This window comes from Lacerta agilis, chromosome 7 (genome assembly GCF_009819535.1).
Source record: "Lacerta agilis isolate rLacAgi1 chromosome 7, rLacAgi1.pri, whole genome shotgun sequence".
Lineage (NCBI taxonomy): Eukaryota > Metazoa > Chordata > Lepidosauria > Squamata > Lacertidae > Lacerta > Lacerta agilis.
The window spans coordinates 60669706-60730838 of NC_046318.1; the positions used below are offsets into that span (position 1 = coordinate 60669706).

General features: G+C 44.6%; 1 protein-coding gene across 3 annotated transcripts; it reads left to right on the top strand.

Annotated features, from left to right (window-relative positions):
• The first annotated feature begins 26600 nt into the window (after positions 1-26600).
• Positions 26601-53797, top strand: RIPK2 (receptor interacting serine/threonine kinase 2). Of its 3 annotated transcripts, none has more exons than XM_033155521.1 (11): positions 26601-27223; positions 39594-39747; positions 40646-40801; positions 42134-42291; positions 43424-43473; positions 43891-44052; positions 47118-47203; positions 47380-47475; positions 48745-48830; positions 51456-51628; positions 53297-53797. In XM_033155521.1, exons 1-11 carry the CDS (start codon positions 27204-27206, stop codon positions 53641-53643), a joined length of 1488 nt encoding a protein of 495 aa, XP_033011412.1. In that variant the 5' UTR covers positions 26601-27203; the 3' UTR covers positions 53644-53797. The 3 variants fall into 3 exon arrangements, with proteins under 3 accessions (XP_033011412.1, XP_033011411.1, XP_033011410.1); XM_033155520.1 differs by having other exon boundaries at positions 26603-27841; positions 48745-48826; positions 51452-51628; positions 53297-53796; XM_033155519.1 differs by having other exon boundaries at positions 26603-27841; positions 53297-53795.
• The last annotated feature ends 7336 nt before the right edge of the window (positions 53798-61133 follow it).

Genomic DNA, 61133 nt, shown 5'->3' on the forward strand with positions numbered 1-61133 from the left:
GTTCCATCTGGTCCAGTTTCCCTTCCATAGTCTTTTCACTTTCCTTTATTTCTTTAATATCTTTTTTCAATTCTGATAACATCTTTATTATTTCTTTGGAGTCCTCTTGTCTTCTGTCTGCAGATCCTCTTCTGTCTGCTGGTGTTCCCTCCTTCTTCTTCTCCATCTTCTTCTCTTCTATTTTTTCTTATTTAAATTATTAATTCCTTCCAAATTATTATATCTTAATCAAAATTCACTTAATTTCATTCCTTCCAATTATTATAATATTATTACATTACCATAGAATATTTAAAATTCACTTTATAAATTACTCAGTCCAGTCCAATTATTATGTTTCAAGTCTGTCTTTCAATTTTAGTTGGCTCAGTCTCAGTCTTTGCCACTTGATTGGCTAATCCATCTTAGGTTATAAAACCAATTTAAAACAATTTCCAACGACAAAAAAAGATAATCCACACGTCAGAAAAAAGAGAAGAAAAAAGAAGAGGTCACTCCAAAAAAAATAAAAAATAAGAAAAAATAAACAGAGGATCCACCAACAAAAAAAAAGAAAGAAAAAAAAGGGGGGGTATTCAAACAGCTTCTGCCACTTGTCTGGCTAATCCAAAAGAATAAAAGAGGGTAAAAAAACCAGACGACCAGAGTCCTTCTCAAAGAGGATACAAGAGAGAACAAAAAAAAGGGGGGGAAGGGGAACGAGGAAAAGGGAAGAACCAGGAAAAAACAGGGGGGAAAAAAACCTCGTACTCTTCAGCCTCTCGGCCTAATCCAAACCGCTCCGGCAAAAGGAGGGGGGGTGAGGCGTCAGGGAAGCAGAAAATGGCGATCGCTGTCCGCGGATGGGGGTAAGTCCTTTCTTGCACTCACGCCGATCAGGGAGATGCTTAAAAATCAGGGTAATCAGACAGTCTAAATCCCAAATCAATTGCTGCTGTACTGGGAACTTTATTTCTTACTTTTGAACAGTTTTAATAAGTTTTTAGCGCTCTTTACTGTCGTTGCGCAGCTCATTCAAAAGCGAAAGTAAGTTTTACCGGAGAGCCCCCGATCGCAGCTGGTTCCCGTAGTTCATCAAAAACTAACAAAACAAACTAAAATAATAAACCTTCAAAGTCTTTAATATCCTAATTCATTCCTTCAGTCAATTAATTTCAGTTTTTAGTAGTGCGTTAATAGGTAAAGTCAATTACTTTCAATCTCGGCTTTGCGCTCCTCCGTATATATACAAATAACCACAGTCGGGGCTGACCTCCTTTTTAGACCCCGCTGCCTTCCGAATTATATTCCAAATTTAAGTTTAGCACCAACCTTTATACCAAATTCGGGTTCTTCTTTTTTGAGAATCGGTCGTAGAGCCGTGGAGACCTGAGGCTGCGTTCCTGTGAGCAGAAAATGGCGTCCCGTGCCGGCGCCTCAATCTCGCCAACCTTCTTTCCTCCCAAACGGGAGTTTTCTCGGTGGCGGAGAGACCTCCTCAGCACTGTTGGGATCCCTGTCCCCAAAACATTCCTTTTGGGGCTTTTGGGGGGTTGCGGCGCCCTGCAAACACCCCTTTTTCCTCACAAAGAACCGGACTTTCCCCGGAGGGCTAAGTCCCGTCTCCTCTCGGCTCCTCGTCCGGCCGGAAGTCTACCGGATCAGAACCACTGTCTCATTCTTAGAATGAAGGGCTCCATAAGTGAGTGAGTGTGTGTGTGTGTGTGTGTGTGTGTACTCACAACAGCTTTACCATATCTAAATTGTGATCCTTGGTGTGTGTTTTTTGAACTACAGAATTCCTTCCAAACTATACTATTAGACTTCAGGAAGATGGATGTGTTGTTAGCCTGAGCTTGAACAAGGGCAAAGTTTAATGTCAGAAGTAATTTGAAAAAGAATGAAAACCATTTCAGCTTTGGGGGGTGCTTTTTTAACGCACTCTCTCTCCCTCCCTCCCTCCCTCCCTCCCTCCCTCTCCCTACCAGACACGCCAATGATTCTTTTATGTTCCTATTAGGGAAGGTTACAGAAGGAAGCCAGCTGAATCTGCTGAACTTCGCATGTACCTCACATGTCCATAGCTCCTATTCCCTCTGTCATCTTATAATTATAATTATAATGAGCGCTGCAAGTTTCGACTTTAAAGACCTCCTTGCAGTCTGTTATTTGAAATAAGACTCCATCGTGTTAAGTGGTGCAGAAATGGATACTGGCATCCTTCAGCCACAAAGCAGATGATCAACCAGTTGCCCATATTCAAAGCTGAATGAGCAGCTGCCTGAATCTTTTTGCCACCTAGTTGGCTCGCCTTCCCCATGTGTCTCCTATGGCAGTGGTTTCCTATAGAATCATAGAATTGTAGAGTTGGAAGGGACCCCAAGGGTCATTTAGCCCAAACCCCTGTAGTGCAACCATGCCCAACCTGATGACCTCCAGATGTTGCTGGACTACAACTCCCATGCTGATTACAGCATCAGGGCTTGACAAGGCATGTGACCCTCACCTGTTCCAAGGCTGCTGCAGCTGAGGAATCACACAGCTTCTCCCAGAGCTAGCGGGCCTCACCTGGCCAGCTAGGCTGTGGGCTCTTGCCTGCCTCAACCTCCTAGAGCAGCCCTCTCTCTGCTCCCTACACCTCAGAGCCCACCATATCCGTGGGCTCTGGTGATGGGTTCTGCTGCTCTGATTCCTGCGTATTGACCTCCACCCCTTTGCCATCCTCCATCACCCTGTGAATACTTCCTTCTCCACCCCCAGTTTGCCCCGGTGTGTCCCAGTCTCAGCTACACCCTTCACTGGGATCCTCTTTCTCCTCTCTGTCACTCTGCCAGGATCAGGTGATGGATAAGTCCTGTTTGAGACCCACCTGGAAGGTGGTAGCACTGGGATAAGTTCCCACATGATCTGACTTGTGTTCACCCTAAATTGATCTTGATGAGCTGAGGGGTTGTCATGCTACTGCAAGCATGATAAAAGCCACTGCAGATTGAATCCAAGTGCACTCTTCTTGAAGTGGGTCATGGACCTTCCCCCCTTCCTACTCCAGGCCATCAACATTGTAAGCTGGAGCTAAGTGCTGGAAGACATTTGTCTCCGAGATGCACTGACCCTAATAGGAATGCTTGTTGTTTGTGTTCTGACTCACCCCTCTGGATTATAAACTCTAGACCCTCTCTTTCCCAAGCATCAGTATAAATGTCACTTATTTTGTTTTGAGACATAATACACTTTAGTCGAGGATTTGTTGCTTTGTGGGGTTGTGCCTACATGCATTGAATTAAGGAAAGCAGCCTCTAATCATAAAACTATATGGAGCCCTAAACAATGCACGTAACAATGTCAGTATTGTAGAGCAGATGATATTTGCAGCACAAAACTAACAAACATATACATTCCTCATGGCCTCTGAAAAGCCTCCTGCCCTGATCTGAGGATTTCTAATGCATGGAAATGGGGGGTAGTCCAGCATGTTTTACCACTGATGTAGTGAGTCTTATTTCTAATCATTAATACCATTTTCAACTGGCTGAAGGTTTTGAATCTAATTTTAACAAGCATATCTGGATTGTTTAGGGGGATATTCAGCCCAGTTCATTTTGATAATTATATGAGATGAGATGATTTCAGCAAAAGTTATTTGTTAGATGGTGTTCCACTTTATTACTTTCTTGCGGTTATTAAATAAATCAATATCTTTTTTTAAAAAAAACAGAGTTGGAAACTAAATTAGAGACTCAGATTTGCCTTGTTTCACGTGGGAAATGTGTGTGGAGGCGGGGAAATGACAAGACACCCAAACAGTGCAACAACAAGACATGTGCATTAGTAACATGATCCTTCTTCCCTAAATGCCACCTCTCCACAAATTGTTGATATAGTTCAAAGGCATCTTGCCTGCAGTGACAGATTCTGAATCCTCAAGAGACAACTCCTTCTATCTGAGGGCAACTGATGTGGAGAAAGAAAAAAATTCCATGGGTCCCTGGGCAATCATGTTAAATTGTTGGTGTGGCGCTCAGCTAAGTTTTACTCAGAGCAAGCCCATTGAAATTGATGGACCTAACCTAGCTAGTTGAATACCACCTTTGTTTTAAACCACACTACTCTGTTTTCTTCTCTTGCGTGTTTCTTGTTGACTACAGTGACATCTACTGCTGTCAGGCAGATTTTAGGAAACAGCACAAAAAAAGATGCATACTATGCCATTGGATTAATATCTGAACCACAGCAGCAACAGCAACCAGTGCAATTTCCAGAATAGAATGGAGCCAGGATTCAGTGTATATATTCTTAGCACACTTAGGGCTAATTTGGATGTGTACTTAACACTGGCTCCTTAAGATCTGGGTCAACATGACTTTTTAATGGGTAGGTGTGTGTCAGTTCCATAATGCCAATGCATGTAACATTATCCTATTGTCATGGGCTGGCTGGGCACAGAGGAGTGGTAGAAGGTACCACCTGGGGAACCCCTAAGGGACAAAGGCTCAAAGCCTGGGGATTGATGGTGGGACAACAATGAGTGGTCAGAAGGAGAAGACAGAGAAGATTGGGAGGAGGTGTTGGAAGCTGAAGAGGTAACAGAGCTTAGTGAGCAGGGGGAGTCTGTGACAGAGAGAAGCCTGGAAGCAGGAGGGGAGGGAGACCAAGAGAAAGAGATGTGTGTCTCCCCGTCCTGCTGTGACAAGTTTCACTCCCCCCTGGTCTCTCAGAACCAGAAGAGGTATGAAGAGGGGGGAGTAGAGTCAGGCATGCCGGCAGAGTCTCAGATTGCTTGGGGAGGACCCAGGGGAAGAGGAGACTTAGGCTGCTGTAGGAAGGAGGGACCTTCAGTCCTCACAACTGCATCATAGGGGCAAGATCTACTGGGAAGAGTTGCTGTGCTCAATTAGGCCTGGCACTACTGAGCAGCCTTGTTTCTTCTAATAAAGAGTTAACTTCACTTACTCTGTGTGATCTATTGCTGACCCACTCCTGACGCCTACAACCTTTCTGAAACAATGAGCGTTCCCCACATAAAATGGGGTGTGCATGTTGTGAGGTCGCGAGGAGACCCATTGAATCACAGTGGCAGCTCCTGGTAGTTGAATCCTCTTCCAAACATGTGATCACAAGAGGAAAAGCTGTTTGAGGTGTGATTTGGAGTGCGGGGGGTGGACAGGAAAGCAGTTAAATAATCATATCACTTTGTGGTTCTCAAATCCCCAGTGATACTCCAGAATTGGTGGATTCTGTTTAAAAGAAGCTGTCAGGGTAATGTTTCATATATCCTTGTATAATCTCTAGTTTGACCCTGAGAGTAAACTATGGGAATAACATTACTCTAACAACCCCTTTTTAATAAAGATGAAATACTGAAAGATGGTCTCTGCTTCTTAACAGAGCTTGAACCAACAGTGATTTGGCAGTGGCCTAGATGAGATGACAAAAATCTTACATTAGGACTCCAGTTTGTTTCCTTCTTTTTTATTCTGCACAAGAAGCAAAACTTTTAGTCAGCTTTTAGCTTTGTACAGCTTGCTTGGCAAAATGTACAATTAGCAAGGTTTATCAAAATGAAGTCTCTGAACAGACCACTGCACAGACATTGCAGGTTAATGGTGTATGAAGCATTAGTAAAATCAGAACTGAATGTGCTGCTGTCTCAAAGCCTTGGCGGCTGCTATGAGGAACACGACAGCAAGGGATGTTTTTGGAGGTGAGCCCCAGGGCACAGGAGGAGGGGTGGAGAAAACGCAGGCTGCATCTGCAGGATTAATTCCGTACCATCGTAGCAAGGTGCATGGCTCCTTCTCCCTTTCCCTCATTCACCCAGGCACCCAGACAGAAGTACACCTAAAAATCAGCACCTGTAGCAAGGAATCCTAATGCATCCCATGAGGACAGGGATTTAGAACCTGAGGAACCCTAGTCCAGCCACAAGTTCCCCGTCCCCTAATCTAAAAAGGAAAACTATTGACAAACCAATAATGATGTATACACCTGGTTGACAGAGCAATCCTAACTATAGAAAGCTTGGAACTTACCCTTGCATAAATTACCCCTGTTCCAAACTCCATTCAGGAGAAACTTGGAGGAACTTAGATTGCCCTTTTGCCAGCCTTTTTCTTCTGGGTTGCTAGGGCATGTGATCAATGTAAAGGGGGGTTGAAATAGGTGTAAGTCCTTCTTTGCCCTGTCCTACCCCTGCAATGCCCCTTTTGGAGGATTTTCACTGGTGTAAATTATGCCAGTTTAAGTTATGCTGGATGAGCCTTGAATAAGTCCACTGAGCCAGAGTGAGGGACTTCTGCTGGCCCCAGCTCAGCCAGGAAAACCCAGGATCTGCTGAATCCAAACTCTCTCATCCCACTGGATGTTGGGTTTGGATTACACTATGAGTTTCTCATGGCCCATAGATGTCATTGGAATGCTACTTGGCAGCAGCCTTACCAGTAGGTAGCCCATCAGAAGCAATATAGCAAACCTACACAAGCTCTGTCCTTTAGTCACCCATGCTATAACATTATCACTAGATCATCAACCACGCCATCCAGACTTCATTTACCAGCACATCTCCTAATGTTGTGCGTATCATTCTGCTGCAATGGGCTTTGTTGGATTAAATCAGAGAACTGGCTTAGCCCTTATGTAAAATAATTAATGGACACTTGTGAGATGCTACAAATTGGTGTGTGTAGAATGCAGTGGTGTGACATTTCAGTCTCCCTGTATACTATTTTTTTTCAACTTGCTTAAGAGTCAGCAAAATTATATATATATATATATATATATATATATATATATATATATATATATATATATGTATACATTATATATATGTGTGTATATATATATATATATATATATATATATATATATATATATAATCTCATTAAATGCTAACAGCAAACCAAACCAAACCACCCTCAAGCAGCTGGAAAGTAAAGGGTCACAAAGATGAGGCCCCATCAGTATAAGCTTTGAAAATTTATTATTTAAAATATATATCTGTCGAGCTAATCATTTGAAACATGGCATGCACAATCACCTTAATGAAGTCTAAGAATGTGCCAAATTCCAAACCAAGCTAAACCAAATTTCCACAGGTAGAGCAAGTTTAAAAGTGCTGGAATTTGTTCTCATTGACCCTTTTTGCATTGCACATGATCTGTTAAGTATAATTGGTTCAATTCACTCTGAAATGGAAATGACTGTGTATTGGTGAAAAGGTTTAACATGGGGAGAGTCCACTGAAGCTAAATTAAAAGCAAGAAGTTGTCTCTGAGCTCCTAAATAGGTTGATAATTAACTTTTGTTGTTTTCTGCTAGCTAACGTGAGTGTTTAACCTTAGATCACATGGGAGGCTATTAAATTGCAAATTGCCATTTTGAATGAAGTTGCCTTTAGACTTTGTTCCCAGGCTCTTTGAGAGTGAGGATGTAAATGAAAGCTCTCCAGGAAAACAGCTCCAAGCAAAATGGATACTGTAAGGAGAGAGGCCTTTGCTTATAGATCTATTTGGACTATTTCATATTTTGTAAGATGCTGAGCCTATTCCTTGGATCGGTATATGTCTTATGGAACTGTTTGGATGTAGGCTATCATTTGATGTTTTTGTTCCGTTTTTGAAGAAAATCATGCAAGTAAAGTTTTAATTAAACTTATGGGCCTTGACAATGTTTCATTTCCAAAAAGGACTCAGTTTTCACACATCCAGTCACTTCAAACATATATTAATATATGCAGAGTCTGTGCCAGGCATCAGGCTCAGAGTAAGTGCATAACTTGCTGTTTGCTTTCACTCTACTTATCAAAGGGAGCTCAGTAGTAGAACATCGGCTTTGCATGCAGAAGGTCCTAGATTCATTCCCTGGCAACAACATTCCCTGGATGTCCAAAATCCCAGAGAGCTGTTGCCAATCAGTGTAGACAGTAATACAGTGATCTTACTCAGTATAAGGTAGTTTCCCCATGACACTGATCAAACAGCATCCTCCATCCAATAAAGCAAAATTAGCCTGAACCAGAAAACGGTACTGCATAATGCACTGAACTGTTTTGCTTCCTTGTGCCTACCAATTAAAATAAGACAGCATACATTCGTTAGATGACCGTGTGTTCTCTTCCAGAACATAGCAAAACTCTGCAGGGACAGATCCTGCAGTCATTTGCAGATGAATGAGGAGCCAAATGAGGCATGAGTCATAGCAATGCACAAAGAAGTGTCACAAATGTTGACATTAAATACAAAGAGAAATGAGGAATGGTTCTGAGCAAGAGCAGCTGAACAAACAACAGCCAGTAAAGTCCAGCAAATACTGGGAAGGGAGATAATGAAAAAGGGGCAAATATTTGTGAGGAGGCACAAAAGAGAACAGTAAAAAAACAATGCAGAAATAATAGATGAATGTCTGTAGAAAAGTTATAGAAGTGACATATCAGAACTTTAGGTTTTGCACAATTAAAGTGGATTATTGTGCTTTGTTGCTGTGTTTTGTTAAAAAAAAAAGCAAAGCAAAAAAAACACCTTTTGGAGTTAGGAAAGTGATAGGAAAATGCACTGAAACGTGTGGGATGAGCAAATGATTCATGGGAAGATGTGTAGACATCCTGCAAGCAATTAGGATGAATGCAAGATGAATGCTCACTGTCGTATAACTTCCCTGTAAACAAACCAGGGAATGCTCAATAAAGGCCAAACATAAAGACTACCTTCTAACCTTTGTGCAAATGAGGATGAGTGCTTAATAAAGGAGGAGCCTCCTGTTGGCAGAACTAGGTTTTTGTACTGTCACAAACAGTCATGGGATGTGCAGATCAACAAGCAGGAGGAAAGTTAAATGTTTTGCACTGTGCTATTTGACCACATCCCCAAAACATCATCCCTCTGAAGTGGATATATTCTCCAGTTTTTTAAAAAATCCAAACTTGCCTCTCCTCACACCAGGGGTACCAACTTGAGTAAAATATTTGGAAGGCAGATAAGCCCAACCCCACATAACTGATCGGGTGACCCGGTGCACGCACACCATTTGAATGGCAATGCCCATCAACTTTGTAGGGTGGCTGTCAAATATTTTATTGTGGAGGCCGAAACCCCCGAAACCCCCAAGGAGTTGGCTCCTATGCCTCACATTGGTGCAATGCTGCAACTGCAAATCATACGTCTACCTCCATTGGCATTACAGCTGGGACCACTGCCATGCCTAAATCCAAGGACCGAGACCACTACAATCATAATAAATTGAGCTTGGAAGGGGGCCTTATTTACCATTGGAGTTGAGCCTTTAGTAGATTCCAGAGAGCAAGAAGGATCCTGCTCCACTAGCCCCTTTTGCAAACTGGGCAATTCAGCCTCCTGGTATTCCAGAAATTGAGCTGTGGAGCCTTGTCATTATTTATGAGCTAGTCCATATCTCCCTCGGGTTTAACTAGGCTTTGCCCCTTCAGAGCATCCAAACAACCTCATCCCGGCACCTTCCCTCTCTTAGCCACATTGCTGCTTCACTTCAGATGCGAGCGAGCTGCACATACAACTGAAACGGGAGGGTCGATGCACATCGCTGGAGCTGACCCATGTCAGATGAAATGTTGTAGCTGCAAACGAAAACTGCACCTTTGACAGAATAAGGAACTAATGGGTTTAAAACGCAAGCACAAAAACGTGAAAGGGGCACAGAAATTATGAAAGCGAGGGGGATTTCCTCCCATAAATTTTGCTAGACTTCCAAGAAACAATGGCAAGAGACAGGTCCAAAGTAATAAGACAAAGCTACATCCACTGGTCGTAAATCAGAGGTGCTTTATAGTGCCATAATATCTTTTTTTATACCTCTAATACATTGTAGCACTTCCAGAGCTAAAGTGGATCTACAAGGGCTAATGCAGCAATGGTGCAGGCCCTCTTGGCTGTGAGTCCTGAAAGACCTGCTCCCTGCCTTGAAGATCTTTTCCCACCTGGCCTGGACTGACTCCAGCTGCAAAAGCTGAGGCTGCTGAACATAATATTGGGCTGGGGTGTTAGTTGGAGGGTTTTGTTGGGGGACGTGGTTGTTGCTGGGTTTTTTTTTATCTTGTTGTGATTAATGTGGAAATGATTCAGTTTGGTTATGTAATTTTTAATGTTTTATTTATTGTTTATGACTCCTTTTGCTATTTTGTATTTCTTTCATGTTGTAATTATATATTTTTCATGTTGTAAGCTGCCTTAAGCATGGTTTGAACTGTGGAAAGGCATCATACAAATAAAATTGTGTATGTATGTATGTATGTATGTATGTAGTACATATCCATACTATCCAAAGCTCAAATTAATTACAACCCATAAAGCCGGAGGCGAAGACATTGAAAGTGGGATACAAAATATTTCATCTCAAACTCTAGAACAATATGTGCATTGCCAACCTTAGTCAATATTTTATGTCAATACAGAGGATGTTAGTATTGTAAATCACTGTGCAAGGAAATGTAATTTTAAAAAGTACAATGAAAATCTGACAAAAGACTCAATGAGTCCTGTTTTCTCCAAACAGTCTTGTTTCTCAAAGGAATAAAGTGACCCTAATGTAGAGATATGATCAGGTACTACAGGCTTCCTATGTTATGCAGAGAATTCCTCAGCTATAATATACATTTATATGACGAATTCACCACATTATGAATTTGGTAACAGAACCATCATAATATATTCTAATTTCAATTCAATCCTTTGAGTGCTATTGCATAGCTAACCAAAATGCCAACAGCTATACATCAGAGGGAGGGATTAGCAGGCTCAGGTTAATACCACAGCAAAAAAAGTTTTTAAAAAAACTAGAAGAAAGCCTAAGTCTCTCCCCCAGACCCCACAAATAGTCCAGTCAAATACTGAGTGTGCTTGGTGGCTAAGGAAACCATGGGGAATGGAATGGAGTGGTTGAAGAAGAAGTAAGGAAAATAGTATAGAAAACCACCTTGTCTGTTTTATATTTTTTTTTACTATATTGTAAATCATAGAATCATTATCATAGAATTATAGAGTTGGAAGGGACCCTGAGGATCATCTAGTCCAACCCCTTGCAATGCAGGAATATGCAGCTGTCCCATACAGGGATTGAACCTGCAACCTTGGTGTTATCAGCACCACACTCTAGCCAACTGGGCCTTCCAGGCATTAATCACTTCAGGATGCCTCGTGGAAAGTGATTAATAATAGTAATTAATATTATAATAATAGCCACAGTCAGAAAACATATCAGCTTAGGAAATGCTGTTCTCCCGTGCTTTTTTCTTTCTTTCAAACATAGCAGCTCTATTTGGTGTGATTGATTTCATTAAGAAAAGGAAACGTGCAACCAATTATAAATTTAGAACAGTAAGAGCAAACGCAGCAATGTGTCAGAGGTTTTCCTGTTCTACTCAGAGCTTGGATAAAGAAGGGAGGAAAGATTCCACAAATCATGGCTAAAATATGGCTTCTAAGCAGAGAGATTCTGGTGCTCAGAGAGTGATCCTGTTATATAATTTAAAATGAATTTTAAAACTTACATAAAATATCTATCTCACAGTGACAGATGTAATGCTGTAATAAATCATACAGGGAATCTGACTTGCACAAAGTTGTTTGCATGAGAATTATGGCCGTAAGTTAGCTGATGCTTACCTGCAGGGAAGGTATGGAGTTTTGTGCATGGGGTTATAAAACAGGCTTCACCAAGCTGGTACTCTCCATATAGGACCCCTGGACGGTTACGTCCAGTCAAAGGCGACTATGAGGTTGTGGCACTCATCTTGCTTTCAGGCCGAGGGAGCCGGCGTTTGTCCACAGACAGCTTTCTGGGTCATGTGGCCAGCATGACTAAACTGCTTCTGGCGCAACGGAACACCGTGACGGAAGCAAAAGTGCATGGAAATGCCATTTACCTTCCCGCCACAGTGGCACCTATTTATCTACTTGCACTGGTGGGCTTTCCAACTGCTAGGTTGGCAGGAGCTGGGACAGAGCAATGGGAGCTCGCTCCGTCAAGGCGATTCGAACCACGGACTTTCCAATCAGCAAGCCCAAGAGGCTCAGTGGTTTAAGACCACAATGCTGGCTACATCTCATGGTAGTCCAAAAACATCTGGAGGGTGTTAGGTTGGTGAAGGCTGTACCAGAGCAACAAAAAAGCCAGTGATGAAATCCTAAGCCAGCTGGCATTTGCACTGACACTCTTAACTCCCATTAGCCCTGCAGTGATAGAAGTTCCTCTACCCCTGGAGGATTGCCTAGAAAGGGCTAGAAAAAGCTCCCCCACCTGAGTCTCAACATCCATCTCAATGTTGCATTTGAATGATTGGAGGTGTGTCCATTTAATTTCAACTTCAATCCTCACATTAAGCCAATATGAAATTGATACATGCATCATCTAACCATTCCAAAGTGGCATTAACTTGGATTAGCACAAATCGTGCAGCGCTAACTGTAAAAAGAAACTTCCGAGCAGCTCCAAGACTGTGAGCACTTTAAGAGCCGCCGCAATAATTGCTGATTGAAAAAACAGTTAAGGAAGATCAATGAATTAAAAACAGCAACGGAGAAGTCTGAGGTTCGACAAGCACTTGAACTGTTTTCAAAAGTAAAGATGCGTTGAGCGTTGCTTTAAAATGGTTATGAAGAGAGATAAGACTAACTGAAGATGTTGCATTCAAGTTCCTATTAATACAGTGTCATCATAAATGAGAGATAAATCTGGTTTTAAACAAGATCAGAGAATTTGTGACTACAGTGACACCATGTGGCTAGATGGAGTGCTGACAACAGTTCTCTGTTGATCCTCAAAAGTTTGCCCTGGCACTCAGTGACATGTGCATCATCTGAGCCTCTGTAGGAGTGCTCTTCAAATTATATTTCAAAGACAACAACATAACCTTCATTCTACATAAAATGCAGCAACAGTGTAAGAGGGAAATCACTTTGTCGCGAGGACATAAAAAAGTAAGGATAGCTATGATGGATCAGACCAAAGACCCATCTAGTTCAGGATTCAGCCAAGACACCAGAGTGCAGCAGCCCTCTCTTGCACTTGTGATTCTCAGCAACTGGTATTCAGAGGCAAATATTCCTGGAAATATAACATAGTTGTCATGAGAAGGCATAGCTACTGGTAGCCTTATCCTCATGAATTTGTCTAATCCTCTTTAACAGCCAATCCAAGTTGGTGACCATCAAGTTGTAGGAGCAAATGCCATGGTTTAATTGTGCAGCATGTGAAGAAGGACCTCCTTTTGTCTGTAGAGAATCTTCCAACATTCAGTTTCGCCGGATGGCTCTGGGTTCCAGTATTATGAGAGAAGAAAAACTTCTATCCATTTTCTGCACACTAATGCACCATCTTCTACGCCTCTACCATACACCGACTTTGTTGTTGTTGTTTAGTCATTTAGTCGTGTCCGACTCTTCGTGACCCCATGGACCAGAGCACGCCAGCTTGTTTGTTCTCCCCACCCCCTAATCCCCAAATCATTTTACATTTACCTCGCTTGTTGCCAGAACAGCTACTTCATCGGAACTTGCCGTAAGCTCTAACAACAGGGCTAAGCAACTTCTAATGTAACTTTTTAAAACATGCAACATGTTTAAGCGTTCTTCCCCCCCCCCCAATAAATAAATAAAATAAAATAAAAAACACAATCCCATTTCTTTGATTAGCTGGACTTGGATGGCCAACCTTACACTTTCAAAAGAAATAAAAGTCATGCTTGCATTTTACCACAAGGTGGCAACCAAAACATACAAAAATCGATTGCAAATTCGTATATACCAGTACTTTTCTGACAACTGTGCTCCTGGGTTAAAGGCAGAATCTTGCACACCACAGAATGGTTTTATGTTTCCTGTACACACACAAACAAATGTACAAGTGGATTTTAAAATGGCTTTCTTCTCTCTTTCTCCTTCACTATTATCATTTGCAGATAGGCCTATAGATAGAAAGGAAATTGGAAGTCTGCTGCACGAGACTGTTTGCCAAAGTGGGGGAGAAGCACTGATTCCCTGCAGCTAACGTCTGCCTGCCTGCTGTTCAGCTCCTGGTTCTTTGACTAAATAATGCCACTTGTCTCCATTCGGAAATCCTCCTGAGCCACTTCCATTTGTCTTATGAAGACGCACTTCCGATTTAACCTGAACCCTTTAACCACTGTAGAGCTCAATATCTCTGTGCATAGATGCAGTCGTTTTGCATCAAGGGTGGGGTAATGTGGCCCTCCAATCCTCTCTACCAGGCCCTCAAGACTCTCCCCAGGCTACTCCCCACACCAGCTTTCCTCTTCTCCCTTCTCAAGTGCTTTTGCCTGGCTGAAATGTGTCTCTGGACTTGGATAATGCCATGTTCTTGTCTGGGTAGAGAATGGAGAGTGTGTGTTTTCATGCTTGTATGTGGAAATCTCTGACATGCACCCAAAATGCTGCCTAATGTTATGAAGATTAGAGTCGTGTCCAATGCTCTGCCCACTTTTGACTCTGGTCTCACCACCACCTGGCATGTGGCCTTCAGAAAGTCCCCCCACGAAGGAATGTGACTCTTGGGCTGGTACAGTTTCCCCACACTGGTCTTACATCATGGAACCCTCCTTTATAAAATACTTCCTTGTAACCAAGTGACAAAGGAGAATAGCAGGTGCTCCATGTGTCCAGGGCCGTCTCGTCATAGGGGCTGGGTGGCGCGGTGCACCAGGATGCCAGGCCCCCCCAGGGGCGCCCCCGCGAGCCCGTCGGCATACCAGGTGCCCCCTCCCCAACCCACGCCCGCCCCCAGGCCGGCTGCCCTCCGGAGCCCCAGCTGGAGCGCTGGGAAGGGTGCGCAAAGCCCCACGCCACTCCAGCGCCACACCCCTCATCCCCCGCTCGCCCACCTCCCTCCCGCGCTGGCCACCCCTCGGGGGATGAGGGGCGTGGCGCTGGAGCGGCGCGGGGCTTTGCGCGCCCTTCCCAGCGCTCCAGCTGGGGCTCCGGAGGGCGGCCAGCTTGCAGCACCACGCCCCTCATCCCCTGCTCGGCCACCCCTCCTCCTGAGGGGCGGCCAGCGCGGGAGGGACGTGGGCGGAGAGGCGGCCCACCGGGGGCGCCGAGGGATCGTCGCACCAGGGCGCCCCTCATCCCTGCATGTGTCCCTATTTTCCAGGGACAGTCCTGGATATACAGGAGCTATCCTAGTTTCTGATTTGATCCTGGAATGTCCCATTTTCCCTTAAGATGTCCCTATTTTCATCAGAGAAATGTTGCGTGGTATGGAGTTATGCAACCCCCCAGCCAAGGAGATAAGGAACTATACAACCTTTAGAAGACATCTGAAGGCAGCCCTGCATCGGGAAGTTTTTACATGTTTAATGTTTTATTATGTTTTTATACATGTTGGAAGCCGCCCAGAGTGGCTGGGGCAACCCAATCAGATGGGCAGGGTATAAATAATAACATTATTGGTATTATTATGGAATAGGATGTCCCTATTTTCATCGAAGAAATGTCAGAGGGTATGGATAATTGGGGAATTGAAGCCCATTGTCAGGAGCCCAGGCTGCTGTCTTGATAACACAGCACGCAAGTCGTAATTAGCCTGAAGATTTCTTGCAATACAAACAATTAGCCTCGGAAGTCTAACCGAATGTCTGTGGCTTATGAATCAGTTGACCCTTCTGAAGAATGCTTCCTGGTTCTGCAAAATATCCTGAACCTATGACCCTTGTGTTTCTGGGTTTGTTTCCTGTCTAATACCTTTCCTATACAACGACTCCTTGGGCTCAGATGATTAATTGCCTCCTCTTCCAATGAGGAAATGCTATTTCACTTGCTTTCTAAGTCTGCCTATGCTTGCAGGAGCTGACTTCTCACCCTCCCATTGTCAACATTCCATTCTGTGTCAGAGAGAGAAGGGGAGGAAGACTGCTTACTGACTCATGCTGTGTTTCTCTACTTGGGGCAGATGTGTTCATGACACCTATTTTGCCCCCTCCCCAGCACCATTTTCACTCCAGAAAGTTTGCTTGAAAACATGACACAAGTGAAGGAAGTGCATTTGTATTATCAGAAGTAAAACAGTGTCTGGAGGCGGTTGGAGGATGGATGGCAGCTAACAGATTGAGGTCAAATCCTGACAAGATAGAAGTACTGTTTTGGGGGGACAGGAGGCGGGCAGGTGTGGAAGACTCCCTAGTCCTGAATGGGGTAACTGTGCCCCTGAAGGACCAGGTGCGCAACCTGGGCGTCATTTTGGACTCACAGCTGTCGATGGAGGCACAGGTCAATTCTGTGTCCAGGGCAACTGTTTTATCAGCTCCATCTGGTATGCAGGCTAAGACCCTACCTGCCTGCAGACTGTCTCGCCAGAGTGCTGCATGCTCTAGTTATCTCCTGCTTAGACTACTGCAATGCGCTCTATGTGGGGCTACCTTTGAAGGTGACCCAGAAACTACAACTAATCCAGAACGTGGCAGCTAGACTGGTGACTGGGAGTGGCCACCGAGACCACTTAACACCAGTCTTGAAAGACCTACATTGGCTGCCAGTACATTTCCAAGCACAATTCAAAGTGTTGGTGCTGACCTTTAAAGCCCTAAATGGCCTTGGTCCAGTATACTTGAAGGAGCGTCTCCACCCCCATCGTTCTGCCCGGACACTGAGGTCCAGCGCTGAGGGCCTTCTGGAGGTTCCCTCACTGTGAGAAGCAAAGTTACAGGAAACCAGGCAGAGGGACTTCTTGGTAGCAGCACCCGCCCCGTGGAATGCCCTCCCATCAGATGTCAAAGGAAAAAACAACTACCAGACTTTTAGAAGACATCTGAAGGCAGCCCTGTTTAGGGAAGCTTTTAATATATGAAGGACTATTGTATTTTAATATTTTGTTGGAAGCCGCACAGAGTGACTGGGGAAACCCAGCCAAATGGCCAGGATATTATTATTAATAATAATAATAATAATAATAATAATAATAATAATAATAATAATAGTTGTTGTTGTTGTTGTTGTTGTTGTTGTTGTTGTTGTTATAACAGGAAAACAAGCAACATTGGAGCGCACACTGTGGCCCTCAAGAATTAAGCAGATGGCTCTTGCAATTAGCTCACATTCATCATCCAAGGAGCAGCATTGTCAGCATCACAGATAAGAGGTTAGCAGGAAAAAGGAAACGTGCTAAAAAGCAAGATCTAATACTTGCATTAGAAATAGTCTTTTGTGAAATTATGAAATCCAGTTTGGCAATGGTTCTGTTTGTCACGTTTATGACATTTTTGCTAAGGAAGTTTAACTCCATGCATTCTTCCTTTATTACCCTGGGCCTCCATCTTCCCCTTTCCCAAAGACTGTAAACTCCTGTAACCTCTGCCCTGAGGCTTCTCAAATCTCACTGGGAAGGGGATTCCATAGCTGTGGTGCCACCACAGACAAGGCCCTATCTCAGGTACCCACCAACTGAATATCCATTAAGGACAGGCCAGGGAACATCAAGTCACAGCTTGGGACCATTTTATTTGTGAGATCACCTTACCCAATATATATCCACTAGACCATTTTGATCTGGAAAACTGGCACTTTAGTTAGCCTAACCTTGGGGATCCTTCAGGAATATTGATACCCCCCTTGTGTGTGGATGGAGCTGTTTGGGCAACACATGGACCAAACTTGGAGAATCACAGAGAGAATCAACTTGCTGTTGGCATATATACCAACTGGGGCAGTGGTTCCCGATTAGCAAAGTACTGGGGAACCCCTGTTTTTCATAAACCAAGACATGGGCCCCCTAATCTTGAAAATGTTGATATCTCCATGGTAGATTTTGTTATGTGAATGGTGCCACGGATCCCCTGGGTGGGGGTCTGCAGACTACCAATTGGGAACCACTGGTCTAGGGTATGTCTTCACTGGAGGACAAACAGGGTGCAGCATGCAAAGTATAAATCACTTCTGCCTACACAGTGTATAACTGAAACCTGGGGACGTGGGTGGTGCTGTGGTCTAAACCACCAAGTCTCTTGGGCTTGCTGATCAGAAGGTTGGCGGTTCGAATCCGTGCAATGGGGTGAGCTCCTGTTGCTCTGTCCCAGCTCCTGCCAACCTAGCAGTTCAAAGGCACACCAGCGCAAGTAGATAAATAGGTACTGCTGTGGTGCGAAGGTAAACGGCATTTCCGTGTGCTCTGGCTTCTGTCAGTGTCCCGTTGGTTTAGTCATGCTGTCCACATGACCCAGAAAGCTGTCTGTGGACAAACAGCGGCTTCCTCGGCCTGAAGCGAGATTAATGCCGCAACCCCATGGTCGCTTTTGTACTTAACTGTCCAGGGGTCCTAACCCTAACCCTAACCCTTACCTATAATTAAAACTATCGCTAACTGTAAGCAGCTCCATCATGCAAGGGGTGCTTCCCCCCCCCCCCATCCAAAGCTGTTAAGTTTGTAGAATCTCAGATTATTCATGCAGTGTTTCCTTAAAAGTTCCAACGGTTTGGGATGTGGTTGTTCGTTTGTGGTTGGCTGTGGTGATCTTCAGTTTCCTGAGTGAGTGGGGTACCACCAAATGAGCACAAGCAAACAACAGAGAACCTACATAAACAATGCTGACACCAAACCCTACTCATATCAAGTAAAAAAGAAACACAGTCACCCCACCCCACCTACCTCCCCGTCCCACCCACTTCTTCCCCCCTCCCCCCCCCCTTTCTCTCCTAATGTCTCACCAACACTAACTTATAAAAATGTTGTATGGAAAAGCTTGAGAGAGACATTGTACTACCTTTGAAAATCTTTAATAATAAAAAAAACAAAAAAACAAAAAAAGTTCCAACGGTTACAGAACTATTTCCTCCTTCCGTTGAAAACCTGCTCAGCTGGAGGGGAGGGGGAGCTAGGGGATTTCCCAAGACTTCTGCCCAGTTTGAAATATGTGCATGGTCACAGAATCCTCTAACCATGGAAACTTCATTCAGTTTATAAGCCTCAAACAGCAACACTTTAAGGAGGAGCCATTGCTCCTCTTCCTACACATGGTATTCTTTGTTCCTCTCACTCAGGGCTTTTCCAGAAAATCTGTGGAACACACATTCCACTTCATTTGCAGGAAGCGTTGGATGACATTGTCTCAAAGCAAGTGTTTTTATCTCCTACACTTTCCAGTACATTTCCCTACTGTTCTCCTGACTGCAAAAACACCAATCTTTTGGGGAAGTGGGTTTGTTGCACATGACCTCCTGCTCATCTGTAACTGAGTATGTGGTGTGAAATCTCACCCCAAATCAGCAAAAGTCTGGAAGCCCCCTTCAGTTGCTGCTTGCTGTTGATATGCTGCTCTGCACCAGAACATAAGACAAGCCTGCTGGAGTGTGAGGTGAAGCTGGGGAACAGCAGCTGGTCAAACGTCACCTGGTGAACTTCATCAGTGCATGGGGATTTGAACCCTGGTGTCAGGGAAAGAGTTATGGCTCGGGAGGAGCGGGGGGGGGGGGAGAGAAAGGAGGAAACTGCAGAGGAGAGAAAAGATTGTGATTCAGCCAGTAAGGGGGAGGTGCTGAGATATCGAGAGCAGTTGCCTATAATAAGTACAGATTCCTCTAGCTCTCCCAGCCCTCATCAGCAAACGTCTCAGGAAGAGGGAGAGATTTCACACACTGTCAGTAGCCGACAAGTGGGTGAGCAGAGGGGGAGACGAAAGCGTCGACGTCATATTAGGGGGCCAAAAGGTTTCCTCTGCTGGCGCGCGCGGGAAGACTCTAGTCCGGAAAACTGAAAGTAATGGAGCAGTCATGATTTCAACACTCTGTAACCCTAAATTAATAATTAATAAACAGCTTTTTAGCTCACCGCTGGAGCTGGCCTTTACTCATGAGCAACATCAAAGGCTTGTGAAGCCGTGACACCTGGTCTCTCAGATTCTAATCTGACACTATTCTGCTTTGGTCAGACCACACCTGGAATGTTGTAAAAAAAAAAAAAAAGGCGCCAATCCAAAGGACGTGGGTGGCACTGTGGTCTAAACCACGGAGCCTCTTGGGCTTGCCAATCAGAAGGTCAATGGTTCGAATCCATGCAAGGAGTGAGCTCCCGTTGCTCTGTCCCAGCTTCTGCCAAACTAGCAGTTCAAAACCACGCCAGTGCAAGTAGATAAATAGGTACCGCTGTGGTGTTTCTGTGCGCTCTGGCTTCCGTCACGGTGTTCCATTGCGTAAGAAGCAGTTTAGTCATGCTGGCCACATGACCCGGAAAGCTGTCTGTGGACAAACGCCGGCTCCCTCGGCCAGAAAGCGAGATGAGCGCCGCAGCCCCATAGTCACCTTTGACTGGACTTAACTGTCCAGGGGTCCCTTATCTTTACCATTACCAAGGCCTACACATGTTATGGATAAATGTAGCTTTGGGCATCAGCATACCCAAGCAGTAGAGGAGTGAGATACAGTAGCTGAAGCAAAGAACAGAGACCAAACATCTAAGCCTCCACCCAAGTTAGTGGTCTGCCACTCCAATTCAACTGTACCTTCCCCTGCCCTGTACTACCACTGGAACTGGAGCAGCATCATTGTGAACCCCTGCTTTCTACCCACCAGACACATTTTAGCTCCCATCACCATATACAGCTGGGAGACGAGAGTCACAGATGAGAAACTAAGGTCCAACCCCACACTGTCAGGAGGAAGATGGTAAGTCCCATTCAACAAATCAATGGAACATTGAAATGTCATAAGAATGAAATGCCAAGGGGGTGGCAGAGGACTTTGCTTTCACTTTCCAGTTCTTTTCGACGTGTGGACATACCGACAAAAATTGCATCATTTTTTTTTAGACAGCTGTTTATACCAACAGCTGATAACCAAGGCCAGCAGTATCCAGGCTGCCTTCCAAATTACTTAAGATATCAAGCCACAAAGTAACCACAGTGGGGACTTTCCCAAGTTACCTTTGGGAATTGCTCAGCGGTTACCCTGTGCAAACTATACTAGCTTGCTGGGAATTTCCACTTTTTCCTATTTCCCCTCCATTTTCAGCAGTGTGTTTGTCTATTACATCAAAGTACCCAGAGATATAAATGACAGAAATTAGGTAAGCTTGCAGTCCTAACCCCCTTACCTGGGAGAAAACGCCCTGAATAGTATATACATATCAGTAGACACTGGACCGTGCTGTAAAATTGCATTTAAAAAAACAACATATACAGTATACTAATAGCAAATTCAACTATTCTAGTGTGGATCCAAGCTTTGCAGAAGTATAGAACTGTTTTTAGAAAGGAGGGGAAACTCTACTGATGGTAGGGAAACCCCGAACAGCTAAATGAAGACCAAGTGTACTCTGTTGTCATAAATCACTTTTTGAATGGGGGGGGGGGGAGTGGAAACAGAAAACCAAAGGAGAAGCAAAATGAAACAGACCATTCAGAAAGAAGGCACCCTGAACAGGATCACTCCACACACTTCAACACTTTGTTGCAGGTCCCACTTGTTTTAACTAAATGGAGAAGTTACTATGCTTTCGATTGCTGTTCTGCACCAAACACAGAAATTCCTGGGTTCAGCCTATGTAAACTAGCCTGGTGGAGCTGGTTGAATGCAAGGCATTATGAAACAATGGCCAGACATCTATGCATTTTTTAAAAAAAAGGATCCTTGGGTCTGTGCAAAACCGGGGTTGCCAAGGATAGGAGAGGGGAAGGTGTGATGTCACAAAGGAAAAATGTGCTCTTTTAAAACTAGGCTTGGAAAAGGAGACAGAAGGGGAAAAGTTGTATGGGCTGCTTCTGGGAACAGGAAAGGAAGCTAGCAAAACTCCCTGCAAGGGCTGAAGGGCAGAACTATCTAGGTGAGTTGGCTGGAGGCAGACTGGGACAGAGGCATAGAGATGTCTTGGGATGCGATATTGCACTGCTGTGGGGAACAAGCCCTTCTTGAGATGCGAACCCTGCATTCCCTCCATCTACACCCAGGTGTAAAATAAACCCTGTTTCTTAAAGACATGCTCTCCCAACCCTTTCAAGCACAGTTCTCTCCCGACCCTACCTGGAGTTGCCAGGAATTGAATCTGGGGCCTTCTGCATGCAAGAGCAGAGGCTCTGCCATGGAGCAACGGCCCTATATCTGCTTGTTTCACTATCAAGCAGGGAGTGAGCATCTCTTATGAAAAGGATCATGTGGGAAAAGAGGAAGTGAAACCTCTGGTGCCCCTTACCTTGCCACATGTAGTTGCATCAAGCCGTTCCCCTCCAGCCTGGCTCACCTCCAGTGTTGGTGCTGAGCTGGGGGGAAATGGCTTAGAGCACTATTCTTCAGCTGGTGGGTTGGGACCCACAATGGGGGAGCATGGCCTGATCCAAGGTGGACAGTGTGAGCAGAACATCCACCATGCAGATAGATGGTAAAAGGCTAAGAAATGCAGAAAGAGGGTCCTGGGTCTGAAAAGGTTGATACAAATTTAATAAGTAAGAAAGACACCAGACTTAAAAGCATCTGCCCATAGCAAGGTGGCACTGAAGCTTATAGAAAAGTCAATCTCTGCCCCATTTTATAGCTGAACATAAAAATGAATAGTGTTCTCTCTCTCTCTCTCTCTCTCTCTCTCACACACACACACACACACACACATATTTATGGGATGCTTCACACAATGCATAACCACTTGTTGTTGTTTTTTTGTGACAGCTTTATTGTTTTTATAATTGTGTACTGCATTGCATTGCTCACAGGCAGCACTGATTAGTCAGCATGGGTCCAGATTTGTGTGCTGAGCATGCTGCTTTAAGGAAGTGAGTCGTGGGCAACTTACAACCGCCAGAGAAACACCTCAATGCTTTCCACATGCGCTGCAATCAGGAAGATTTGGGGCCTCACATGACAGTAATGAGTCTCAAACAAAGATGCGCTCTCCCAAGCCAGCACCTCTCAGGTGGGCTCCATCGCCATTATAAGAGATCAAGGTGAGTTTAGAGCACCTCTTTTTCTAGAAAAATAGCACTGCTTATAGCATTTTACTCAGAATTTACTCAGCATTTTACTCACTGTGATCAATATGCAGAATTACATAAGAAGTCATCAAGAGAGAGGATTAAGACTGGTGAATAGATTAGCACTCACACAGATATTAAAAAAATTAAAAGCAGATTAACTGTGGTGAAGCAGGAAGTCAACCTAACAGAGGATGTTTGCCCAGATAAACATCGCTACTGCAAAAAGCCAGATGGGTGCCAATTTTTCGCCATTGCAATTTCAGAATGTGGCCTCAGATATGACAGGGCATTATTAAGTCTTACTAGTATTACTTAGAAAGCACTGCTAATAACAAGGCCAGTGATGATATTCCAGCTGAACTATTTAAAATTTTAAAAGATGATGCTGTTAAGGTGCTACACTCAATATGCCAGCAAGTTTGGAAAACTCAGCAGTGGCCAGAGGATTGGAGAAGATCAGTCTACATCTCAATCCCAAAGAAGGGCAGTGCCAAAGAATGCTCCAACTACCGCACAATTGCACTCATTTCACACGCTAGCAAGGTTATGCTTAAAATTCTACAAGGCAGGCTTAAACAGTATGTGGACAGAGAACTCCCAGAAGTGCAAGCTGGATTTCGAAGGGGCAGAGGAACCAGAGACCAAATTGCAAACATGCGCTGGATTATGGAGAAAGCCAGAGAGTTCCAGAAAAACATCTACTTCTGCTTCATTGACTACACAAAAGCATTTGACTGTGTCAACCACAGCAAACTATGGCAAGTTCTTAAAGAAATGGGAGTGCCGGATCACCTCATCTGTCTCCTGAGAAATCTCTATGTGGGACAAGAAGCTAGTTAGAACTGGATATGGAATAACTGATTGGTTCAAAACTGGGAAAGAGTACGACAAGGCTGTATATTGTCTCCCTGCTTATTTAACTTATGTGCAGAATTCATCATGCGAAAGGCTGGACTGGATGAATCCCAATCCAGAATTAAGATTGCCGGAAGAAATATCAACAACCTCAGATATGCTGATGACACAACCTTGATAGCAGAAAGTGAGGAGGAATTAAAGAAACTTTTAATGAGGGTGAAAGAGGAGAAGCTCAACATCAAAAAAAAAAAAAAAGATCATGGCCACTGGTCCCATCACCTCCTGGCAAATAGAAGGGGAAGAAATGGAGGCAGTGAGAGTTTTTACTTTCCTGGGTTCCATGATCACTGCAGATGGTGACAGCAGTCACGAAATTAAAAGACGCCTGCTTCTTGGGAGAAAAGTAATGACAAACCTAGACAGCATCTTAAAAAAACAGAGACATCACCTTGTCGACAAAGGTCCATATAGTTAAAGCTATGATTTTCCCAGTAGTGATGTATGGAAGTGAGAGCTGGACCATAAAGAAGGCTGATCGCCGAAGAATTGATGCTTTTGAATTATGGTGCTGGAGGAGACTCTTGAGAGTCCCATGGACTGCAAGAAGATCAAACCTATCCATTGCGTGGTCAGGAGGAGTCCCCCAAACCCCAGGCAGCCCCTGAGCAGAATAATGACACAAGACAACATGCTATGTAATAAAATTGGCCACAACTTTATTAAGATTCAGATGTAGGGAGACACTGGGCGTTTATCCTTCCCAGCCCCCAAGCCGGGGATCTGGGTAACTTCAGGGTTATCCAGCCTGTGAGGGGATTGGGCTAGCTCTGGAGAACATATGTTCAAGCAGATAGCCCACCCCCCCTGTTCGCCAATGCCTGCCCCCAAGACCCCTTTAACAAGAACCCTGGTATCGACGCCGCAATGGGGGCGTGGGGTCACCGCCCCAAGGCCTGCAACCACCAAAGTTGTGGTGAATTGCTATGGGAAAGGCGAAACCTGCCAATGCAAGGAAATTCCTTTCTGGCCCTTTAACAGCAGCCTTGGCATAGCAGTGCCTGCGTGCCTGTAGAAAAGAGGTTAACCTGCAAAGTAAGCGTTAATTGAGGGAGTGGAGGGTGGGTCTTGTGGAGGTGCCCACTGCTGGAGCCCACTGCTGTTTCCCAGGTAAGCTACACCCTCTATTGTGTGGGCTGGGTAGTCCCTCCCCTTCCCTGGCCAATCCCCCCGGGCGACACCTTCCCTGGCGGGATTGGGTGGCTGACTGGGTAGGCGGAGACCTCAGGTATCCAGCCAGGGAAGGTGATGCCAGTCAGAACTACCAGGTGCTGCTCTGGGATGAAAGGGGGCTGCACATGACCACGCAAAATGTGCACCCCATTTGATGTGGGGAACGGTCATTCTGAAGGAAATCAGCCCTGAGTGCTCACTGGAAGGACGGATCCTGAAGCTGAGGCTCCAGTACTTTGGCCACCTCGTGAGAAGAGAAGACTCCCTGGAAAAGACCCTGATGTTGGGAAAGATGGAGGGCACAAGGAGAAGGGGACGACAGAGGACGAGATGGTTGGACAGTGTTCTCGAAGCTACCAACATGAATCTGACCAAACTGCGGGAGGCAGTGGAAGACAGGAGTGCCTGGCGTGCTCTGGTCCATGGGGTCACGAAGATTCGGACACGACTAAACAACAACAACAAAGTATTACTTATTGGAAACTTTAAAAAAATACTTGCTTATTGGCTAGAGGCAGGTTGATTTTATTTTTATTTTAAAGTCTACTCTCTCCGCCTTCTTTAGAAGACAAAGGACATTGCTACTTCCCACTGAATGCTAGGTCTGAACCAAGTGTTTTTTCCAGAACCTGATGGTGCCCTCCTCCTTCTCCTCCTCCCAAGCTTGGTATGTGCATGTGATCAAAACCAGGCCCAGGGAGGAAACAAGAACTTCATTCAGTTGTAAGAGGACTGTTTCCAAGATGCTCCGCTGATTGTTTCTAATTCGGGATAAAAATATCGAGCAGTCTCAGCAGGAATGAAGTGTCTGCTTTATCGAAAATACTGAAAAGAACAAGATTTAAAACAAATGCTGATAAAAAAAAGCGGGACGGACAGACACTTTCCCTTAACAAAAAGTTAGAAAGCAATCCTATGCAGATTTACCTTGCCAAAAGTCCTATTGACTTCAGTGGGACTTACTTCTGAATAGACACACCTAAGATTGCCAGGAGCCGCATGTTTACTTAGAAGGAATGTCCCATGGGGCTTACTGCCCAGTAAGCATGGAGTATACTTGACTGCTGCAATCCTAATACACAAGTACCTGGTTGGGGACAAGCTCCATTGGCTTCAAACGTGACTCTTACTTCCGAGCATAGGATTGCCCTGTGGAATCTCTTACCATCCTGAGGGAACTAACTTGCAGGTGGAGCGACTCAAAGGAATAATAGTACTCTGGAGCTGGAAAATATACCCGAGAGTCATCTAGCCCAACCCCGAAATGAAAGTTATTGTTGCTGAAACCCGGGATGGAACCAGGGACTTTGGATCTTCCAGCTGAACGATCTCTCAACTGATCACACCGACTGTGTTACACTTACTCTTTGAACGCGCGTGTGGGATGGGATCGCAGCCTGCAAGGAGTGGCCAAAAAAGTGAGTGGATTCCCTTTGGAAGCGCGCTCGTGAGTTCTCCCCAGAATCGGTGCTCGACAACAGAGAAAAATGTATTTTGAACGAGGTAAGGCGGAGCAGCAGGGCGTCCTGGCGCTGCGCCGTGGGGGCGCCCGGCTCTCGGTTTCAAACGGAGACAAGGCGAGTGGGATGTTCACCTTCTCCCCCACGTGTCCGCACGCAACGTTGAACTCGCATCACAGGACGAGCCAGACTTTCCGGATGGCGAGGCTGTTGTTTTCCCAGTTTGGGTGGGCGGAGTCTTCTGGCCCGGAACCTTCGCCTCTTCCCTTACTCTCTTCTGGAAAGGCTGGGCAAGGAGGTTGTTGTTGCGCGCGTCGAGGCGGGGCTCTCCAGTCGCCATTGACGCGTGGTTGGTGCAGCCGGAGCACGGACCGTGATCCCACTCGTGTTTTATTTTTGCCCCGCTCATCGTCTTGAATTCCTCCGACCTCATAGGCAGATTGGAGGATTCTCAAAATGGGAGAAGCAGCAACGCATCTGATATGGCTTCCTCGGGCCGGTGGATTATCGTCAGTGTATCTGGAGATCTGAAAAAAAGGTTTATTTATACAAACACACTCCAAAAAGTTGCGACGTTGCTTTGGATCTTAAGCCCTTTGAGACGGAAGATCGTGAAAGGAAGGGATCTGGAACTTTTTACGACTGTCTGAGCTTTTGTTCGAGGGGAGGGGAAGCGCAGGAGAGACGCGTCCGGTGGAAACTTTGTTTGCAGCGGGAGGTGGGGTTTGAAGAGGCCAGGCTGATGGTTGTGAATGTGGGCCAAAGAGCAAAGGTGAGCGGAGTTTGGGTGCAATGGCGAGAGAATTTGGCAAGGGTGACAATTGGGCGTTAAAGCGCAAGGACGGGTGCACGCTGTAGAATTTGGCAGGCTCGCCGCGGCTACGTAGAGATACCGGTGCTCTCTAGAGAGAGAGAAACGGGTGAGTCAGGGCCGCTTGGACAGCAGGATGTGAGGCGGAGAAATTGTGCAGCCCGGCGCAGAAGAACTAGTGGGAATCTCGGTGGATGTTAGAGGCTCTGGGTTCCAGAGAGGACATTTTGCTTTTTTGGAGACGCGGCGCGCGTTTGGCCCCCTTTGGCTACTGTAGTGGAAGAGGCTCCGCTGCTCCTGGGCGACCCCGGGGATTGGCGAGCGCGCACTTGGCATAGGCCAGAACCGGCCTGACTTGATGGCTGCTGACGCCGGCATGAGGACGAACGGCGGCGGCAGGAGCGACGGCAGCTGCGCGTCCTGCGACATTAGCTACACGCTCCCCACGATCTCCTCCAACAAGCTCCCGGACTTGCGCTTCATCAGCCGCGGCGCTTATGGCACGGTGTCCTCTGCGCGCCACGCAGACTGGCGGATCCCAGTGGCTGTCAAGTGCCTGCAGGGACCCCTGCTAGACAGGTAACGGTGGCGGGTGGGTGGGATGCTTTGGTTGCCTCAACCCCATCTGCAGCTGTGAAATCGAGAAACTTTAATATTTGTTTATCCGACGTAAAAGGTCCCTGGTTCAAACCCTGGTATTTCCTGCAAGAGAGCCACTGCCGGTCAGTGTGGGCTATACTTACCGGTATCTAGATGGGATTTTGGTCTGCCTTTGGATAAGGCAAGTTCATGTGTTCCTAACATCTCCTTTCTACAAAGAGTGGAAAACATGGTCCTCCCCTCTCCCTTTTAAATAATGGCTACACTGGGGTTTGGCCCCAAGATTCTACAGTCCAAGTCAATACTGAGTGTAAGCCATTACTCAGAATTGGCTATCTCTGCTGGGATCAGTGTATTGTCAACTATTTTGCCCTTAGCCCTTGCCTCACTCCTTTGGTTTAAAGAACCACGCCCCCTTTTCCTGCTGCAAGCCTTGTCAATACAGTATTGTTTCTGCCCAGGATGAAAAGATCTGCAGGGTTTCCTCTGTTTGGAAGGCCCATAGCATGCAGAAGGTCCCAGGTTTAATCACTAGGCAGGGCTGGGAAAGACCCTTGCCTGAAACACTGGGGGGGGGGGGACCTGCCAGTCAATTTGGACAATATTGAGCAGAATGGACCTATGCACCTGACAGTATAAAGGCAGCTTCCTGCGGTTAGTCTTCTTGTCCTTATTTTATATTTGATTGGATTTTAAACGCTGTGTTCAGAGATTGTAGTGGTTCCTCTCTGCCCCTTCTCCCAAGAGCTCTTTAGAAGAGATTAGAAGTCTACATTGTGCAGCACCCAAAGCAGTTCTCTGTCTGTTTACTCAGACATCCTTGTTCTTCACCCTATAAGTCTACACCTATATGTTTGCAACTTGAACGGGTGTCCTATTGAAGCCAGTGATACTTCATTCTGGAAATACATAGAGGATTGGACTCTAACCCTAAACACACTTACCTGAAAAATCAGTGTTAGAAACTGAGATATGAAAGCTAGGAGCTAAATGGCACCTTAAACCTAAGTTATGGGAGCAACAACGGAATGTCCAGGCACACTTCTTTTATAACAAGAATACAAAGCTGAAAATGAATGAACTGCAGCTAAAATGTTATTTTCATTTTTCACATGGTCTAGTCCTTCCCCTGCCCACCCACCCACCCACCCATCCCCTAATATTCTTAAGAGGGTCTCTTCTCCAGTCTTCACAGAGTAGCTGGAAGTGGGGAGGCAGAAAAGGTTCTCCTTTCCATACATTCTGCAGTTTTAATCTGAAATCTTAGGCGCAGTACCGCGGCCAGAACTCAGAAACTGCTTGCGCTAATGAAATTCCCTGTCACAAAATGCACCTAGAACAATGGGAGTTTCAAACACTTCTGGAGATGGATCCCACTGAACTCAATGGGCCTATTTCTGAGGAAACCTACTTAAGGCGGGCCTACAATGCATACTTAAGCAGGCACTCAATTCTGAGTACTTAACCTTCTTATCCATCTGAAGAAGTGTGCATGCACACGAAAGCTCATACCAAGAACAAACTTAGTTGGTCTCTAAGGTGCTACTGGAAGATTTTATTTTATTTTGTTTTGTTTTTACTATGGCAGACCAACACAGCTACCTACCTGTAACTTCTTATCCATGTCTGCTTAGAAGTAAGGCCCATTGAGTCCTGTGGTGCCTACTCACAAGTAAGCAAGCATTGAATTGCAGCTGTATTAGTGTTGCTTTGGGCATTTTGGAACTTCTAAGCTTTATCTTCTTAATTTGACCAGGGAGTTGTCTTGCTCCCTCGGTTTAAAACACAAATCTTGCATTTAGCACTCTAGAACTCATGCATTTGGAACTCTTTACCTTTGAATCTGTTCTGATTATAGTTGGGGGGTTTTTACAGCTTGGTAGCCCTGCGTACAAAATCTTCCCTCAAGGGACTGATTAGTCTAGGCTAGGGGTGGTAAGCGTTTTTGAGACAGAGGGTCATATTCCCTTTAGGGCCACCCTCGAAGGGCCACATGCAAATGGTGGGTGGGGCCAGCAGCAAAGAGTGGGCAGGGTAATATGTGAATTTTACCTTTATACAGTAGGCGACTTCCTACATCGGCTCTCATGCCCCTTTCCACCCCCCATTTCACCAGATAGAGAGGCATGGTTCTGGAGGAATGTTCCCCGCTTCATCTTCCATATGAATCTCAAAGAAAATGTCCTAGACGATCCCAGCTACAGTAGATGCTGTTTAAGTGCAGTCAGATTGAACAAAATTCATCCAAGGCTTTATGACTAGCACTGCCATTGCTAAGGCGCTCAAAACCAGCTTATTCCCTATTGTGTGAGACTGGGTGGTTAAGCAACTCTGGGATTCCCCTGATGACCCTATTCCTGTCACATGGCAGCAACAGCACTGCCCTGATCCTCTCTGATGTGCCAGCCTGCTGGTTCATCAAAGACTGGTTCCACCCTCCCTGCTTCTCCACATGCACACCACCAGCAGCCCTGGCCAATACAAGCGCAAGGGTTGTGGACATGATTCCTGACTGCATGGCCACTTCCAGTAGCCTGAAGCACTAGCCTAGTAGCCACAGGTGGCAGACAATTGATGCCCTCAAGTGAGTGGGCTAGCAAAGAAGAGGTGGGTTTTTTCCCATCCCTTCTGAATACCCAGCATAGAAATGCAGCAACTGCAGGGGTGACAGAGCTCCCCATGCCTCCTCTCCCAGCCCCCAGCAATCTAGTAATTATTTATTTTTTGTAGACTATTATCATTGTTTGGATTATCTATAAGGCTTTTTTGAAAAAAAAAAGTGAAGCAAGTGCAGTGGTACCTCTAGTTGCGGACTTAATCCATTTCGGGGTGCCGTTCGCACCCCAAAAAGTCTGCAACTGGAGTGCCTCTTCTGCGCAGCGTGGTCAAGCGCTTCTGCGCATGCACAGGTGGCAAACCCAGAAGTATACACAACGCGGGCTTGCCGCGTTCATAAGCTGAAAGTCCGTAAGAAGAGCGGAACACAACACAAGGTATGACTGTACAGTGTTACCTCAGTTTACGAGTATTCCTGTTTACGAATGATTTGGTTTTCGAACTCCGCAAAACCGGAAGTAGTGTGCCGGTTTGCAAACTTTACCTCAGTCTAAGAAAGGAATCTGAATGGTGGAAGGGCACTGGCGGAAGGAGGCCTCATTAGGGTTTAAGGGCTCATTAGGGCTCATTAGCACGCCTCGGTTTAAGAACTGTTTTGGTTTAAGAGCAGACTTCCGGTACGGATTAAGTTTGTAAACCGAGGTACCAATGTAGTTGTTAACTCTGTTGGAAATTATGTTTGGGCTTGAGGTGGGAATATTATTGTTTATCTGGTTCTTTTGCTATGGTTGCCTTGCTATAGTTATATTGGACGTTTTCAATTAATTTTATTGTAAGTCACCTGGAGACTTTGGCATGAGGCGACTCATACATTTAATGACTACTAATAAAGCAGGAGAAATCTAAATAGCTAATCCTGGATGGAACGGTAATTTAACAGAAGCTATCTTGTAGCTTTTTGCAGAGAAGGTATGTACAAAAGTAGGGTGTATATTATTTGACCCTCCTTGATGACTGTGAGAAACCACAGAACAACACTCATCTAATCAAATGGTTCCTACCTGACTCACGTCTGGTGAGTCAGTTCAGCTTAATGTGCCTAGTCAGTCACACACATTTCACTGTGGTGTAGTGATTAGAGTGTTTGATCATATCTCTACCATACATTGAAGTCACATGGCTTCCCCATAGAATCCTGGGAACTGTAGTTTAAGGGTGCAGATAATGGTAGCTGTTTGAGAGGTAAACGAAACTACCCAGGATTCTGTGGGGGAAGCCAAGTGTGTTGAATGTAATCATGTGAATGTGACCTTAGCCTAGATCTTTGGAGACCAGGGTTCAGATCCCCACTGAGCCATAAATGTCACTGTGGTGACCTTTGGCGAGTCACTGTCTCTTGACCTAACCTACTTTATAGGGTTGTAGTGAAGATAAAATGGGGTTGGGGGGAAACAACGTATGTCACGTTGAGCTCCTTGGAGGAAAGATGGGATATCAATGTAATAAAAAAATTAATAACGGTATGTGAGAATAAATCAAATATGTACCTGTTTATGGTTTTGAGGTGCAGAGTATTGAATATTCTTCTTAAATTAATCTAGATCAGGGGTCAGCAAACTTTTTCAGCAAGGGGCCGGTCCACTGTCCCTCAGACCTTGTGGGGGGCCGGACTATTTTTTTTGGGGGGGGGGAATATGAACAAATTCCTATGCCCCACAAATAACCCAGAGATGCATTTTAAATAAAAGCACACATTCTACTCATGTAAAAACACCAGACAGGCCCTACAAATAACCCAGAGATTGATTTTAAATAAAAGGACACATTCTACTCATGTAAAAACATGCTGATTCCCAGACTATCTGTGGGCCGCATTTAGAAGGCGATTGGGCCACATCCGGCCCCCAGGCCTTAGTTTGGGGACCCCTGATCTAGATTTTAGGTAGCTGGATTCATATGAGGATGAAATTAATACTCTGATTTATCAGGCGCTTGCCTTTTTAGATCTAAGCAAACCACAGTCTGATTAAAGACATTTTGATTGAGATATGATATGATAAACATAGTTTTTGAATTTGCATGTAGGGGTAATATTTCTGGAGAGGTATATAATGTTCTACTGAAGAATCCTGGGCGTATTTTTAGTACATTTTCTTTAGAGAATGTGAGTGATCAGTTCAGTGTTGTAGCTCTTATTAATATCAGGGTGCCAAAAATTGTACCCTCCCTATTGCAAGACTTCTGATTCCCATCTAGCTGGAGCATTTCTTAAATTATTATCATATACTGTGTTGTGCATACTCTTTAGAAACCGTAGACCAGGGCCTTTAGGACTTCAGCAGAACACATGGTGAAAGTAAATCCCTACTTTGGGGAAGTGTCTATGCATTTGTAAATTCACTTCTGTCTGGTGTGACCACATGCTGAGGAAAGCAGAACTCCTGCACCTCCCTTAATTGGAAGGAGGAAGAAATTCTTCTTATGCAATGATGAGAAGAGGTTGACCTGTCCTTCTCTCGGACACCATAGTTATGGCCCAGACTTCTGTATCACTGTGAGAATACACCATCCAAAGCTCTCCTGCTCCCTGGCTGCTCCTAATGTCCAGAACTGCCTCTCAAATGACCTCCATGCAGGGGGCTGCAGGTTTTATTTTATTTGTTCATTACATTTATCTCCCACCCTTTCCCCCAAGGAGCTCATAGTGGCATGCCTGGTTCTGCTCCTCCCCATTTTATCCTCACAGCTGAGCAGAGATTTGAACCCTGGTGTACATAGTTGGCCCGATATAAAGAACAAGAATTGTGTTGGGCGATATGGTTCCAGCACTAGCGATTCACAAATGCTAGTGGGGTCTGGTCTCCTCTAACCACTGGCAAAAAAAACCAGCATTTGGTAATGCTTTCTGGTCAGTTGGCCGCCACTCCTTGCTGTGATACAACTGTGTTGAGCATGGCTTATTGGTATTCGCTTGAGAGTTGCTATTAACCTCTTGAGGAGATAGCATATGTTATAACCCAACTTGTGATATTTGGATGAAAGGCGGTAAAGGTAAAGGGACCCCTGACCACCAGGTCCAGTCGTGTCCGACTCTGGGGTTGCGGCGCTCATCTCGCTCTATAGGCCGAGGGAGCCGGCGTTTGTCCGCAGACAGCTTCCGAGTCATGTGGCCAGCATGACAAAGCCGCTTCTGGGGAACCAGAGCAGCGCACGGAAACGCCGTTTACCTTCCCGCTGGAGCGGTCCCTATTTATCTACTTGCACTTTGATGTGCTTTCGAACTGCTAGGTGGGCAGGAGCTGGGACCGGGCAACAGGAGCTCACCCCGTGGCAGGGATTCGAACCGCCGACCTTCTGATCAGCAAGCCCTAGACTCTGTGGTTTAACCCACAGCACCACCTGGGTCCCTTGAAAGGCGAGGGAGCTGGCATTTGTCCACAGACAGCTTTTTTGTTTATGTGGCCAGCGTGACTAAACTACTTCTGGCACAACGGAACACCGTGACGAGTGCCAGAGCACAGGGAAATGCCATTTACCTTCCCACTGCAGTGGTACCTATTTATCTACTTGCACTGGTGTGCTTTTGAACTGCTAGGTTGTCAGAAGCTGGGACAGAGCAACGGGAGTTCAGCCCATTGTGTGGATGGGTCTATCTTGTGTATAACCAAGGACACACCCACACTACAGATTTAAACTGGTTTAAAAAATCAATCCCTCTTCCCAAGAAACTCTGGGAATTGTATTTCTACGAGGGGGATAAAAGTCTCCCAAGAATTCCCAGAACTCTTAGCAAGCTATAGTTCCCAGGATCCTTGGTGCAAAACCATTGTTCTGTTGAAGTGATATAAAATTGATGTTAAAGTATAGTGTGACTGAGCAGCATTCAAAATTTACTGGGCACCAGGTGTACGGTATATTGGCCACTTGCGACCAAGTGAAGATGCCTGGGCACCAGGATGTCTCCTGACATCTCCACCATCTGGAGGTGCATGCCTGGTGATCCTTGGATCTTGCCTGTTTTCACACACTAGCAACACATCCTGTAGAATTATATCCGTTATATTTTATCTGCACAATGTGCTATATTGTTCTTGTTACAGACTTGAGAAGGGGGCCACGGTCTGGCAATCCAGCAGGTAAAGACATCTGTCTCTAGGCCAGCCAAGAGAGTGAGCTAAGGTTTTGGATTGCTAGTGAGCCTGTGGTTCTGGGTTGCAGCATGCAAAACTGGAGAAGTTAGGACAGGTCCACAATACAGTAGGGATGAGGAATCTGTGGTCCTTCAGATTAGCCATACTGGCTGGGAATGGTGGGAGCTGGAGTCCAGCAACATCTGAAGGGCACGAGCATCTCCAGCCCTTCCATAAAGGAAGAGGAGCAGAAATTTACCAGGCAGGAACTTTAGAAATGTATGAGATACCCCTATAGATAGCATGAGTGTCCTGTATTGTTGGTTCTGCCCCTTAGTTTGTGTCATTCTTTAGGAAATGTATGAGATAATACCACAGGCCAAATTCTCCCTCCTGACCTGTCCTTAGCACTATTGACAATGTGAAATTCTGCTGGATCTCATTTGACTCGCTAAGAACTGGTAGGTCTCTTATTGGCAGCCTTGCGTCTTGGATTAGCAGGTCATTGGGAAACCACAGGATTCTATGTGAAGGGTTGGTTGGCCAAAATTTGGGCTGTGGGTCTTTGGAACATTTAGCTTATCAAATTTGGAGGATAAGAGGAATTTCTAACAAGGAAAACATTGACATATTTGGACTCCTTTTTTAATCTATGCGAATAAAGATGGAAATGCACAACCTCCTCCATCCAGTCAGATAATTCTGTGGAGGGGATTTGTTTGGCAAAAGATGCTTCACATATTTAGAAGGGGCAATACTCAGCCTGTATGGATTTTGGATATTGTATGAGTTTTTTGTACCTATTGCATTTATACATCTGCATATATTGTTTTCTTTCTTTCTTTTTTTCTTTAAAAATCTCAGTAAGCAAATAAAATTATCCAAGAAATGTTTGCAGAGGTTGTCTTGAGTTCAGATAAAAGTATAAAATGTATGTGGGACAGGAAAGAGTGTGTGGCTTTGAGATTTTGGTGGGAATTTTTTTTTTAAATTGCCCCAGTAGACCAGCCTCTGCTAACCAGGGAGAAACTTGATCTCAATCAAATCTTTTCCATCTAAATTCACCTTGAGTAGTTCAAAGGCACGTCAAAGTGCAAGTACATAAATACCGGTATGTACCGCTCCGGCGGGAAGGTAAACGGCATTTCCGTGCGCTGCTCTGGTTTGCCAGAAGCGGCTTAGTCATGCTGGCCACATGACCTGGAAGCTGTACGCCGGCTCCCTCAGCCAGTAACGCGAGATGAGCGCCACAACCCCAGAGTCGTCCGCGACTGGACCTAATGGTCAGGGGTCCCTTTACCTTTTTAAATAATTCACCCAGAGGATAAATAAAATAAAATAAAATAAAATTATTTTGTTTTGTTTTGTTTTGACTATGGCAGACCAACACGGCTACCTACCTGTCACCCAGAGGATGATAGATTGATTGTTTATCCTGGCAACTCAATTGTGGCCTTTTGCCATCAAGGATGTTTTATTCTTTTTCTTGGAATGGGAACAGAGCCAAATGCTACAAAGATGTACTTGCTAGTGGTTGCCAAGCAGTGGAAGGAAAGCAGAGAAGATTTGCACGCAGGTGTGTGTTCTTGTGATGGAGAAGGAGTGTCTGTGTGTGTTTTGAGGTAGCTCAATGAAGGAAGAATGGTATAGCACAATTCAGAATATTAGGTTTGTCTTGTTTCTGAGTTTTCAGCATTTATTGATTACTTTACCATAGCTGCAGGGGAGGGTGCTGTAGGCAGTGTAAGTTGAGCTTCTCAAGTAATTAATGCTTTGGAAAAAACAATATAAAAATTCAAAACACAGTGAAAGTGGCAGCTGTGAAAGTTAGGTCAAGTCAAGTCTGAAGAAATGCCTGAAAAACTTAAGGCCGTATCCAGCACTGGATTTAGGGTGGTGCATAGGGCACTGAACTGAGGGGGCACAAAATTGAGAAAGTTAACAACTGAGAAAATCCATTTGGGGGTGCCAAATTTTGGGCTTGCTCATAGTACCAAAGATGACCAAATTACGCCCCTTGCAGTATCCTACTGAACAAGTCTGCAAGTGCAAGGGATTTTAGCTGTACAGTGGCACTTTCGTGTCCTCTTTTTTCCCTACACATCCCATAAATTTACTCTAGAAGGTTGGAGGAACTTCTGCACTTCTGTAACATGTTGGAGAGGGCCTTGGGACATTTCCCTTTCAGTGTGATGTGTGGGTAAGCTTTCAGTTCCACCCGCTATGGGTGCAGCTAATTGACTCTGTCTCAAGGGAGAAGCACCAATCCTCCTTCAGACATGGTGCTGAAATGTGAACAGTGGATCTGCAAGTCAATTACACATCTCCCTGCAGCATCCTAGTAAGCAGAAAGTACATTGTAATTAAATATCATAGTAGTTGTGTGCCTTGCAACCACATCAGGAGTATAATTTTATTTTTATTTTTTCATCTTAGGATGAAAAAGTTTCTATCAAGAGTGCAATGTGTGAAGTTTAACCTTTTCCTCTCCAGGAATTATTGCAATAGAAATTGCCTCCCCCCCCCATAACCCCACACAGTTAGCAATTTTAGAGGGGTTATAAATGGTGAGGAAATGGTTATACCACCCCCTCCCCACTGCACACACATACACACTGCAGTCCAACTGGATTTTTTTTTAAAAAAATCTATTAATGTGGCTGCAACCTATGCAATTAATGCAGCAATTAATGAGTTGCTAAGGGCTCACTTGAAAGCTAAGCTTGCCCACAAACTCAATGGGTAGCTTTGAATAAGTCATTTATTTCTACTGCATGTACTCTGTGTGGTATGATGACAATCACAGCCTGCCTTGCAGCATTGTTGTAAGAATGAATGAGGTAATTCCTAGAAATAATTCCATGCACTTAATGACATTGTTTCTCAAAAATGAGTCCAACGACAGCTGGGGACCCAAGCTCGAGAAACGATGACTTATGAAAAGCACTGAGCATAATTGATTTTTTAGACCAACCTAAATCAGAAGAGGGAGAGATTATCTCTCTCTAATAATAGCCAGTTCAGTGCCCCTTTGGCAATAGGATTGGAGCCCAAGGGGGTAATTGATAAATAAGAGGGAAGCATCTGAATGGCCAGGTGTATCCTCAGGTGTGCAAAAGTAAAAACAAAAAAACACAACCCATTATTTAAATCAAAAGAGAACAACATCCCACCCCCAAAAGCATGTTTGGTGGGCTCCCGAAGCTGTGAAATAATGAGTGTTGAATTGGAAAGTAAAACAGAAATTGGGGGGTGGGGAGTGGAAGAGAGGAATTTCCTGCTTGATGCCCTTATAGTATTCTGAAGGGGAGCTTGGCTGACTGGCTGGAACTCAAACAGCAAATATTCACTTGAGGTCACTGTCTTGCTGAAGGGGGTCTGGGGCTGGTCATTGGCTGGATAGGAGACTGCCCTCCTGAGGGTCACCACACTTAGACTCTGCCTTAAATTCTGTGAAGGAAGGAAGGTGCATGAAAACCTGAAATTAACTAGCTCTGTTAATTTAGCTCAATATAAATTTGTAGTTTTAGCTACCATTCACTGATACCGGGGAGATGCAATTGAAAAGTGTGCTTTTAGTCATGTGAATATATGCAGTGTAGCTTTTGGTTAATGGGTGGCTTAGGGGATTTTCACTACCTCATTCTTGCAGGACTGGGCAGTGCTGGAAAGAATTACTCAGTGCTGTGTTTTCTGCTTTCTTTTCCCTTTTCGCTTTAACCCTTAACTCTGCTCAATGCATACGTCTCAAGGAGGCCCAAAGGTTAAGAAGAAGACTAGAATCTCGCTGTATTTGTGGGTGATTCTTTCCCACCTCTTCTTCTTTCTTCTGTCAGTCACTTTATATAAAAGAAGAAGTCTCAAAAGTGACTGAGCAAGATACCGTATTTTTTGCTCCATAAGACACACTTTTTCCCTCCTAAAATGTAAGGGGAAATATCTGTGTGTCTTATGGAGCGAATGGGGGTCCCTGGAGCTGAATTTCCCAGGGGCCAAAAGAGGATCATGCGTTTTATTTTACAAAGAGAAAAGGGGATGTTGAAAGGACCCCGATCAGCAGCTGATCAGCAAGAGATCGGGAGAGAGATAAGAGTCCCCGGCTGCCTTTCAGCCCCGCCCTCCTTTGTTGAACCTCTGGCAGAGGGAGGTTGTTTGTTTCCCCAGCGACATGGGACTGGAGATTATCTGTCTGGAAACTGTAGAAAAGGCTCCCTTTCCTTTAGAAGCTGCAGAAATGTGAGTTCAACCCCATAAAAATGGGGCTTTTCCTCTTTGCTTTTCCCCCTTTAGAAAAGGAGCTGCAAAACTTTTAGCTGATCCTCAAAAAAACAGGGTTTTTCCCTTTGCAAAAAAAGCTGCAAAACTTTTAGCTGATCCTCAAAAAAACAGGGCTTTTAGAGGAGGAAAACCAGAAAAATATATTTTTTTTCTTGTTTCCTCCTCTAAAAATGAGGTGCGCCCTATGGTACAGTGCGCCCTATGGAGCGAAAAATACAGTAAATTGCTTTCATTTGTTGTATTTCAAATCCCTAAAATGCCTGTCCAATAGCAAGACAAGTCCTACCCACTTCTGTGCCACAGCTAGTCTCTGCAACTAGGAGAGGTGGTTTGCATGTAGCACTAAGCCAAACCTCGACCAGAATGCTTGAGGGTTTTGTCAGAGGCCTGGTGCCTCCTTCTCAAAGCCCTATGAAAAATTTCACCACACGCCACTGGTGCGCCGTTAAGTCTATGTATAATCTAACCCGTGTGAGTTTTGTGCAAGCAGATTAACTCAATAACTGGGTTGCTGGAGGCGCCCTTGATGTTTGTTCAACTTCATTGATCGCAGACCACCTTGAATGTGATTTTGTACAGAAAGGCCGTTAATGCATTTTTATTGGTATTAATTTACTGTTTCCCCCTAGCCATTACTTCCCTCTCACAGAGTGTGGTTTTCAGCACACTCATTGAATGAACTCCTCCAGGAGCTTTAACCTACAGCTGCATATTTCAAGCTTCAAATGCAGTAAAACTGGTTTGTCCTTCTCTTCCTGCCCCTGTAGCGAGAGAGACAATCTCCTGAAAGAAGCTGAAATTTTACACCAGGCGAGGTTCAGTTACATCCTGCCAATTCTAGGGATTTGCAACGAACCTGAATTTCTGGGCATCGTGACGGAATATATGCCAAGTGGGTCACTGAACCAACTTTTACACAGCGTAAGTATATCGGCTTTTTCCCCTCTAAGGGAGTGGGGGAATTAAAGAGACAATGCTCTTCTGTTGAACCCAGCTCTCTGAACACCTGAGTAAGGCATAAGACCCTTTCTGCTGGTCAAACACATACTTGCAAAACAACAAGTGTGTTTGTTTTGTGTGTTTGTTGAATGGTCAAACACATACAGCATTAGTCTGAAAGGAAGGCCTGCTCTCAGATTAAACATGTTGTGGCCAGGAGGTCCCACCCACACACCCCTTGAAAATGTGTGCTAACCTGACACCCTCCAGATGTTACAGGGAACCAACTCTCATCAGCCCCAGTCAGCCTGGCCACTGGTCAGGGGTGAGCTGGAGCCCAGCTACATGGGAAGGGTAACAGGTTCCCCATCTCTGCTCCAAAGGGCTATTGAATCTGTGGTTTAAAGGAGCATTTTGTACTTTGAAGTAGGTTTTTAAATAATTTTTATTCAGGTTTTTTAAAATGCATAATAACAGATACATAACATAGCATCCTCCCATACCAGGTATCAGGGTCACATATTGACATGAGTGGTGTTGATTAATCCATACATATTATCCAAATGTCCAGTGTTTAATGTCCCAGGACAACCATCACATATACAATATAGCTCAAGCCGTACTATTCAGGATAGCCAGATCGGCAAAGATGCTTCGGAGAGTTTTTCCTTACAACCAGTTCATTTGCATATTGAAGAAGTGGCCGCCACATTGCATAACATTTTTCTGGTTCTTCTGTTGCTTTTATTTCTTTTAAGTTATGAGTTATTTTCTCTTTCAGAGTCATTTTAGTTTTGTGATATGGAGTCATTTTAATTGCATGGCCTTGCTCCTAAATTTGTGTTTCATCATTCCCTCTCTCTCTCTCTCTCTCTAATAGAAAAATGTATATCCTGACATTGCTTGGTCATTGAGGTTTCGCATTCTTTATGAAATTGCCTTGGGAGTAAATTATCTTCACAACATGAGTCCTCCTCTTTTGCATCATGATTTGAAGACGCATAATATTTTGCTTGACAGTGACTTTCATGTTAAGGTATGAGCGTGTTTCTGTCTCTAGGACCTGTGCTTCTTTACAGCAAGGGAGGGCACATTTCGGATTTTGGGGCTCTATTTTGTGTTTCACAAGATCTGTCAAATGGAGCCCTGTGCAGAAGACACTGAGGCTGAGTTCACACCATACACTTAAAGCACATGGCTTCTCTCAAAGAATTCTGGGAGCTGTAGTTTACCTCTCCCAGGACTACAATTCACAGCACCCTTAGCAGCTACAATTCCCAAGATTCTTTGGGGGAGTCATGATTTTTCCATGTATAGTACATACACAGCCTTAGAATTAAAGAGCAGGATCCCTCTGAACAGCTGCTGAGCACAGAGATTTGTGTAGAATACCAGAACTGAACTGAGCTCACAGTTCTTCCACACACAAGTGCATTCTTGGTTCCCCTGGCTTTCTTCATTTCAGTAGTGTCTGTGTGTATTGTCTGTTGTTGGTGTTGTGAAATGGTTGGGCGTCGGCAATTCTTGATGTACCACAAATCACTTAGAGATCTACCTGTAGATCGTAATCTGCTTTTTGCCACACCTACTCTACAGTATATAGAGAGCAGCTGAACAGTTGAGGGTGGGATTTTGTAGAGAAGGAGATTACTCAAAATTACAAATTTAAGGAGGCACAAAGATATGAAGAATGACTCTTTCTCTCTCCTCACTATAAGTTATTGCTGAACCCGAAAAGCTGGAGACTTCACCAGACAGTGCCTACATGCTTCTAAATCAATACATGTAACTCATGGTTAGAAACTTGGTTTTTGGAGAGGTTTTGTCATTAAAAAATGAACTGTGGTCACAAAATTGCCTCAGTGAACAAGAAATTTGCGCATGATTTCTTTTCCAAATTGGTGCTTTCTGGGTGAGGGAATGGAAGTACAAAGTACATTTGTCTTTAATGGCTTAAGAATTTGGGAGGCTTATTTGCCCTGGCTATTCATTAAGCAGCAATCTATAATGCAACTATGTTTTCTTAAGGGGAAAAAAGAAAAGTTTTCATTGTGTTGGTTTGGACGTTAGAGGGTGGAGTTCAGTCTTGCGACTCGTGCACTAAATATATCCTTGAAAAGTGAAGTAATAAAGGTGTATAAGGATTTGGGTGGTCATGCAAGGGTATAGCACCATTTGCTGAGTAAGATATTTTTTAGAATGTTTATGGTAAAGGGGAACACCATAGTTGTAGTTCAGTTGTAGCTCAGCAACACCTGGAGAGCCAGAGGTTCCCCATACCTGCTTTGCATCCGCTCCAGTGTATCTGACAGGCACACTGGGCTCTATATTTGTGGATTGTCCTGAGTTCCTGTTTCTCTCCTTCCAGATTGCAGATTTTGGTTTGTCAAAGTGGCGCATGGTATCTATGTCACTGTCACGGGGTGAGAAATCACTGCCTGAAGGAGGGACTATTATCTACATGCCACCTGAAGATTATGATTTCAGTCAGAAAACGCGTGCAACTGTAAAGCATGATATATACAGGTATTTATATTTTATTATGGAGTTAAGAGAAGATGCACACTGTTGTGTCTGTTCTTTAAAATCCTTGCATGTTTGGGCGTATTGGGTGTGTTGAATTTTTCAGCTTTCGAATTCCAAAAATGAGGGGTGATAAAAAGTTGTAACATGACTTGGGAATTCAAAAGTGTTTTTTTTTGGGGGGGGGGGATTATATAATCCAGTTTTGGTTGGTAAATAAAATGTGTATAAAATTGCATAGAAATGATTGCCAAGTACTTTGCAGTTGTACTATATTATTATTATTATTATTATTATTATTATTATTTAGGGTTAGTTAGAAGGTAAAATTAACATTCTTTGCTTTCTGAAAGCAGTTTATGTGCATCTTCTCAATTGTAAATTTACCAAGCGAAATGTTTTCCAGTCACAAAAATAATAGCAGGTTTGAATTCCTCACACCCAAAAATATATTTTTAAGACCCCCACATTGAAGAAATTTGCCAAAATTAATGCCTTAGACATGGCGAAATTTTAAACCTCCTACTACTTCAGGGTTGCAATTGCATCTGAAATTACATTAGTCTCATTTCTGAAGGTTTAAGCCAACATGACACAGTGGTGTACAAATATTTTTATATATAAATAAATGGTCGCCAACAAATTTAATAAATAATAGTTTTGCATCTCACGCATTCAATCTGCAGCGTTACCAATTGATTTCCAGTGGCAGGACTGCACCAAATGTTTAGAATGGCTGCAGAGTCCCTGTAAAGATGAGTTCACACATGCATGTTTCTTAGAAGATGGCTGGAGCATCCAGTCGTGCAGGCTTGTGTGAGTGAGGCTACCAAGCATGCGTGTCTGAATCAGCTCTTCCCGCTTTCTTTTGAACGTACATTTGTGCAGAATTATTCACCCTTGAGTTGCACATATATGCAGGAAAGCACACCTCAGGTTGCAGCTGTGGAGGGCAACAGCCACTGAGCGCCTATTACAGCATAATGCTTGTGTTCTCCAACTGCCTTCAGGAGTCCCCTTGTAGCCTTGCCCCCTCCGTTACTACATTTGCAAGCCTACCAGAGGGCAGATTTTATTTTGTCTCGGTCTGATTTACATTTATGTTGTACTATTTTTCTTTTTGTACTTTGAACAGCTATGCCATTATTATGTGGGAAGTGCTGTCAAGAAAGCAGCCATTTGAAGGTCAGACTATTTTCTTTAGTTTCATTGTATAACTTCTGTTTAGACTCAGCAAGATTGGGTTTAACATGCAGCAATCGGGGGGAACCTGCCCCTTGAAATAACGCAGTGCTAGTCCTACTCAGCGGAGACCCATTGAACCTAATCTTCATTGTGATGGGTCTGCCCTGAATGTAATGGGTCTTCTCTGAATAGCAACTCTGATTATTGCTGCTTTTTGTAATGACCGTTCTTTCTCTGTTTTTCCCCTTCCGTTAAATAAATGATACTGTGAAGACTTAGAAAGGAAGGGAGGATTGGTAGCAATAGCTTATAATTTAAGAGGATCGACGTTCACAGGATGTGTGTGTTGTTGTTGTTTTGCCACGGCGTGAGAAGTACACGTATTTCTAATAAGTGTGCAATATCTATTTTTGACAGATGTTATAAACCCCTTGCAGATTATGTATAGCGTGTCGCAAGGAAAGCGTCCGGACACTGGGGGCGAGTATCTTCCGCTAGACATTCCTCACCGAGCCTTGATGCTGTCGTTAATGGAATGTGGCTGGGGGCAGAATCCAGACGAAAGGCCTTCTTTCTCAAGTGAGCTTCACCTTTTGCATAGCAGGGTAGGGAGCTTGGCAGGCGGCACTACACTCTCCTGCTGCTGTATAATCTCTGTTAATTTCATTGAAGCATAACTATTGCCCTCCACACAAGCCCTTCTTGGCAGTGAGTGGAAGCTGTGTGCCGGCTGCTTGATTAGGAGATTGCTCAATTTAGGCTGTGTACTCAACATGCATTTAAAGCACATAGAATCCAGAGAACCACTGTTAGAAAGTTGGACATATAAGCTAGGCACCAAATACCACCTTAAACCTTGGTTACAGTCGGCACAGCAGAATGTCTTTTTGCCAGGGGGTTGGATTAGATGACACTTGGGGTCCGAATCCCCGCAACGGAGTGAGCTCCCGTTGTTCTGTCCCAGCTTCTGCCAACCTAGCAGTTCAGAAGCCCACCAGTGCAAGTAGATGAATAGGTAACACTGAAGGTAAACAGCATTTCCATGCGCTCTGGCTTCTGTCACGGTCCTCCGTGCGCCAGAAGCGGTTTAGTCATGCTGGCCACATGACCCAGAAAGCTGTCTGTGGACAAACACTGGCTCCCTCGGCCTGAAAGCGAGATGAGCGCCGCAACCCCATAGTCGCCTTTGGCTGGACTTAACCATCCAGGGGTCCTTTACCTTTACCTTTTTACAGTTCTATGATCTCACTTTGCTTGACTGTAGCTTGCTCTTACCATTCACTTGTCCCAGTATGCGAGAAGGAGAAACGCACACAGTGGAAGTGGAAATGGAAATGGTTTTAACTGTGGACTAAGGCAGAGGTTTTTAAATGGCTGGATGGAGATGTCTGACGCCAACATGGCACCCAGAAATCTCCACACTTGGACCCGCACCAGTAGCAAAACGCACCTGGCACCCAGGGAATTTCTAACACTGCTGAGAACTGTAGTTTGCTAAGGTGCTGGGAATCATAGCTCTGGTAAAAGTAAAGATAAAGTTCCTGGGATTCTTTGGGTTATCTAAATGTATGGTGTTTATACAGCCAGAACAGTTCTGGAAGCATGTCAAGTGTCTGTGACCCCCACCCAAATTTGCATCTATTACAGTTACGGTGTATGATTTGCATGAGTTATGTGAATGCCTGACTACCAGATAGACCTATTTTTATTTACATTCTTAAAATTGCAGGTCATTTATTTTTTTGCAGATTAATTTATTGCAGATTCTTTGCACTTAGAATACTATTTTGGCATTAAGCACTAGTTAAATTAATACATTTGTTGTTGTTGTTGCCACCTCAATGAAGATATTGCTGCTTTTCCCATGTTTCTGATGGGAAATTTAGCCAACTGCTAAGTGAAGTGGAAAAGACACCAATTAAATAAAAAACAGGAAAGGTGCAGGAAGAAGAATTCTGTAAGATTCCCAACATCTATAGGCCTGGGATAGAATTGTTTTTATCCCTGTGGAATGCCCTCCCATCAGATGTCAGGGAGATAAATAACTATACAACTTTTAGAAGATATCTGAAGGCAGCCCTGTATCGGGAAGTTTTTAATATTTGATGTTTTATTATGTTTTTATATGTGTTGTAAGCTGCCCAGTGTGAATAAGCTAATCTTTCAGATTTCTCAATGTAGGAGCTTTCAGGTGACTGTCCCTTTTGTTTTATTTTTTAGTTTTGTGCCTATAAGATTTAACTAGGCTATACACCTTTTTATCTTTCCAAGAACCATCTTTTGAATCTTGCTTTCCCCTATTTTTTTTTTAAACTTATCCGAAGTTGCTAGCAAAAGCTTTGTCTGGTGTCAGATGTTAAAATGTGGAAATAACCAGATTCTCCTACTTCCCTCCATTTTGCAATAATCAGGGCAAAAGTCAGAAAGTTAACTTTCATGAATAATGTGGTCTTGCCTTGAGTCATTTGCAGACTTTGCTCTGACAATTTGTTTTTCCGGATATGCAGCTGTACCATAAATGAAGCTCTGGCTTCATATTTCTGGAGTTTGTCTGAACCTTTTGGGTGCCTTTTTGCCAATTATCTTTATGGAGAGCCTACTGTTTTCCCACCTCTCTCTTCAGTCAATCCCTGTTCCCAGGGAACTCTGGGACCTGTAGTTGTGGGAGGGGAATGGTGGTCTCCCAGCACCCTTAACAAACTGCACTTCCCATAATTCTTTGGAGGAAGTCATGACGGTTAAAGTGGTATAAGAGTGCTTTAAATGTATGGTTTGAAAGAGGCCCTGGTAAAAAATAAAAGGAGGCTGACCAGTTACTAGCTGCCACCTTCTAGATCGGGAATGTTGAAATCAGTGCCTTAAGGTAGATTTACTCCAGCTCTAGTGGCAGAAATCCTGTTGATCTTTGCGTGGCCACTTGAGCATGCTAGTTTCCAAGCCTCCCTGGTATTTGCTAGGGCTTGGCTAGCTGCACGAGGAGGAAGGAAGCACACCATCATGGCTGAGTTTGTGGATTCCTTAATGCTAAGTCGTAAAAAGTTGTTAGAGTAGAAAGCATTTTGTGTGGAATGTAGACACAACGTTGGAAGCAAATGGCTTGCAGTGCATCGCTAGATGCAGAGAGTCCTCGGAGGAAGCTGCTTGCTATGAATTCCCACACACACACCCCGTTAGTTAACTAATAATATTTCAAAAGACTTCATTCTTGGGTCTGTTGTTTATTTCTTTCCAGTCTGTATCAAGAACTAAATTTATCCATAGAAATCTGGGTCTTTCCCGACCCAAAGAGCAGTGCAAACAGAAAGGTAACATTGACATGCTGGTCTCCCCAGTTGTAGGAGACCTGAAAGCTGCCATTTTTACATGCCGATGCCCTGCCTATATAAATAAATAAATCTGTTAGTAACCCTTCTCGTTGCATGGCTGTTGAATATCCCAGATCTGTGTCTGCGTAGTGATTTTTAAGCCTGCAATTTGCTTGTGCTGGGGGTTGGGGTTGGCATCCTTACAGTGTGTTTTATGGTGTGTGCCTTTAAATCGCTCCCCCCCCCCCAATAAATGTGATCTCAAAAGTTCAGTAATTTACTGTTATAAGAGCTAATAGCATAGGACTGAGTGTTGTTTTTTCCACTTTTCTTGCTTAGGGTGCTTAATAGAGCTTGAACCCGTGCTGAGAACCTTTGATGAGATACCTATCCTTCAAGCAGTGATACAGTTAAAGAAAGCCAAAGTAAGTCTGTGTTGTAACCCAAAGTGAAAATATACAAAGTGAAAGTTACTTGTCTACGGCTACGCAAAGAAACAGGATGGCCGTGTTAACTGAAGCTTGAAATTGTATACCTAGAATGTATCCTCTTTTCACAGTTCCAAAGATGACTGATACAAGCCTCCTAATGTCTCTTTCAGGCTCAATACGAGCGGCGATGTGTTCATATGTCCAGCAAGATGCCCGATGGTGAATCAATATCTCTAAATATACCTTTAAATCCCAGTGTGCAAGAGGTAAATCAACCTTCTCTTTTACTATTGTCTTAGTATTTCTATAACACAGAGAATTGTAGCGTTGGAAGGGACCATGCAATATATTCTAAAGCACTTGGCATGTGTTATATCATTTTCCTTTTGTACATTAGCTCTGTTTTGTGGGCCTTCTTTGCTCCTGTGTTGAGTGAAGGGCATGGCTGCACTAAGTACACCAAGGGTCGGCAACCTAAGGCCCATGGGCCAGTAGTAGCCCACAGGGCTTGTCTATCCAGCCCATGGCAACCCCTGCCACCTCCCACCCCCCGCTGTTACCAGCGCGGCGCAGGGACCAACTTCCAGGTTGATGGCACCTGTGTGCATGCGCACGGGTTTTCCTCCGACCCAGAAGAGCGTACGTGCGCAGAAGCTCCAGCCCATCCTCCGACGGATGGAGCATGGACCGGCCCATTGTTCGGTAAGCTTGCCGACCCCTGAAGTAGACTGACCATGTGATGCAAACGTCTGTAGCAAGCGGGCCTCTGGTGAGGAAGCCATTTAGCCTGCGAGGCTGTTTCGCTAAGCCATGGCCACCTGCACTACACCTGACATATATGATGTCAGCTGTGGAACACGTAAAGACACATCTCGGCCAAATATGGTTGTGCGTTTGGCTGACGTAGGTCCTTGCATAGTTCCTTGCAAGCTCTGACAACCAGCTGATTGCCCACATGGGCAAAAAAGTCATTCACCTACCTGTGAAACATAGCTTACAGGGTAGGGGGAGGTGATAAGGAAGGAGCCAGCCAGACCCAGTTCCCCACCTCCGTCTGCAAGGGCATGGTTTGAAGGCACATTATACATACATTATTGTGGCTAAACTCGAAGCAGGCCCAACTCTGGTCAGTATCTGCCTGGGAGACAATAGGAACTCTGAGCGGTATTCAACAAAGTTTTACACTTTGAAATTAATGGACAGGACATAATAATAATAATAATAATAATAATAATAATAATAATAATGGTTTATATCCATTGGTTGTCCTACTCAGGGTAGACCCACTGAAGCTAATGAACAGGACTACCTCAGGTTCATTAATTTCAGTGGGTCTGCTCTGATTAAAATGCAGTTGAATACCACCCTCTAGGTATACATCAAGTTACGTTTATATGCTGCCTTTCTCCTGCTGTGTATTAAAATGGGATAGTAATAATCCCTTCATAGTGCTTCAGGTGGGAGATTTTGCAGGGGAGGAATGCAATGTAAATACCATTATCGAATGTTTGCTCCATATGTTGTGATCATCCCAGGACTCTTCATCGCAATGTGATAGCTACCTTTCACGAAACACTGTCCAGGATGCATCGAAACAGTGCAATCTCCTCTCGGAAGGTAAGCCCTCTTGACCTAGCACAACTTTATATTAAATATGTTTCTCTGCAATGTCCACCCATTGGTTCTTGTCCGACACTCTGGGACAGCAGACAACAAGGGTGCCATCAGACATGGGGGTTACCATGTTAGTTTTCTGGGTTATAATGGTGTTCTGCTTTCTAATGCTCATTTTATACTGTGTTACCTTTTGGACAATGTACCGCGATGCCATACAAAGTTTCATTCACACCAGTGGGTGTTGCGTGACACAACAGTGGACATCTTTTGACATGTCACAGAATTATAGAGTTGGAAGGGAACCTGAGGACCATCTAGTCCAGGCATAGGCAAACTCGGCCCTCCAGATGTTTTGGGACTACAACTCCCATCATCCCTAGCTAACAGGACCATTGGTCAGGGACATGATGGGAGTTGTAGTCCAAAAACATCTGGAGGACTGAGTTTGCCTATGCGTGAGCTAGTCCAACCCCTAACAGTGCCAGGATATGCAGCTGTCCCATATGGGGATTGCCATCCTTCATGGCCATACGTGCTTTTGCTCTCCCCCCCCCACCTTCCCATGATTCACCCACAACAGTGAAGAATGTATCTCATCACATGGCATGAAACTGTAGGAATTAACATTACCCCCCCCCCCAAATCCCATTATTTTCCATGTTAACAGGGTTCCGGACAATTTTTTTCTCAAAGCAACATGGAAACAAGTTGCTAAACTTTTGCAAGATTTCCAGAAGTGGCATTTATGTCATGTGACTGATTACATATAATGCTGAGATTATCAGATAAAGGAAATGTCAGAAAAGCAGAGTGCTGCCTGATTGCAGCCTCTGTCTGCTCCATTAAGGGATATGTGGAATACTAATTGGTTGAAGAAGTAGTAGAAATATGAAGAATAACTGCTCCCCACATCAAATGGGGGGGCGCCTTTTGTGTGGTTGCGTGCAGCCCCCTGGATCCCAGTGTGGCTCCCGGAAGTACAGGCTGGCTCCCCAGGCTGGATACCTGGAGGTCTCCGCCTACCTCAGCCAATCGCCCAATCCCGCCTGGGGAGGCGTTGCCAGGGGATTGGCCAGGTAGGGGGAGGGACCGCCCTGCCCAGGCAACAGAAGGTGAATCTTATCTGCAATGTGTCAGTTGGCTCCAGAGCTTCTCCCACCCTGCCCTCCCTCAGTTATGTCTTCTTTTGCAGGTTAACCTCTTCTCCACAGGTATGCAGGCGCTGCTACGTCATGGTCGCTGTTGAAGGGCCGGAAAGGAATTTTCCTGCATTGGCAGGTTTTGCCTTCCCCATAGCAAAACGTCACAACTTTGGTGGTTTCAGGCCTTGGGCAAAATCCTTTAGTTTATCTTCCTAAATTGGGGGGGGGGGTTTGTGAAGCAGTGACCCATGCCCCCCTTGTGGCAGTGATCCCAAGGTTTCCCGTTAAAGGGGTCTTGAGGGGAGGCATTGGCCATACGCCGAAAGGTTGTCATTGCTCTCCCCTGCGATGGCGGCAAAATGGGGGGCAGGCTCTCTGCTTGAACATATGTTCTCCAGAGTCAGCCCAATCCCCACACATTCTGGATAACCCTGATGTCTCTCAGATCCCCGGCTGGGGACTGGGAAGGATAAATGCCCAATGCCTGGGCCAAGGTCTCCCTACATCTGAAATTTAATAAAGTTGTGGCCCATAGCACGTTGTCTTGAGTCATTATTCCGCTTGGGGGTCGCCTGGGGTTGGGAGGACTCCACCTGTCCACGCAAAATCTTGGGGGCCATGAAGCTACAACAGGTTTGTCCTGTCTGTTCATATCTGGACAAGCTGATCTGGTATTCATTCTAGCTGCTATGTTATGTTGTCATCATATTGCACTGAGTGAAAAAGATTGGAGTCAGCCCAGCCACACAAAACTTAAGACCACACTATTTCTTGAGGTACCAGTGATATAGCATGTGATGCATTAAGTGTCCCTCCTCAAATTCCCAAAGTGTTGCAAAGGCTCGTGGGATGCAGATTCCAGATCTTGCACAGCTACAGCAGACGATCCTAGAATCAGCCTCCTGTATGGCATAGTAAGGGATTCAGAGCCACATCTCTCTAATGGTTTGGCCCTGCAGCTTGGAGCAGCACCATGCCTTTGGCCAGCCCTGGCAAGCTCCTCCATTTATGGGCAGCGGCCTCATGTTTGTGGACCGTGGTCAAAGCAAAGGGACGCATCTACACTGATGTGACTCCATGACTCAGATAGTACAAAGGTAGACGAGTCTAAAAAAAATCAGGACACAAATTTTCATGGCCCTCTAGTGGCTATGGTGGCTCATAGTAACACGTTTGGCTTTAACTCTAGAGGTGTATACTCGATTCTGACCAAACTAAGCCTCCTAGAGCAAAATATAAATCCTGGTAAATGAGCCACCATAGCTGCTAGAAGGGCCATGAAAATGTGTGGTCCCAGGCATTTTAGACTCGTCTACCCATGTGCACATCTGCATTGGTTGCCAGATGTGAATTTTTTTCAGCTCTCCTATCTGGTCTGCAGAACACTGGATCCAGGATGAAGCATGCAAAGTGAATTCTGGCTTTGTTCTTGGTTTGATTCGAATTCAAAATTGGGAAAAAAAACCCACTCTCTTCATTACAGGTAGATATGACTCTTTGGATGAACCTCACACGTTGCTTAGCTTGAAGCAAAATCGTTCGCTGCCATCGACTTTGCCGTCTTATGCATCTCAACAAAACTCCTGCTCGTCCACCACAGATAGTTCTGATTCCTCAAATTCCACGCCATACCCACGTCAGCCACCAAGAAGTAACTCAGGTACAAAAGTGGAAACTTCATTTCCCTTCTCTCCATCTCACTTTATCACTTGCAGTATCGAGTAACAAGACATTGCCATGAAGCATGGTGTGTAGTACAGCTAAATCTAGTCTCTGAACAGGGAAGCATTGATGCAGCTTATGCAAATTCACCCGCATTTTCCTCTTTTGCCTGTTTGATTATGTTTCTGAGGATGAGTTTATACAGTTTTTCTGACCAGAAAATTTAACTCTGAAACTGTTCCCTTTCAAAGCTTCCTTGTGAATGTACCACAAATGACTTGTACTTAACCACATTCTGGGCAGCGATCTAAATAAAGTCCTTCAGACTGTAAGTTAGGGTTGGACTGTTAATTCCTTTAAGGCTGCTGTTTCTGCAAACTGGGGAGTAAATTGCATTAAACACCGTGGGACCTCTTCCTGAATAAATGCAGGGAGGACTGGCGGCATATGTCTGCAAAATAACTGGTTTGTGCATCTATTTAAACCATTATTGTTAGTGCTCTGATAACTTGATTCACATCATTAAATACAGCGCAAATTCAAGTGAATATAAAAGAAAAAGAGGTTAAAAAGAAACTGTTACAGGTGGGAAAGAAATGCAGTGCAGCAAGGAGTTCGAATGTACAGGCATACTCCTGGTTGCATTCGCTGCGGGTGGCGTTCGTCACGGGATACGAATGCGCCAAACCCAGAAGTACCAGAATGGGTTACTTCTGGGTTCGGCGTATGCACAGAAGCATAAATGACTTCATGCACAGAAGCGCCGAATCGCACCACGCACATGCACAGACGCGGCACTTCAGGTTGCGCTCTGCTCATGTTGCGAATGGGCCTCCGGAACGGATCCCGTTCGCAACCAGAGGGGCCACTGTACTTGTAAATGTGTGTATTTCTTTTGAACATCTGACTGATAAACAATGGTTAGTTATCAAGATGGGAATCCTAGTCATCTAAACATAAAATTCTAAGAGCTTTGTACGGTTTATTTGAATGAAGCTGTAAATTGATTCAGTTGACCAATATAATACTAATTATAAGCATTAGGCAGACTCCTTTGCAGTCTCATTATCAGTTCCTGCTTAAAATTTAGGCACGCCTACCCAGATATGCGGCTTTATTAACCATATTTGGTTTGGTTTAATGCTGGAGGTTTTCGTATTTTGATAAATTATATGTCTACAGTTTTACCTTGGTTTCCGAACCACTTAGTTCTCCAACGTTTTGGCTCCGGAATGCCGCAAACCCGGAAGTGACTGTTCCGGTTTGTGAACTATTTTTGGAAGCCGAACATCCGATGGGGCTTCCACAGATTCTGATTGGCTGCAGAAGCTTCCTGCAGCCAATGAGAAGCCACGCTTTGGTTTCCAAACGTTTTGGAAGTCGAACGGGCTTCCGGAACGGATTCCGTTCGACTTCCAAGATATGGCTGCACTTGGTTTTCTGATTTTGGGTATTTTTTATTATGAATATTTTGCATTGCTTTATGCAAGCTGCTTAGAGGTTTTTGTCGATTTGGCACTGTAGAAATCTTGTTGAAATGACACAGAGAAATAGTTCTGGTGCTTTAAAACGCAGGCAATTCTCTCTCAAATAGTTTTGCTGCATTTTGATGCTCTTCGCATGCGTTCACACCTTTGACATCTTTCTCCCCGCTGCCCTTTGTTAGATTTTATGCTGCAGACTCTGCAGCAGCAGCAGCAGGAAGACGAAACTGTGGCTCACCAGTGGATCCAAACCAGAAGAGAAGACATTGTCAACCAGATGACGGAGGCTTGCCTTAACCAGTCCTTGGATGCCCTCCTTTCAAGGGATTTAATCATGAAAGAGGATTATGAACTTATCAGCACAAAACCTACAAGGACCTCAAAAGTCAGGCAGCTGCTCGATACGACCGATAGCCAAGGAGAGGAAGTTGCTCGAGTCATAGTGCAAAAACTGAAAGACAATAAACAGCTAGGGCTTCAGCCTTATCCAAATATATCTGCTACCTGCAGGTCCACATCTTTGAATTGATAAACATCCGTATAAAGATCTTGCAGTGTTTTCCTAAAAGCTGGGTTTCCTGTTTCTGAAATGTCACTTTGTGTCACTGCTACATGACTCTAGACTGAAGTTTGGAGTGGGTGGGTAAGGGGAAAGCCTGGCAAGTTAAAGTATTACAAGACATCCTTGTTGTTGTTTTTAAGTTCTAAAAACTGCTTTTGTACCGCATCTCGGTGGAGACTTCTGTATTTTGTGCATCTGTAAAAATAAGGAAAATACATAAATATAAAAAAAAAACATTGGGGAAAGTGCACACAGCTTTACTGTCTTTATACACGTTCTCTCATCGGTCAAAACTACCTTTGTGAAAGAAGAACAAGATTGCTGATTTCATAAGTTGGCAGAATTGCTCTAAAGAAGTTGTTTTCAAGCCCTCTTAATGAAGGGCAAAACCTTTCTGCCTTGACTCGTCTGCTGTGGGACCTACACCCTAACTGCTCCACTGCTGCTGTGCATTGTGGGAGATTATAGGGCATATTCTGAGGTTCATGGTCAGTTTCCAGAGACCTTGACCAGACTTCTTGGGCCGCATCCCATAAGCAAGAGCACTCCCCCTGGAGAACATCCACTGCTGCAGCTGTGTAATATAGGAAAAGATCAGGCACCGTAGACAAGCTTGTGTACTGAGAATGATCATTCCCTTGAAAAACGTGGTAAGTTTTCAAGAAAGGCTTAAATAGCTTGGGCCCCGAATACTTGATGACACTGGTGCAAGGGGCAGTGGTGGTTGGGCCTTCTCTGTGGTGGCACCTTGTGCATGGAATTTACCTTTGGGGAAATTTGGTTGTCTCCTTGCCTTTTAAAATGCCAATAAGATTCAAGCCTTTGGTCCATAATCTGAGGACTGCATCTAGGTTTGACCGCTAGTTGCTGCCATTTACCATTTTATGCCGTATTGGCTGTTTGAGTTTGATGGTTTTATTGTGATTGTGGATGGATGGATGGAGAGAGATTTGTATTTATATATTTTACATACTACCCTCAGGAGGATGGGATTAAAGAAAAACCTCAAACAATAACAATAAATAAACCCCAGGGTTGCCCAGAGCATCCTTTGAAAACCATAAATCTAAAAAAAGAAAAATTAAAACATTGTGGAAGTGACTTGTGTTTATTCTAGGCTTGCTTCTTCCTTATTTCCTGGGGAAATCCACTCTGTGTGTTCTTCTTCCGGAGGTACTCCACGCCCCACTGACTTCAGTTAGAAGACGTTAGTGAATCATAGCTTGCTAAATGTTCTTGCTGAGAAACATAGGCGCGTTGTAACTATCCAACCTCCACACAAATGCTTCACCAAAGCAGTAAAAATATAAAAGCCGACACTAATATAAACATTAAAAACCAAACATTTCAGACTGGATGACATTTACGAATAAGGTCTTCTCCACAGTTCTGCTTGTTCCATGTTTTCTAGGCAGTTTTGCCTTTGTCCCACCACTTCCCCCCAAAAAACCTTCTCTTTAGCACTCAGAGCAAACACCAATCCAGAGAAAACTTGATAGACATTTGCTCCAATTCAGAAGTGAAGTGTGGGTTTTCCTAGGGTAAGAAGGTGTGGGTGAGCCTTAACTGACGCATGGATGATGGAGCAGGAGTATAAACTCCGTTAAGAGACATTCTTACTGCAGCTTCTGGTCGGTTCAAGAGAATTCCTTTGTGGTCATGAAGCTGTTTTCCATTGAAAGAAGAATGGCAACTCCTTTAAACAGCAGAGCAGAGGAAAACTCATGTTCCTGTTGCTCACTGACCATGCTCTTTGTGGAAAGAATGTGTCATTGGACTGCTGTACATATTTACTGTCCTCTTGAGTGGTCTAACTGGCAATCCCCTCTTCCCAGGGAATTCTGGGAACGGTAGTTCTGTGCAGGGGGGGAAGGGGTCATCTAACAACTCTCAGCCCGCTTAAACTACACTTCCCAGGATTCTTTGGGGGGGGTGAGGCCATGACTGTTAAAAGTGATATGATGCTGCTTCAAATGTATAATAGCATTGATGGGACCAATTATTAGCACTCTCTGTGTCAGATTGAAAGTTTGGGAGGGGGCACAGCTCAGCCAGGGGTGACACTCATGGTTCATATGCAGAAGGTGTACACTTCAATCCTTGCCATCTCCTATTTAAAAAGAATCAGATTGTTGCTCTTGAGAAAGATCCTTTTCTGCCTGAGACCCTAGAGAACCACTGCAAGTCAGAGTGGATCAGGCATAGGCAAACTCGGCCCTCCAGATGTTTTTTTGCCTACAACTCCCATGATCCCTAGCTAACAAGTCCAGTGGTCAGGGATGATGGGAATTGTAGTCCCAAAACATCTGGAGAGCCGAGTTTGCCTATGCCTGGAGTGGATAATACTGGGCTAGATAGATAAAACAGACTCATTTAATATATGTCCTACTGACTGAAAGTGGGTCCCTACAGGGTGTATTTTTCCCAGCACTTTAATCAGAGCAAGTCTTTTCAATGAAGCACTGGAAATTCAGTCTATGTGGTTGGTTTTTTTCTTCTTCTAATGTGTTGTGATCTGCTGTGAAACATGTTACAACTGCATCTATCAATAGCATTAGCTGGCTGGGTGAGATAGTGGAAGCAACATAAACTTGAATGAGTTCTTGGAATTGTAAGTACTCCACAGGAAATCATCTGCAGCAGAGGAATAAATATCACATGTGGTAAGTTGTGTTAAACCCATTATGGTATTCCCTGCCCAAACTATGAGGATTTAACTGTGGTGCTTGTCTGACAGGAAAACTGTTTTTGCTTGCCCTAATAGGCTTGCCTAAACAAAAATGCTATCTAGATATGTAGAATTTCAACATCTGCTTTTCAGCGTATTGTTGATTTTAATTATTTTTTATATAAATCGTTGCTTTGAACTTGTTTCTGCTGTTGGTTTTCTTGATTTGTTAGTTTTGTAAACCACCTCAAGGTTCCATTACAACCAGAGGCTGCATAAAACTTGTAAAATAAATACCACACAAATATTAGTGGCATGCAGCATGACTCATGCACACTAGCTGAGGATAATGGCAGTTGTGGTCCAAAGTACCAAGAGGACATCAAGTTAGAGGGAAGGCTACTCTGCTGACATCTGGTCTCCCAGCCCAGACTTTGCTATTTCACTGCCTTGAGAGTTGCAGCTTCTCGCCTGGCGCTGCTACTTCCTTATTTCCTACTCCTGTTGGTGGGCCAAATTTGACCCAGAGCTGCCTTCCTCAACCTGCTCACTTCCTCCCAATCTTTGCGAGGGCAGAGCGCTTTCCTTGCAGCCTGGCCTTGAGCCAAAGCAGCTGCTTTACCCCATCATCTCAGCAGTGAAGAGACCTTGGAAACCCCCAGAGGCTAGGTGAAGTTAAGCAGCGGGGCGCATCTGATTAAAAATATATGAATGAGGACAAAATATTCCTCTCTTGTGCCCTGTCGGACTACTATGATGTCAGGCATGCCAGCTTCTGTGAGGCCCAATAAATGGGGGCTCTGGTCACTACACACATTCCAAATACAGTGGTACCTTGGAAGTCAAACGGAATCCATTCTGGAAATCCGTTCGACTCCCAAGGCGTTTGAAAACCAAAGAACGGCTGTACCCTTTTTCGCACTGCTCTGTAGAACCACAGAAGGCTGTATGTTACTTTAAAGCAACACTTCCCACTAAAACAGTGGTGAGGAAACTCTGGTCCTCCACGTATCAACAAACTCTCATTCCCATCAGCCCCAGGCAGTTAAGGATAATGGGCGTTGTCATCCATCAACACCTGGGGGGCCACCAAAGTAAACTAACAAATCATCGGTCATGAACTGGCAGGACAATGGGGAGGAGGCAGAGGAGCCTTGCGGGGGTGTAACTTGGACTGGGACACACCGGGGCAGGCAGGGGGTGGGGAAGGAAGTACACACAGAGTGACAGAGGATGGAGAAGGGATGGGGGTCAGTGCACAGGAACCAGAGCAGCAGGGCCCAGAGGAACCGTCTCCACAAACATGGAAGGCTCTGGGGCATTGGGAGCAGCAGACGGGGTGCTCTAGGATGTAGGCAAGGGCCCACAGCCCAGCTCACTAGCTAGCCAAGAGGGGCTTGCTAGCTCTGGAAGGAGATCTGTGATTCCTCAGCTGGAGAAGGTAAGGGTCACATGCCTCCTCAAGTCCAGAAGCTGCAATCAGCAGGCAAAGTACAAGTGGAAAGCAGAGCGGAGGTGCTGTGTCTGCTCAACTGCCCATGTTGGTGGACCTCAGCTTGGGATACTCCAGGATCTCTGTGGGACTGTGCTTTGGTTTGGACACGTGGATTGACCCTGGACAGAGGACTTGGCATACTGACTTGCAGACAGGTAGGCCAGGGGTGTTTGCTGAACTACAGCTCCCACTAGCCCCAGCAAGCATGGCCCAGATGGTGGCAGCTGAAGTTCAGCAACATCTGGAGAGCCAGAGGTCCTCCACTTGACATAGCTGGCTGTCGACCAACATCCAGCTGCCTCTTCCATGGAAGGGCTATGTTCCCGCTGAAAGGGAACATAGCTAATGATCAAAGCTAGTAGTTTAAGGATGACCTATTTTCGCAGGAAGAGGATTCGTCTACCAAGAAACCCCTGCTCATTACTGAGGAGCGTCCTGAGTTGCATGCTCAGATCATGTGTGATGGGGCTCCCTATCACCCCACGTGAACTGAGAGTGTGCTTACAAAAACCCATCACTGTGGGTTACAAGGGAAGATGTATTTATTTAGCCAGGCAGGCATTTAAATAATGCCTATTCAACAAAGTTCTCTCTGTGGTTGGAGGTGTGCAAGCTGTATTTCAGATAAGGTTATCTGTCAATGCTGTCAGTCAGAGCCTCTGATAAGTTTCTAAAGAACCTAACGCTCCCCTGAACTACTGTTTCAAAATCACGTATCTAAAGCATGGAAACATAAAATTTAAATACAGGAACGGGCACTCCACTCTGGATCCTGGTAAATCTACCAGAGCCATACTTGTGCAATTCATATATGGCTAACACAACAAATGTTTTAACAACATTTCACAAACCATTAAAAGTGGAATGAGTGCTTGATTTTTTTAGTCATCTTGATCTCGTAGATGTCAGTGAAACCAAAGTGCATGAATCTGGGAAATCTGGTTTGTGCAGTTTGTGTACTTTACTCCTAAAGTTCTGTGATATTTTTCCTTGATCACAACCTCCAGTTACATTCTTTTCTAAATTAGATTTTGATTCTTGCTGGTGTCTTTCTACTGTGGCGATGGTATAGGAAATAATACTAAACTTCTTATTTACAATTGGTTGAAAATATGTAATATGTAAAAAAAAAAAAAACATTTTCAGAAAAAATAAGCCATAGTGCTTCCCCCCCCCCCCCGCAAGTCAACAGGGTCATGATCCAAAACTTCTAAATGCAGGAGCTTCCTGTTCTCTTCCACGTCCTGTGTGCGTACATGCACATAACATTTATTTTCCCATGGGAAGCTTTTTTTCCCCATTAAAGGAACAGAAAAGCTTTTGCATGAGCATACTGAACATGCACATTACAGTGACTTCCTAGATTTCCACATCTAGGCTGCAAATGAAACATATTAATGTCATTCCACATCCATGATAGGAACATAAGGAGCTCCCTTATCCTGAGTCATCTTGGATAGCCATAGGCACCATTGGCAAGAGGAGCATAAATTTACAATTCTTTCAGCAGCTGGCTCAGTTTATGGAGCCACACTTTGGGGATGGGAAAACAATGAGAGGCATGAGCAGTTCCAAAACGGCCTTGGTGCTCAGGTGCTTGAGGGTTTCCCAAAGCATCCACATGGTCATTATGAGAACAGGATGCTGGCCCTGGATAGTTCAGTGGGTTAGAGGAGGGGTAGGCAACCTAAAGCCCGTGGGCCAGATGAGGCCCAATCGCCTTCTCAGTCTGGCCCACAGACAGTCATTGAATCAGCATGTTTTTACATGAGTAGAATGTGTCCTTTTATTTAAAATGCATCTCTAGGTTATTTGTGGGGCATAGGAATTCGTTCATTTCCCCCCCCCCATCAAAATATAGTCCGGCCCACCGCATGGTCTGAGGGACGGTGGACCGGCCCATGGCTGAAAAAGGTTGCTGACCCCTGGGTTAGAGCATGGTGCTAATAATACCTAGGTTGCAGGTTCGATCCCTGTTTGGGACAGCTGCATATTCCTACAATGCAGAGAGTTGGATTAGAAGATCCTCAGGGTCCCTTCCAACTCTTCAATTCTCTGTTTCTATAATTCTAAGACTAGAGGGGCCATTAGCCTGTTCCAGCTGACTCTTGTTATGTACTTGTTAAGCCTGCCAACATTTGGTCTGGCTAATTTAAGGATAGATTTATTACAGGACCAGGTCACAACGAAGAGGCCAAAACGAGCAACGGTAGCAGATTCAGTGTCGATGTCAAATGCTTTGGGTCATGACAAGTGCCAGCGTGAAGTCAGATGAAAATGTATTTACTGTTAGCATTGGAGGCCAGGAAATGGTCATTGAGCTGCTTTAAATGTTGGGCTATTTTGAAGGAGAGAATGTACCAGAATGCCCGATCAGATCTAAAGCTATGACCATGGACTCCCCTTTGGTGAATGGGGCAGAGGGCCCTATCCTCATATAGTGTACTGGGCTCTGGAAATCTTCTTGGGACCTCTATGTTACGAACAAGGAGTGAATGATCTTCTGAATTGTAGAGAAGTAAGGTTTTGGCCTGCTTCATTAGAAGATGAAAGACTGCAGTGCTTCCTGAAGGAATGAAGAGAATTGTGAAGCACAGCTCAGTGAGTGTCCTGGGTTGTTGATGTTTTTGCATGCCTAGAAGTCTGGGAAGTTGCCTGCCTTCACAATCGCCTGTCTGCTCTGAGAGATTTCTGAAATGAACAGTTATAGTTGTGGGGTGGGATGGGGGTGGGTGGGAATTCAAGGTATGGAAAGCTAGTTTGATTTCCTCACCATTTTGTTTCTCCGTTCTCCCCCATTCCATTGTTGTAAAATTTAGGGTGCACACATAGGAAAACTCCTTGAGAGAAATTACACTTTATTTCTGCACACAGAACCATCTCCCAAAATGACCTCCCAATTTTCCTCTGCAGTTGGGGGAAGGAAATGGGGGAAGCTTCCCCCTTGTCTTTTCACTTGCAAATCCCCTTACTAAAACTGCCTGGGATGTAGGGGCTTACCCCTCTCTGCAAACCCAGTCTGGCAAGTTTCTGTTAACCTGTCAATAGATATTAGTCTGTAAATAAAGAATTTAGAAACCAAAAGCAATGCCCTGGATGCCCACGAAAAGCAATATCAGATATCCTGGCAGACAGGAGAGAAGTCTCATACTCAAATTTCTGTGGGACCAGAGCCGTCTCATCCATTGGGGCTGGTGGCGCGGCGCACCAGGGCGCAATGGCCTGGAGGGCGCCTCCGCCCTCCAGCCCCGCTGGCAGCGCCTGCCGGCAGCGCCCTCTGACTCCCGGCAAGGG

Coding starts and splice junctions, on each gene's coding strand:
- RIPK2 (XM_033155520.1), top strand. CDS start 27,621: ATGGCTGCTGACGCCGGCATGAGGACGAACGGCGGCGGCAGGAGCGAC. Junction 42,292..43,423: donor GTAAAGCATGATATATACAG/GTATTTATATTT, acceptor TACTTTGAACAG/CTATGCCATTATTATGTGGG. Junction 51,629..53,296: donor GCCACCAAGAAGTAACTCAG/GTACAAAAGTGG, acceptor GCCCTTTGTTAG/ATTTTATGCTGCAGACTCTG.